The sequence below is a fragment of the Rana temporaria genome, chromosome 4 (genome assembly GCF_905171775.1).
Source record: "Rana temporaria chromosome 4, aRanTem1.1, whole genome shotgun sequence".
NCBI lineage: Eukaryota > Metazoa > Chordata > Amphibia > Anura > Ranidae > Rana > Rana temporaria.
Genome location: NC_053492.1, coordinates 183,496,835 through 183,568,923, shown reverse-complemented (window position 1 = coordinate 183,568,923; position 72,089 = coordinate 183,496,835). Strand labels below are relative to the sequence as shown.

General features: G+C 43.3%; 1 protein-coding gene across 1 annotated transcript; it reads left to right on the top strand.

Moving 5' to 3' along the window:
• The first annotated feature begins 21,853 nt into the window (after positions 1–21,853).
• Positions 21,854–60,508, top strand: AHSG (alpha 2-HS glycoprotein). The gene is made up of 7 exons (XM_040349463.1): positions 21,854–22,108; positions 28,590–28,700; positions 35,182–35,266; positions 39,418–39,581; positions 44,521–44,634; positions 50,379–50,468; positions 60,085–60,508. Exons 1-7 carry the CDS (start codon positions 21,902–21,904, stop codon positions 60,334–60,336), a joined length of 1,023 nt encoding a protein of 340 aa, XP_040205397.1. The 5' UTR covers positions 21,854–21,901; the 3' UTR covers positions 60,337–60,508.
• Positions 60,509–72,089: the final 11,581 nt, after the last annotated feature.

Here is a 72,089-nt window from a genome sequence, read left to right as displayed (position 1 = left end):
TAATTGGCTGCATCACTCCTAAGGCTGTGTGAGTAGGAGAGCAGTGCCAGAAAGTCTCCTGATGAGGTGAGGAGACCATTGACTTTTTCCTGTGTTATAAATGTCAAAAGACTACTGTTTGTGCTGTATGACCAGCATTGTCTGCCCAGCACTAGGCTGAGCCAGACTCCTTAGATAGGTTCCTGTGTGGAAGGTAGACGCCCAGAGTGGCTAGGATTTATTTTATGTTTGATTTTGTTTATGCTGTTTGGATGCTTGCAATTGTTTTCCAGCAAGATGGAAAAATAAACCAGAAACTTTGTTTTCAACCGTCTTCGACTGCCAGTCTGTAAAAATTCAGTGTGTGGTGAACCCAACCAACACCCCGCTACCAAGCTAACCCCTCACAATATATATATATATATATATATATATATATATATATATATATATATATATATATATATATATATATATATATATATATATATAAAATGTAATACACAAAAACAGGTAATGAAAACTTTTGGACGAAAAAAAAAATATGGGCTAACTTTACTGTTTAGTTATTTTTTATTTTATTTGTTAAAGTATATTTTTTCCAAAAAAAATGTGTTTGAAAGACCGCTGCGCAAATACCGTGTAACATTAAATATTACAGCAATCTCTATTTTATTTCCTAGGGTCTCTGCTAAAAAAATATATATAATGTTTGGGGGTTCCAAGTAATTTTCTAGCAGAAAATACAGGATTTTTACTTGTAAGCAACAAGTGTCAAAAAAGATTTAGCCTTTAAATGGTTAAACTGAGAACTCTCCTACACGGAGTTCAGTTCATTGATAAGTAGCAACATTGTATATCTTTTCTCAAAACTTGGCAGGCTGCCCAGGAGAGAGAAGTCTTCTACGGCAAACTTCAGGCAACTTGCATTGACTTCTATTACAGAAGCTTTTTGCAAGTCGCGGTGCTGAAGTTTAAATCGGCTTTTTTAAAGCACAAATCGGCCAATGCCGATTAATTAAAAAACGCCAAGTATCGGCCGATATATCGGTCGACCTCTAATTATTTTCCAGCACTGCCTAACCCTCTTGGGCATGGAGTTTACCAGAGCTTCACAGGTTGCGACTGGAGTCCTCTCCCACTACTCTGTGACGACATCACAGAGCTGGTGGATGTTAAAGACCTTGCGCTCCTCCATCTTCCGTTTGAGGTTGCCCCACAGATGCTCAATAGGGTTTAGGTATGGAGACATGCTTGGCCAGTCCATCACCTCTACCCTCAGCTTCTTTAGCAAGACAGTGGTCATCTTGGACAGCCCTCAAAATTTACACTCGCCTGCTCTCATTTTGCGAGTAAATTTTGAGGGCTGGCGAGTGTGGGCTGCCTGGGAGCAGGGGGGCGAGCAAGGAGAGGAGAGTCGCCGCTGCTGTCGCCGCCGCCTGGTTGTTCAAAGTGCGGGGAACATAACAGCTTTCAATTCCATAGCTGTGTTCCCCGCAGCGAGCCGTCATATACAGCCCCTCCCCCTTGTCCGGGCACTTTGATAGACAGATCACCTGTCCCAGGATTGGACAGGTGATCTGTCTATCAAAGTTTTCCGGACAAGGTTGAGGGGCTGTATATGACGCTCGCGGCGGGGAACACAGCTATGGAATTAAAAGCTGTTATGTTCCCTGCGCTTTGAACAACCAGGCGGCGGCAGCTCCGGCTCATCTTCTTTCTCTTACCCAGCACAGGTAGGCTGCAATATGGGGGACACTGGCTGCAATATGGGGGACACTGGCTGCAATATGGAGGACATTTTGCTGCATTGGGGACACGGATAAAGTTGTTGTTAATATTTATTTTTATAACTTAATTCTGCATAAAACATTTAAGTGTCATTTCATGAGATAATTTATGAGGACGTGTCTAGGGGCAGGATTAGGGGGCAGGACATGGTAGGGGTTGGGTGGGGCAACTGGTGGCGAGTACGCCTTGAGGCCTGGCTAGTAGCTCAGGACTTGAAATTTGGAGCCCTGATCTTGGAGGTATGTTTGGGGTCGTTATCATGTTGGAATACTACCCTGCGGCCCAGTCTCCGAAGGGAGGGGATCGGTATGTCACAGCACATGTTGGCTTTCATGGTTCACTCAATGATGCAGCCCCAGACCATAACACTTCCACCACCATGCTTGACTGTAGGCAAGACACGCTTGTCTTTGCACTCCTCACCTGGTTGCCCCCACACACGCTTGACACCGTCTGAACCAAAAAATGTTATCTTGGTCTCATCAGACCACAGGACATGGTTCCAGTAATCTATGTCCTTAGTCTGCTTGTCTTCAGCAAACTGTTTGCAGGCTTTCTTGTGCATCATCTTTAGAAGAGCCCGCACACACAGCCTTCAAGATTTCCACTTTCCTGCTCGCATTTGGTGAGTGGAAATTAGCGGAGTGTGGCGCAGGGGTGGACCGGGCTGACAGTTTCTGGGTGATCGCTTCTGGCAGAAGTGGTGCAGCTATCAGAGCGACCCAGAGGGGGGGCTTTCTGCCCCCGGGCCACCCTGATGTCCTGTACAAAAGGCTGCACGGCTTCTGCCAGAAGCGATCAGCCAGGAAATTGCCCATACGTGCAGCCTCATCAGTGCCCAGCAATGCATCAGGGAGGAATCAGGAGGATCTGCGGGCCGGATGACACAGAGCAGGGATCTCCCGCTGAGACGCAGCTTGTATATGAATAGCCTGCCACTGTCAAACAAAGTCCCACCTCCTGGACTGGCATTGGACCAGTGTGCGGTCTATTAGAGTAGCCGGTCTAGGAGGCGGGAATTCGTTTGACAGCGGTGGCTATTTATATACAAGCTGTGTCTCAGCGGGAGATCCCCGTTCTGTGTCATCCGGCCCGCCGATCCTCCTGATGCATTGTTGGACACTGATGAGGCTGCACGTATGGGCAATTATAGGCTGCAGTGATGGATACTGATATGCTGCACTTCCCTTTCCCTCACCTCCCTCTTCCTCACCCTTGACTTTGTGATGTTCAAGGGGTCACCCATTCAGGTGTTCTGGTTCTTTAACTCTTCCTCTCCCTCACAGCTCCCTGCCTTTCCCCGTTCCTTTTCTCCCCTCCCCCCTTTTCCTTTCCCCTCTCCCCCTCCCCTCTCCCCCTCCCCTCTCCCCCTCTTCCCCCCTTTTCCCTCCCCCTCCCCCCTTTTCCCTCCCCCTCCCCCCTTTCCCCCCCTCACTCTCCCTTTTTTCCCCTCCTTCCTCCCCCCCCTTTTTCCCCCTCTCTCCCTTCCCCATTTCGTACCCAACCCTATCCCCTTCTTCACCCCCTCCCCCTGTCCCCCTCATTTCCAGTTATCACTTTTTGAATACATTTTCACTGATATCCAATTATATTAATAGATGTCCTTCAGACCTCTTTCTGGCCTCCATTTCAGTCACCAACTCTGTGGTCGTTCTGGACTTGTTTGGGTTGTTGGGACATTGTGCCCCTAGGTAGGAGACATGACCCTTAATCCCTCTATCAAATGTTACACTATGTACTCCAGAGGGTGTGTACTTTACACACCTTTTGGATAAACTTATGTATATTTTTGATATTATTGTAATTTTTGTGTTTTTAATTCATAGATTGTCTCCTGACGAAGCGATATTAATCGCAAAACTAGTAGAGACTCGAGATTGTCCATTACGTGACCCCAACTCCTCACCTGAAACGTCCCCCTCTTCGAGGGATTGCACGCCTGGTGATCAGTTTGCTGTCACGTTTTATGTATTGTTTTATCAATATGTGTTCTGTTTTTAATTCTTTTTTTTTATATTATGTTAATAAATTTTGTTAAACTAATTTCAATCATAGCTCGATTTTGAGTGTATCCACTTTATCAAGTACCGCTATAGTCCTCCCCGCCCATCTTTACTGTTGGTGTTTCAGGGTTTACGGGGGTTCCCTGAACCCTTCATTTTTTCTCTGAATATTAGGATGATGGTACATCTTTAACTAACTTATATTTACTAATGCTAGAGGTTTAATTTATTTGATATACTGCACTGATGGCCAATGATATGCTGCACATATGGGCAATGATATGCTGCACATATGGGCAATTATATGCTGCACTGATGGTCACTGATAGGCTGCACTGATGGGCATTTATACGCAGCAGTGATGGGCAATGATACGCTGCACTGATGGGCAATAATACACTGTACTAATGGGCTAATCAGACAATGGCAGCTTGATCCTTCCATTAAGCTTTTGTATCAGGTTTCTCAAACCTTTGCATGCCTTCGCTTTATATGATGACGAAGCCCCTTCCCTTCATGACATTTTCGAAAAGGGGTGGAGCATGGGTGACCGTAAAATGATGCCCCCAGAAAAAAAGTTCTGCATACACCCATGCCCCCACCCCTTCAACCTCTGCAGCAATGCTGGCAGTACTCATACATCTATTTCCCAAAGACAACCTCTGTATATGATGCTGCATTCAACCATGGCGAGGCCTATTCTGAGTGGAACCTGTCCCGTTAAACCAATGTATTGTCTTGGCCACCGTGCTGCAACTCAGTTTTAGGGTCTTGGCAATCTTCTTATAGCCTAGGCCATCTACATGTAGAGCAACAATTCTTTTTTTCAGGGTCTCAGAGAGTGCTTTGCCATGAGGTGCCATGACGAACTTCCAGTGACCAGAATGAGACAGTGAGAATGATAACACTAAATTTAACACACCTGCTCCCCATTTACACCGAGGCCTTGTAAAACTAACGAGTCACATGACATTGGAAAGGGAAAATGGCTAATTGGGCCCAATTTTGATATTTTCACTTAGGGGTGTACTCACTTCTGTTTCCAACGGTTTCGATATTAATGCATGTGTGTTGAACTATTTTGAGGGGACAGCAAATTTACACTGTTAGGCTGGTTTCACACGGGCGTTCCATTTTTTAATTCAGTTCAGTCATGTTTTTTTTGTAAAAAAAGGATCAAAAATGGCTACGGATGTCAATTTTTACATCCGTTTTCATGTCCGCTGACAATTGTTTTTTTTTACAAAAATACGTGAACTGAACTGAACTTCAAACACTGTATATAGCTGGTTGCTAAGGAGGAGGCCGAGAACCTGCTGCCATGTTCTTAACAAATGATGAGTCACCAGCTGTCAGCAGGGTTCTCCGCTGACAGCTGAATGTAAAATAAAATTGCCAGCAAAAAAAATAATTAAGGAAAAACAGCGTGCCCCCCTGGTACATAACAAGCCCTTTGGGTCTAGTATGGATTCGGAGGGGACCCCCACATAAAAAAAAATCCATACCAGACCATTATCTAAGCAGACTGGTCAGGAATGGGATGGGACAAGCAAGCGCCCCCCACTCATAAACCATACCAGTCTGCATGCCCTCAACATGGGGGGGGGGGTGGGTGCTTTGTGGCTGGGAGGGGGCTCTGCGACCCCCACCCCAAAGCACCTTTCTCCATGTTGATGGGGACAAGGGCCTTTTCCCAACAACCCTGGTCGGTAGTTACATTATACCCCTACCCATTTATCAAAAAAGCAGTGAAAAGTAAAAAAACAAGAGATGTTTTTTTGATAAGTCCTTTATTAACCTTCTGAGCGGTGTTCCCGAGTCTGACTCGGGGGGTGAGATTTTTGACTACGATCGGTAACCCCGAGTCAGACTCGGGCTCGCCTCGCTGAATCCACAGGCATGGTTTACTTACCTTGTCCCTGGATCCAGCAATGCCACCGCGCTGTGTGAGCGAGTGGGACCTCGCTCGATTCACCCAGTGCCTCTGTGCTCCGCCGATCTCCGTTCCCTGCGACGTTACGACGCACGGGAGCGGAGAACGGCGCCAAATTAAAAAAGGTAAACAAACACAATACATACAGTATACTGTAATCTTAAAGCGGTTATCCCACTGCCAAATCGTTTTTTTTTTTTTTAGGTAGTTAAATGTATCTTCTGAAGGCTTAGATAAACTCACATTTCGCTGGTGACACGTCCGCTGCATTCGCTTGCAGTCTGCAATAATAACTTATATTCTGCTCTGTGCGCCGTTGCCATCTTTAGTGTGGGCATTACAGTCCCACCAGCAGCTACTTCCTCCTTTCGCTGGCGCTGTAATCCCAGCGTGCAGCGCGCGATCTCGCGCATGCGCACTCTTACCAGGGAGCAGCGGCGTCAGCGTCTCTGTTCCCCTAACAACGGCTGGGGTTTCCTGTCCCGCCCCCTCAGATGTGCACTGCTGCAAACGGGAAGTGACGGAATGCCCGTATTATTCCCGCAACGATGGAGACCGGAAGCCTCTTCCATTACAGAGGTAATGTACATTTATATTAATTAAAAACATCGGTTTCCAACATATTTTAGGACGAGATTATAAAAGGGGCAAGGTTGTAATTAGGGTGGAGAACCGCTTTATAGATTACAGTACTGTATGTAAAAAATACACCCCCCTTGTCCCTAGTGGTCTGCCCAGTGCCCTACATGTACTTTTATATAATAAAAACTGTTCTTTCTGCCTGCAAACTGTAGATTGTCCAAAAGTATCCCTTTATGTCAAAAATGGTTTTAGAGCAGCTAGAAAACAGCGATAATAAATTATAATCAGCAAAATTTCAGCAATAAAAAAAGTCCAGAGCGTTTCGGGGGACATTCATCAGGGCTTCTAATACAAGTGGTTATGGAATGATCCTGTTGGAGGGTGCCTTTGGCACATTGATCGGACCGTTAGATGTCCTAAACTCTGGCTGTGTGTTCAGAGGCAGCAACCTCTGAACACAAGCATTGGCCTCTTTCTATTGCTGAAATTTCAATAAAATACCTTTATACCTATCTTTACTGGATACCGGGTGCTCCTTTAATTTCACTTCTTTCTAAACACATGTGGAGTCCACCATAAGGCTGTACCCTGAGGTAGCAGTCCAGGCTCGAACAGGGCTCACCACCACCCTTTCCTCCAACTGGGAACGAACCTCTGGAAACCAATTCTTTCCATCTGCCCATACCTTACATAACCTACAACAGTGATTGATCGAGTCAGTCCAGCGCGATCTGCACCTCCTTTTCTAAGCTACAGTTGGTCTTAGTGGAAGGGATAGAGGCCCATCAATGGTCAGTGTGACAAAGTTGGATTAAAGGCAAGAAATCCTGCTTGCAGGCTGCAGTTTGGAGACCACTGCAAACAATTGTTAGGAATTGATAATGTTGCCAAAAGCATTTGGGTTTGTACATAACTCCCAACTTTCTAGGATGGAAAAGAGACATATTACCAAATTATATGTAGTCAAAGGACACACCCCTGCCACACCCTCATTACATGGAGAAATAATACATAAATATAATTGGTTAAATCTATGAGTGCCTTTGTAACAACTACTACTCATTTATATTGACTTCTGAAGTTTACACATGCACCAATTTAGAAATTGGATGAAAGGTTTAGCAATATAAACACCTTTTAATAGATTCATTGTGGTTTTTATATACAGATATATACAATAAACCAAAATGAGGGAAAAATTAAGAGGAACGAGGGACACAGGGATTTGTTCCAAAAGAGGGACAGTCTCTTCAAATCAGGAAAGTTGGAAGCTATGGATTATATCCACTAGGCATGCGTTTGAATCTTGGTGTCCCCACAATGTAGCCTAAACCAGATATTGAAAAAAGATCATCCCTATCTTCTGGGATTGTTTATTGCATTATAAAGTCATATCCTACATGTCTTTGTGTGATATCACTGGCTACATTATATCTGTCAATTTATGCTTTAGGAACTCCAAATTTAGGGTTATAAAAAAAGCAGGCATACATACTGACCTCACGCCTGCCTTTAACCTGAGAACTAAGCGATCACATGACTGCTGATCGCTCAGTTCTCTGTCTTCTCGGAGTAGAGAGTGATGACTGTCAGCCACTGCTCTCGACTCTGCCCCTCCAGTGCTCACTGGAGCACATGGATGGAGAGGGAGTGGGCACAGCTGGCTTTGGTTCTTAGCTGCACCCTGAGAGCCATTGACAGCTGTCAATTAGGGAGTTGAGTGGATCCTGACAATATGGTTGGGATCCTTCCAGAGCCTGGAGCAGCACTGTGATGTCAGCCGACAGCAGGCTTAAGCTTGCTGTCAGCTTATTCTGGATCTGATAAGTAAGTGCAAAAGTATATGCACTTTTGTGACCCAGAATGATCAAAAAAGCTTTGACCATAATTCTCTTTTGCCAATGCTTGAAATAAGGATTGACTACTGAGGCTTTTTGTCTTTCTTTAATCAGTCAATGGGTATTATATTAATGAAATGCCTAATTTGCAAACTCAAAGGCCCCTGTCATTTTAGTGCCGTTTCATGAGTTTTTCAGACCATGCAAAGTGACACTGTGCCAAATGATAAGCCAAAGACTTGGACTTTCCTCCCTTTGACTTTTAATATTTGGATGCCAAAGTAAATGATGAGACAGACATTTTTAGAATTCAGCCTTGATTTTGAGAAGCACAGATTTTCAAGCTGCCTTTTAATGCCACTTTCCTTGCTGCAATTCTCCATACAGGTATACCGTATACATCATTAAAGTGAATTAGCAGGCTCCTGTAAAATAAGAAGGTTTATGTGATACATTTGCCTATATGTCTCAGTGTACTGCTCCCTGCTAGCCATGGGTAGAGGTAGAAAGGAATTTCATGTGTGATTCATTCCTCTGACAGGTTATTGACGTGCTAATGTCCCCTCACTATTCTAAAGGTTAATTGATCTATTGTGTTGTGTAAAGAAGATCTGTGTTTACCCTTAAAAGATGTGTATTGTATCATCAGGCTAAATGATTAGAGAAGTAGTATGTTAATTATTCTGATTGCTTCAGTGTAGTAATTAACTCCCCTGATGTCTTTATCTAAAGAAACGTGTCTGCATGGTCGGCTCCGACTTGTCTCCTATAATCTGTATGGGAAACCCCACTGTGTGAGGGGGGCGTTCCTAACAGGCTGTAACCACATATAAGCTGAGTTTTTGTGTCAATAAAGTGTCTTGGTTCCAGCATCCAGTCTTGACTCATGTGTGGGGAATCATGTGATGTTCTTGTATGGAGAGGAGGGAATGCTTGACGGGGATATCATACCGATACCGTCACAGTTTATATTTACCTATCTGTGGGTCAGTGTGCTAAATCTTCACTTACTTGGCACTGATACTATTCAACTCTTCTGAGGCCCCATACACACGTCCGAGAAACTCGACGAGCAAAACACATCGTTTTGCTCGTCGAGTTCCTTGTGAAGCCGCCGAGGATCTCGGCGAGCCAAAGTTTCCCATTGACCAACGAGGAAATAGAGAACATGTTCTCTATTTGGCTCGACGAGTTCCTCAGCGGGTTTCTCGGCGAAAAGTGTACACACGACCGGGTTTCTCGGCAGAATACGGCTCCGATCGAGTTTATGGCTGAATTCTGCCGAGAAACTTGGTTGTGTGTACGGGGCCTGAGTGTGTCAGATGGGTATCTGTGATTCCCCCTGCCAACTCTACATCACCGCTATGTCCTGTAGTTACAGTAAGAAGTCCATGCGAGGAGGCATCAAAAAATAAAAAATTCACTGCTAAATACTCGGTTGCCTTTGCCATGCCTGGCAAAATGGCCGTGATGTGAGAAGAGAGACATGTTCAGCCTGAGTTTCCGCCATCAGTGTACACCATCCACCTGCATCCTGGTTTTCCCCAGGCCATCCTGCTAAGTAAGTACATTCCTGTTGTTTGGGGGGGCTATCCCGGTCCTTCCTAGGACTGGGAAGCGTAAATCGGCTAAGAAGGCAGCCACTCCTATCCCCCGGATTCCGCCGCCTAACACTCGTGGGGCAGCCATCTTGCCTGCCACATCATTGCCTCCAGCCTCTGTAGCGGTACAGGTTTTTTTTGGGGGTTAAAGTTTAATTGCACAAGCTAAAGTTAGAAGCTGATTGGTTTCTATGCAGAGCTGCACCAGATTTTGCACTCTCCAGTTTTAGTAAATCAATCCCACTGTCCCTTTGTCCTGCATGGGGAAGGAGACTGGGTCTCTTTAACCACTTCAGCCCTGGAATATTTTACCCCCTTCATGACCAGAGCACGTTTTGCAATTTGGCACAGTGTCGCTTTAACTGACAATTGCGCAGTAATGCAACGTTGTACCCAAGCAAAATTTGCGTCCTTTTTTTCCCCCCACAAATAGAGCTTTCTTTTGGTTGTATTTCACCTCTGCATTTTTTTTTTTTTTGCGCTATAAACAAAAGAACAGCAACAATTTTGAAAAAAACACAATGGGGGTTATTTACTAGAGACAAATCCACTTTGCACTACAAATGCAAACTACAAGTGCAGAGTGCACTTAAAGTTGCACTGAAAGTGCACTTGGGAGTGCAGTCACTGTAGATCCAAGAGGGACATGCAAGGAAATAAAAAAACAGCATTTTAGGACATGATTGGATTATAATATCAGCAAAACTTCCCCTCATTTCAGAACTACCCCTCAGATTTACAGCGACTGTACTTCCAAGTGCACTTTGCACTTGTAGTTTGCACTTATAGTGCAAAGTGGAGTTGCCTTTCATAAATAACCCCCAATATCTTTAACTTTTTGCTATAATAAATATCCAAATAATTTTTTCCCCTCAGTTTAAGACTATATGTATTCCTATATTTTTGATAAAAAATTGCAATAAGCGTATATTGATTGGTTTGCACAAAAGTTAGAGCGTCTACAAATGAGAGGATAGAATTATGGCATTTTTATTAATATTTTTTTTTTTTACTAGTAATGGTGTCAATCTGCAATTTTATTTATTTATTTATTTATTTTTTTCCCACTTCAGACTCCACCAAAGATAAAAAAGGATCTATTAGGCGAGGAGGGAACCAAGCTCTTGGCCCATATTTCACTTGCCGATATCATCTCCTCTATGGTATTGCATCATGAGTGGATTATAATCTTTTTATTAGTTATGATAATTTAATATATATCTTTTTTTTTTTTTTTCTCCGTTTAAAAATTCAAAAAATTATTTTCCCTCCGTTTCCATTTTCATTTTAGTTTACGAAGGAACTACATCACACTCTACATCTGAGTGGGGAAAAAACTACCCTTCCTTCCCTTACCCCCTCCCCCCCCCCAATCCTCCCCTGCCAGTATCTATTCAATACCTTCGGTGCCATTATTATACCCAGACCCCCCTTTTTTAAATATATATATTTTTTATTTTGACACATTTTTGGGACCATTGACAATTTTACAGCGATCAGTGCTATAAAAATGCTATAAAAATGCACTGATTACTGTAAAAATGTCACTGGCAGGGAAGGGAGCAATCAAGGGGTTAAATGTGATCCCTCTCTGTGTTCTAACTGAATGGGGGATGGGAGTGACTAGGGGAAATGACAGATCGCTGTTCATACTTTGTATGAACAGATGATCAGTGTGTTTCACTGGGACTAATCGTAACTTATCACAAATTTTTGAAAGATTTCAGTAGCTTTAGAGCAAAAAGCAGGTAAATATATAAAATTTGCTAAAATTTTTGCAAGGTATATAGCAGACCTTGTGCAAAACAAATTTTGTTTTCAAATACTGCCAGTGGAAACATGATATGCATTAAAAACACGATTACCCAGCACTCTATGTTGTAAACATGGTAATAATTAGCCTTATCTGAAATACAGCATGCAGATCAGTGATTGATCTTCTTAGGCTGACCTGAACTTTATCCTATACTTATTATTAAAGTCACTGATGGAAGATATCAACATGAACTCAAGGTGACAACTGAAAACAAGATCATTGAATTGCCATCACTTCATTAGTAAAGCGGAGTACTATCATAGATATGTGTTTATAATGGCCCTTTACAAGGAATAACATTCAGTTTTAGGATTTAGTGCTTGTCTTCTGTTAGAAGATCCTTGTTAGGCCATTTGTCATTAAGAATGGTAGAGTTTTAAATGGCAGCTCACATTTGTGTTACATTAGACTTTAATATCCTTATTCCTGAGCTACTGCATTTGGCGAATAGGTATTTATCAAAGTACACCTTCCTACACATACACTACTCTAAAAGAAATATATTATTCTATGGTTGACAGACGACATGGATCAATGAATGTCTACATCTTGAATGCATGAAGTCCGCTCTGTCTACAAAATTCTATCCAGAGACCAGAGGGGTTTATTGTTATTGTATGGCATATGCACAATGTAAGGATCTATTTTATTGATCTTGCTATTAAAGTGATGTACATCTTTATTTAAACAGTCAGATGACACATCTGTTTTGTATTGTATTTGCCTCTTATTCTGAGATAGAACATTGATGTCCTAAGGCACTCATTACATCATGTGGGGCAAAAAGGGCAGGGGTCCCCGCTAGACAGGCACGGAGAAGTGAAAACATGTGATATCTGCCATAGGGTACTTGATTTGCATTTCAGATGTTGAAGAAAACACCTCTGTCATTTTTGGGAAGCCTAATCATACTTTACATTAGGTGACTGTAAAGAAGTATTAGGTAAGCTACACATATGCCAACATTCTATTACTGAGGGCAGTGTAAAGTTAACAACATCGACTGCACTGTGGGTAGGACAGGGAATCTTATCTTTTCTACTTCTATATAGTAATGTATAGTACCAGTGTTGCCAACCGTCCGTATTTTTACAGGCAGTTCGTAAAAACGGGCACTTTTTCCCCCCATTCGTAAATGTCCGTGTTTTGCGGGAATGTGCCAGTAAAAATAGCCGAGATTGATTCGGCTTGGAATTGCACATGGAGATTGGAGGCAGGGGGTGATTGGAGGCAGGGGGTGTTCGTGGCAGGGGGTGATTGGAGGCAGGGGGTGTTGGTGGCAGGGGGTGATTGGAGGCAGGGGGGGTTGGTGGCAATGCAGAGGGGGATGGTGGCACCGCAGAGGGTGGGGGATGGAGACAGAGGTTGTTGGTGGCACCGCAGAGGAGGATGGAGGCAGGGGGTGATTGGAGGCAGGGGGCATGGGGGAGATTGGAGGCAGAGGGAGATTGGAGGCAGAGGGAGATTGGAGGCAGGTAGAGATTGTGGCACTGCAGAGGGGCGTGAAGGCGGGGGGTGTTGGTGGCAGAGGGGGTGGAGGCAGGGGGTGATGTGACTAAATAATTTGCCCTTATTATATCGAAAATAACACAAATATGTTTTTTTACCATAATATCTACCTTAAATCACATTGCTATTTGCCTAGCGTACTTGTTTGTAGCCTAAATACTGAAATTTGCACCTAAAAATGTAATTTAGTAACTTTTGTGAAATGCCAGTAAAAACTTGGTTGCGCCAGTACATTTCGGGTGTCGTGCCAGTAAATATCAATCTGGTAGGTTGGCAACACTGTATAGTACCTACATAATTGGAGTTGCTGAATAAGTGTTGCATAACCTTGGGAAAAATATAACGTCAGCACATATTTTTGAGTGGATTTACAATTGCACAAGAAAAAATGGAGACATGGTAGAGCTTTCTTAAAGCTAAAAGTACTTGCATGTCTGAACTCCTGTTTATAGCATGGACACAGCATAATGTTAGTGAGCCATTCATTCCAAACTGCATGCAACTGTTTTAGATTTGTCTGCCTTTATCAGCCTGTCTTACATTCGTTGTATCTCACATTCACGATAGCCTCTTCATCCCCGATGGCCCCAAACAGATGATCAATGATCTAGCAAAGTGGCATCCAGCACACTAAGGCCCCGTAACACACGGTCGGACCAAACCGATGAGACTGGCCCGTCGGACCGTTTTCATCGGTTCACAGCTGAAGTGGCCGTACGGCCTGATATGTGTACACACCATCAGTCCAAAATCCGATCGGGTCAGAACGCGGTGACGTCAAACACACGACGTGCTGAATAAAACGAAGTTCAATGCTTCCAAGCATGCATCGACTTGATTCTGAGCATGTGCGGGTTTTGAACCGATGCTTTTCTGTACTAACCATCGGTTTGGTCCGATGGGGCAGCGGTCCATAGGTTCGGTTTTGAAGCATGTTTAGAAATTTTGGACCGAAGGAAACCAGACCGATAGCCTATACACACGGTCGGTTTGGTCCGATGAAAATGAACTTCGGTTCATTCTCATCGGACCAAACCGACCGTGTGTACGGGGCCTAAGATGTCTTCTTAGGCCTGGTTCACACTAGTGCGATTTCATGACAAGGGAAATCACATTGTTTCCAATGGCGTCCGTTCACATCAATGCAACTCAGCACAGAGTGATTTTGGAAAAGTTTTCTGTACTACTTTAGTGCGATTCCAGTGCGATTTTGACCCATAGAATATACAAACCTTATGAAAGTAGAATTGCAGTTGCATCCAAGTAGAACTACATAATCACACTGAAAGTCAGTTCATATCACATTTTTATCTTCTCCTTTATATAATATATTTGACTTTACATGTAAAGGAAGAAGAAATTGCTGCCTGAAATAATAAATTATCTTCAGGTTTTGCATTCGAGAACAGCACTACTTTGCCAGTTATACATTTTAAGCAGGCGGTCAACCAAATTCCGGACAACAGATTTGGCTGCTCAATGATCACAGGCTACTCCAACCAACATTTTTTAGTTAAAAAGATTTTTGATAGACACTGGAATATTCTAAAAAACTATAGGATTTTAGGTCTATGAGGCGTACGCAATGTTAAGTATGGACGTCGGGACAGCGTCAAATTTTCCGTTGTTTACGTTGTTTGCGTAAAACGTTTGTGAATAGGGCTTTGTGTAAATTACGTTCATGTCGAAAGCATTGACTATTTGCGACGTGATTTCGAGCATGCGCACTGGGATACCCCCACGGACGGCGCATGCGCCGTTAAAAAAACGTCATTTACGTGGGGTCAAGTAGAATTAGCATAAAACACTCCCAATTCTTATCCATTTGAATTGCACGCCCTTACGCCGACACAGTTACACTACGCCGAAGTAGCTTACGGCGCAAATTCTTTCAGGATACGGAAACTACGCTCTAAGTTACGGCGGCGTAGTGTATCTTAGATACACTACGTCTGCCTAAAGATAGGCAGATCTTTGTGGATCTGGCCCATAAGGTTTATGACATTGACTCTTTTATCACGTGCTCCAGTGAATGTGTAGTATACCTCATTCAGTGCCCATGCTCTAAACAATATATTGGTCACACAAAGTGGGCTTTGCATGTCCGCTTAGAAGAGCATGTAGGGAATATAAGACGTGGGTTTCCTAAGCATAATCTATCCAAGCATTATACCAAATGCCACAATCGACAAATTGATGGGACTTTGTTTGTCCCTATTAAAAAACTCCGCCCACATTGGAGAGGCACGAATAGAGTTCACTCTATATCCAAACTTGAGACGAGATGGATATTTGATATGCGATCCTTTGTGCCTCATGGGTTAAATGTAGATTGGGACATCAACTGTTTTTTAAATAATGCCTAGTCAGATTGTAATTTTTAATTTCTATGCCTTTGGATCTCATTTTTAAATAATTTTAATTATTTCTAAATATTCACATATTTTATTTGAATTTTTATTGCAATTGTAATGTGTTTAATTAATTTATGTTTGATCATTCATGTATATTTAATTAGTATTGCGCTCAACAATTTTTCGTTGGATAAAATAACGATAGAAAAAAACAATCGTCTGCGTGGAAGTCCATCGATCAAAAGTCGACGCATGCTCGGAAGCATTGAACTTAATTTTTCTCAGGAAGTCGTAGTGTTTTACGTCACCGCGTTGGACACGGTCGGATTTTTGACTGATGGTGTGTAGGCAAGACTGATGAAAGTCAGCTTCATCGGATATCTGACGAAAAAATCCATCAGATTAGATTCCATCAGATATCTGATTGTGTGTACAGGGCTTTAGTGTTCAATCTAAGGCCCTCTCCTCTTTCACTGTCATTAAGAGACTCTTTAGTTCTTCATTTTCTGCCATTAGTGTGGTATGGTCTGCATATCTCAGGTTATTGATATTTCTCCCTGTGATCTTAATTCTGGCTTGTGATTTGTCGATCCTGGCATTTGGCATAATGTTGAAGCCTAGGTTGTGGAATTTTCAGCATAACCTTGCTAGCGTGTGAGATGAGTGCAATTGCACGATAATTTGAACGTTCTTTGGCGCTGCTTTTTTTTAGTATTGAAATGTAAACGGCAGTGGCGGCTGGTGCTCCATCGAGGGGCGGCAGACGGACCTGACCACTGACCCCACCCCCATCGCTCCAGCCTGCACCACGCACCATTCCTTTTCCCGGCTCAGTACTGCCAGCAGTCAGGTTTGTGCTTCCATCCCCCGTGTCCACTATCCTGTCACTCCGATGACATCTCCCCCCTGGAATAGCGCTCATATAACGGCTCTGATAGAGGAGGAGAAGGCGTCAGGGCTGAGAAAGGTGTGTTCCTGAAGAGTGGCGATACCCTCCCTCCTCCCTCCTCCTCCTAGGCCAATGGGATCACTTCTCCTTTCGGTAATTTGGGAAACGGGTCTCAGGGCCCGCTTCCTGATTGGCCAGGTGGAGAATCAGTGTGACAATAGCGAATATGCACTCGCTATTGTCACACAACTGGGTGGGCTCAACATGTTTAAAAAAGAAAAAAAACAGTTAAATCCATGAAGCCGGCACCCCACATGTAGATTAGGGGGCCAGACGCATGGATAGGGGGGGGGCGCCCCTAATGGATGGACATTGTGGAGTTTTCTGAATTTGCTGGCATATTGAATGCAGCACTTTACCAGCATCATCTTGTAGGATTTTAAATTACTCAGCTGGGATACAATTACTTCTGCTAGCTTTGTTATCATTCAGTAATGCTTTCTAAGGCCCACTTGACTTCACTCTCCAGGATATCCGGTTCAAGGTCAGTGATTGCATCATCGTGGTTATATAGGACATTCAGATCATTCTTGTATAGTTCTTTTATGTATTCTTGCCATCACTTCTTTATCTCTTCTGCTTCTGTCAGGTCCTTGCCATTTTTGTCTATTATCATGCCCAACTTTGCACAAAATTTTTCCTCTATCTCCAATTTTCTTGAAAAGCTCTCTAGTCCTTCCCATTCTGTTATTTTCCTCTAATTCTTTACATTGATTGTTTAACCACTTAAGGACCGCTGCACATAAATATACTGCGGCAGGGCGGCCCTTAAGCGCAAAATCACATACCTGTATCCAATTCCTCGGATCAGCTCTGGGGCTCGAGCCAATCAGCAGATCCGGCAGCCACGATAGCCGCCAGCTGGTCACGATCGTCCACAGGAGAGGCAGAATGGTGATCTGCCTATGTAAACAAGGCAGATCACCGTTCTGTCAGAGAGGAAGAGAGAGATCTTGTCTTCCTGCTAATCAGGAATACAGATGTCTCTCTTCCTCCAGTCAGTCCATCCCCCACACAGTTATAAAACATATCCTAGGAGCACACTCAACCCTTTGATTGCCCCTGATGTTAACCTCTTCCCTGCCAGCGTCATTTATACTGAGACAATGCATTTTTTTTTTAGCACTGATCACTGTATTGGAGTCCCCAAAAAGTGTCACTTAGTGTCTGGTTTGTCTGCCACAATGTCGCAGTCCCTCTAAAAATCGCCGATCACCGCCATTACTAGTAAAAGCAATAATAAAAAATAAAACGTCCATAAATCTATCCCATTAATATTATTATTATTATTATTATTATACAGGATTTATATAGCGCCAACAGTTTACGTAGCACTTTACAATATAAAAGGGAGACAATACAGTTACAATACAATACAGAAGGATTAAGAGGGTCCTGCTCAGAAGAGCTTACAATCTAATAGCTCCCATAGTTTGTAGACGCTATAACTTTTGCGCAAACCAATCAATATATGCTTTTTGGGATTTTTTTTACCAAAAATATGTAGCAGAATACAAATTGGCCTAAATTGATGAAGACATTTTTCAAAATTGTTGGCTTTTTTGTTTATAGTGCAAAAAATAAAAACGCAGAGGTGATCAAATACCACCAAAAGAAAGCTCTTTATTTGTGGGGAAAAAGGACATCAATTTTTTTGGGGTACAGCGTCGCACAATTTGCGCAATTTTCACCTAAAGCAACGCAGTGTAATATCGCAAAAAATGGCCTGGTCAGGAAGGGAGTAAAACCTTCCGGAGCTGAAGTAGGTTTTTTTGTCTCTTCTTGTTATCCTCTGGAAGTCTGCATTCAGTTGGGTATATTTTCCCTTTTCGCCATTGCCTTTTGCCTTACTTCTTTGTTCAGCTATTTGTATGGCCTCATCAGATCAGCAATTTGCTTTCTTGCATTTCTTCTTCTTTGGGATAGTTTTCACTGCTACGTCTTAAACGATGTTACACACTTCCTTCCATAGTTCCTCAGGCACTCTGTCTATCAGATCTAATCCTTTAAATGTGTTTGTCACCTCCATTGAGTATTCACAAGGGATCCGTTTTTGATCATATCTGATCTGGTGTTTCCCACTTTCTTCAATTTAAGCATGAATTTGCCATAAGCAGGTCAAGGTCTGAGCCACAGTCAGCTCCAGGTCTTGTTTTGAATAACTGTATAGAGCTTCTCCATCACTGCAGAAAATATAATTAATCGTATTTCTGTATTGACCATCCGGTGATGTCCAAGAGTCGCCTCTTTGGTTGTTGAAAAAGAGTGTTTTTTATTAACAGTGTGTTCTCTTGACAAAACTCTATTAGCCTTTGTCCTGCTTCCTTTTGTACTCCAAGGCCATATTTACCTGTTATTCCGGATATGCTTTGACATCCTACTTTAGCATTCCAATTTCCCATTTGGAGTTAGTTCTAAAAGGTGTTGTAGATCTTCATAAAATCGGTCAACGTCAGCTTCTTCATCAGAGGTTGATGCATAAACTTGCATTATTGTGATGTTGAGTGGTTTGCCTTGGATACGGACTGAGATCAATCATCCTGTCGTTTTTTGGGATTGTACCCCAGTACTGCTTTCTCTCACTCTTTTGTTGACTATGAGGGCTACACCATTTCTTCTAAAGGATTATTTTCCACAGTAGTAGATATAGTAGTCATCTGAGTTGAATTTGCCCATTCCAGTCCATTTTAGTTCACCAATTCCCAAGATATCAATGTTCAATCTTGCAATCTCCTGTTTGACCACATCCAGCTTGCCATGATTTATTGATCTTACATTCCAGGTTCCTATGTTGTACTCTTCTTTACAGCATCAGACTTTCCTTTCACTCCTACCAACCACAGCTGAGAGTTCTTGTGGCTTTGGCCCAGCCATTTTATTAGCTCTGGGGCTACTTGAAATTGCCCTCCGCTCTTCCCCAGTAACACATTGGTCACCTTACAGTCTGGGGGCCTTTTGTTTCGGTTCATGAGGTTTCTTGGCAAGGATACTGGAGTGGGTTGCCATTTCCTTATCCAGTGGATCACAGAATTCTCCACTGTGACCTGCCTGTCTTAGCTGGGCCTACACGGCATAGCTCATAGCTTTGCTGAATTGCGCAAAACCCTTCGCCATGGCAAGGCAGTGATGCTTAAAGACGGTTTACATCCACTTTAAACTCTTTAGTGCAAGGGCCTACCTAATTGCAAACAATTGAAAGTTGTTTTGTTTTGACCTTATATTATATGGGTTTTGATAAATCTAAAATTGAACATGTACGGCCAGCCTTAGCTTTAACTTTTGACTGAACCTCCACACATATTGCTTTCATATCAGATAATGTCTGCTACCACTCAACAAGTTGAAGACCTTTTTGTTGTCTTTTTTCCCAGAAGCTCTGGAAACATTCAACTCTTCAGTTTAAACCTGGTACATGTTGCGTATATGTAACAGCACTGGTGAACGGAGTGAACTACAACTGCAGTTAGCAAGGGATTCAATGTGATTCTCTATGTGACAACTCAGTATTAGGCCCCAGGCGTCAACAGGAGTTTGGGGGATCTATACATCATCTCTTTGTCACATAAAGAAAGGCGTTGAGCTACTAAGCATGGACGCATTACAAAATGCGACTAGAGCTTAGCGTTTAAAATTATAATTCAAGGTCAATATCCCAATACACCACTACATGCAAGTGATTATCAGTATGTGACAACTCAGTATTAGGCCCCAGGCGTCACTCCTCGCAACAGGAGTTTGGGGGATCTATACATCATCTCTTTGTCACATAAAGAAAGGCGTTGAGCTACTAAGCATGGACGCATTACAACATGCGACTAGAGCTTAGCACTTAAAATTATAGTTCAAGGTCAATATCCCAATACACCTCTACATGCAAGTGATTATCAGTAAGGGACCCCAGGCGTCGCTCCTAGCAACAGGAGTTTGGGGGTTCTCAGAATCATATCAACTTAAGCATGTAGCGATGTATTGGGCCACTAGAGGAGATGCTATGAAATAGCATCAACCTCTAGCATAGAAAAGTTAGAGCGAACATGTTCAAACAATTAGGACAAGGCCTATGAGGATTTTTACTTATGTCGAGCTCGTAGTAAATAGAAGTTGTAGTGACAACTCTTACTTGTATATGACAGGTACTTTAGTTGAGTAATAGTACTTGCGTATGAGAGGCAAAATAGCTCAGGTAATTATAGTAGCATACTTGAGGTAATTATTGTAGATATAATACTACTTGCATATGAGAGGCAGTATAGCTCAGGTAAATATAGTTGCAGACATTAGCCATATATTGTAGATGTAGCAATGGTTACATATGAGAGGCAATATAACTCAGGAATTTATAGTAGCATACGTGAACTAAATATTACTGTAATAATTTAGAGGTAGTTGTCCCTTTAAGGTACTCCTTTGCAAATAAGCTTTAGCACAATAGTATCTCCCAGAAGATATGTTAATCTCCACACGGTATTTGTAATACTACTATTGTAATAGATGAAACATTAGCATTAGATCTTCCTATAGAACTACAAGTGAAGGAATGACTACTTATCAGTTTGTAGGTATCTTTATGTAGGAGATGGAAAGTCCATGATGCAAGATGTTCAAGGCATGCAGGTAGTTCCCAGTAATGCTGTAGTTGTAGAGGAAGTCTTAACAGCAAAGTAGTAGTTGTTTCCTGGAGCGCTGTTCCGGCAAAGGGAGCAAAGGCAGCTAGGTGTGTGAGGTAGCTGAGCTACAGCTGACAGGCCACGGCTGACATGCTACGGCTGACAATAATAGAACAAGGCAATGAAGCCAAGTGAATGCCTTTATAGGGAGCAGAGGAGTAGTGCAGATGCAGTGCATTAGCACTGATTTAAGCAAAGCGCTGTGTGCAGCGACGTAATGCGTTCCATGTTGGAACGCATACGGCGCCGGGCGATGACGTCATCGCACGAGCGCCGTATGTGTTCTAACATGGAACGCATTACGGCGCCAAAGGCGCCTATTTGAAAAAAGGAACAGCCAGCGAAAGCGGCTGTTACAGTAGAAAAGCAATACATGTCTAAAGTGACAACTGCTATAGGCAACCAAGTTGCCACAGATTTAAGAACTTAAATAAATATGCATGGTAATTGTTTTAAAATAATATTTCTAAGTGAAGTTTTTATTGTAATTCTTTTTAGCAAGTGTTTAACATATTTATACAGTTACTGTACTTAGATTTTCTGAAATTTGATAGCTTGTTGTGCCCACATTTTAGAACTTCCAGGGTGAGTAATGGAACACATGATCTTGATATCACTGAACAAATCCAATATCTTTTATGCTTCTACTAATCCATGAGGCATTTCAGGTTAAAATGCAGAAAGATTAACTAGACAAATCAATTTTCAAAATATTTATTTTTCTGTTGCATGTGTACAGACCTGAAGTGCCAGAGCAAATATTTTTTCTGGCATCATTCTGCTAGATTTATACATATATATATATAAGAATGCTGCCATCCAACCACCACCGTCAAGTTCACAGACCACATCGAGAGACACAAGTGGTAGTGTGGCACCATGAATCTTCTGTTGGAGACTTTGTTGCTGGCTAATTTGGTCCTGTGTTCAGGATATGTAGTCCCTTCTAATACACCGGTTTTGAACTGTGATGATGAAGAGGCCCATCAGGCAGCTGCAGAAGCAGTACGGTACACCAATGCACATCACCATAATGGATACTTGTTCGCTTTAAACCGGGTTGAGAAAATTATACCACTTCCTTCGGTAAGTCTCACACTAAAATGGGTTGATTCATTTTCTACATTTCCAATTTTTTGGCTCGGTTCATACTTCTGCAGTTTGCTTTTGATCCGTTTCTATAGTGCTTTTTGCAGTAGGTTTTGCGTTTTTTGCACACGCAATTTTACCGCTATTGCATTTTTATGTTTTTTTTTGGCCACTGGGCAGATTAAAAAATATATAATATTGTGGCAAAAACACACTACAGGGTAGATTCATAAACGAGATACGACGGCGTATCTCCTGATACGCCGTCGTATCTCTGAGTGCGAGCGGTCGTATCTATGCGCCTGATTCAGAGAATCAGTTACGCATAGATTTCCCTAAGATCCGACTGGTGTAAGTGTCTTACACCGTCGTATCTTAGGCTGCATATTCACGCTGGCCGCTAGGTGGCGCTTCCGTATAGTTACGCAAGGAATATGCAAATGTGCTAGATACGCCAATTCAGAAACGTACGTACCGCCGGCGCATTTTTTTTTACGTTGTTTACGTTAGGCTTTTTTCGGCGTATAGTTACCCTTGCTATATAAGGCGTAGCTAATGTTAAATATGGCCGTCGTTCCCGCGCTGAGTTTTGACTTTTTTACGTCGTTTGCGTAAGTCGTTCGCGAATACGGCTGTACGTCATTTACGTTCACGTCAAATCCAATACGTCCTTGCGGCGTAATTTGGAGCAATGCACACTGGGATATTTTACGGATGGCGCATGCGCCGTTAAAAAAAAAAAACGTCAAAAACGCGGGGTCAACTCAAATTTAAACAAAACACGCCCCCAACATCCCCATTTGAATTAGGCGGGCTTACGCCGCCACACATACGTTACGCCGCCGTAACTAAGGGCGCAAGTTCTTTCTTTACAGAACTTGCGCCCAAAGTTACAGCGGCGTAACGGAGATACGTTACGCCCGCAGAAAGATGCACGCATCTTTCTGAATCTAGCCCTACATGTTTTTCCGCAGCTTCTCCATTAAAAAACAATGTGTTATTAAAAGATATTAACAAAACATTAACAGCGCTAAAATGAGCCTATGAATGGCTTATGAGTCCAATACTCATGTACTGCAATACATTGTTTTTTAGTACTATTTTATTATAATAGCTGCTTTTCTACTGCACAAAACAATTATCTATTCAACTATCTTTCCATTGAGCGCTAGGATCAGAATAATCCGTTGGCTTTTTTCTGATATAATTTTTTTCAAAGCTTCTCCATTAAAGTCTATTGAACCAAAAAAGAAAGAAAAAAAAAAAGTCCTTGACCCTTTCCAAAAACACAGCGGCTGAAAAAAGCATAGATGTAAACGTATCACATTGGAGACAATGTTAAATGAACTGTAGTGCGCATAGGTGTGAACCAGGCCTAAATTTGTAAAGTGTGTCCACATGGCACATGGACAGTAGATTAAATTTACTGGTTTTTAGTAAGCTCTATGGTTTTGGAAAAACAGTCTTTGCTGGTGTAAATCACTTTTGTTTTTAGTAGATTCGGAAAAAAAATAATAATGTGCTATTTAATAAGGCTTAGAGCAATGTGCAATGTTTATAACCTATAGCGACTAATTGAAAAAAAAAATTCTCACATTATTGTAAACTGAAGAGCATGGAAACCTGTCATGAAAACGATATGGACACTGCTACTGCAGACTTGTAGTAGTTGTACATTTCTGGTCTCTAATGCCTCGTACACACGGCCAGACTTTCCAAGAAAAAAAGTCAGACAGGCTTTTTTTCTCGGATAGTCCAACCGTGTGTAGCCTCCATCAGACTTTTTTGGTCGGTAATCCGACCGACCTTAGATAGAGATTCTGTTCTATTTTTGTCCGTCGGACTTCCGACCGACTCACGGCGGACTTTTGCACAGTCAAAAGTCCGAAGTTTTTCCAACTTCATCATTAAAACGACGTTGCCCACACACCATCGTTTTTAAAAAATTATCTAGCAAAGCGCGGTGACGTACAACACTTCCAACGGCACTATAAAGGGGAAGTTCCATTCGCCTTTGGGCTGCTTTAGATGATTCCGTGTTAGTAAAAGACTATTTGCGCTTTTCTGTCTGTTACATTGTGATGAATGTGCTTACTCCATTATGAATGGCAGTTTTACCAGAACGAGCGCTCCCGTCTCATAACTTGCTTCTGAGCATGCGCAGGTTTTTAACGTCGTTTTAGCCCACACACGATCATTTTTTACAACCCAAAAAACGACATTGTTTAAAACGACGTTAAAAAATGCAGCATGTTCGAATTTTTTTTTTTGTCGTTTTTCAGAACCTGAAAAATAATGTGAAGCCCACACACGATCATTTTAAATGACATTTTTTAAAAACGATGTTTTTTTCATGCCGAAAAATGATCGTGTGTACGCGGCATAAGAGGCATAAGGCTCCATTCATACAAATGTGTTTTTTCATGCTCTTTGCAGAACTGAAGGACCTTTTTTTAACATGGGTTCCTATGGAACACGTTCACATCAATGCATTTTTGTGCCTCTGCGTTTTTGGAAAGGGTCAAGGACTTTTTTGAATGCAAAACCCTTCTTTTTTGTTGCATTTTTGGTTCAATAGACTTCAATTGAGAAGCTGCAGAGAAACATGTAGTAGTAAAAAAAAAGCATAAAAAACGCAAATCTCAAAATCTGTATGTACCCCTTGTATATTGGACTATGTACTTCTATATATTCCCCTTGCCTTTTCCTTTTTGTTCCCCACATGAAATCTCGGTTCAAATAAGGCAAAAAGCACTGCAGAAACACTCAAAAGCAAACTGCATAGGTGTGAATGGAGCCTTATACCCATCATGCCCCAGAAAAACGTGAAAGACAGGATCCAGCTACATTTGTTGCATACTTGTTTCTAGTCAGTAAATCGAACAATCATTCAGTGAACATGAGTATCTAGATTAACTAATTATCACACAAAGAAAAACAATAGTTATTGGGATAAAAATCCAAAGCAGCTAATCACCTATGAACAATATGCTGGGTAGTAAGCTCCGTTCACTCTAGTGCCACTCCAAAGACATGCGATTTCGGAGTGCTACTTTGGTGCAACGTTCATGTGACTTTACACTCTCTGGCACTCAAGTCGCAAGAAAGTCACATTAAAGTAGTGCAGGAACCTTTTCAAAGTCACATAAATTAGAACAGGTACCAAATCAATTGAAATCAATGGGCTGCGACTTGTCATATGACTTTCTGTGTGAACCGAGACTAATAGCCAGATTCAGAGAGAGTTACGCCGGCGTATCAGTAGATACGCCGGCGTAACTCGGAATCTGCGCCGTTCTAAGTTTAAGTGTATTCTCAAACTGAGATACACTTAAACCTAGCTAAGATACGACAGCCTGCGCCGTCGTATCTTAGGGTGCAACTTTTCAGCTGGCCGCTAGGTGGCGCTTCCGTTGAGTTCGGCGTAGAATATGTAAATGCCTAGATACGCCGATTCATGAACATACGTGCGCCCGTCGCAGTAAAGATACGCCGTTTACGTAAGGCGATTTCCGACGTAAAGTTAGTCGAACAAATAGCTGGCCTAGTCAATGTTAAGTATGGCCGTCGTTCACGCGTCAAAATGTGAAAAATTTACGTTGTTTGCGTAAGTCGCCCGTGAATGGGGCTGGACATAATTTACGTTCACGTCGAAACCAATACGTCCTTGCGGCGTACTTTGGAGCAATGCACACTGGGAAATGTACACGGACGGCGCATTCCACCATTCGTAAAAACCGTTAATCACGTCGGGTCACCAAACATTAATAGAAAACACGCCCCCCCCCATCCTAATTTGAATTAGGTGCACTTACGCCGGCCCCATTTACGCTACGCCGCCGTAAGTTAGGAGGCAAGTGCTTTGTGAATACTGCCTGATCAAAGCCAAAATCAGCTGATTTTAAGGGCAATCATCTTAAGCTGGTGGTTTCCATTATTCTTATTTGCATGGTAATATGCTTCAAGTGCCATTAGAAAAACCTCATTAGGACCCTTTCAGATTTGTTCGACCTGAAAGTCGTGCGACTTTGCAGCTATTTTAGGCATGATTTTGCCGCGACTTAAAGCAATGCCTGTGTAATCTTTTTTTTTTTTTTTTTCCACTTCAGACTCAACCTCATATAGTGTGCATTATATGCTCATGTTCTGCGTACCAGCCCATTGCATCTCTATATTGGTTTTGCATCATAAGTGTCGCTTCTTTTGTGTGGAAATTTACTTTTTTCCTCCCTCTTTTTTTTTTTTTTTTTTAAATATAAGTATATATATATTATTTATTTAATATCATTCCTCGTGCTTAAGAGGCGCAAAGTATTTGTGATTTCAATTATCTCCCCCCTAATCTTTCCCCCCCATCCCCTCCCTATCTCACCTTAAACAATCTCTTATATCTCTAGTTCTCTCTAATTTTCTTCTGATATATCTTTTAAGTATCTGTCCTTAATTTTTCTGCGTAACTCCACGATTTCTTAAAAGTCCTCCATTTATCCCATTTCGTGATTTGTAAGATGTTATTGCCCTCTATAGCCTCTTTTAGTTCTTCCATTTTGTATGTTTCTTCAACCGCATCTATCCATTCCCAGATTAAGGGGCACTCCACCTCTTGCCACTTCCTTGGAATAAGTCTCTTAGCGGCATTGAGTAGATGCGGTACAAGCGTTTTCCTGTAACTCTTTATACCTTCCTCCCCCCCATGGAATAGGATGACCCATGGGTCCATCTTGATCTTTTTCCCTGTGATCTCTTCCACACAGGTCAAAATTTGTTCCCAATACCTCTTAATCTTAGGGCATCCCCACCAGAGGTGTGCCATATTTCCTAATGTTTTACATCCCCTCCAGCACTCTCCTGTCTGTTCCTCTTTATACTTTTTTATCTTATCCGGAGTCATGTACCATCCGGATATGCATTTAAAGCACATCTCCGCAGTATGGCTATCTACCGCTGAGGAGTGTGTCAGAGCCAACATTTTATCTATTGTGCCCCCATCCCGCTGTGTTCCCAATTCCCTTTCCCATTTTCTAATGAATGGGGGTATGTTCTGCTCATCCATCTTCAATAGAATCCTATATAACTTTGAGGTAGTTCCTTTAGATCTTTCCGTGGAACATATTTTTTCTAATTCTGTTAACTGGTCTCCCGTTCTCAGTGGTCCTGGGAGATCCTGAACAAAATGTTTGAGCTGCTGGTACCTCCATTCATTGATTTCCATTAAATTATTTTTAAGTTTTAACTCTTGTAGTGTTATTATGTGGCCACCCTTCGTTATATCCCTTAGTTGTACAGTGTCCTGTTTAATCCAATTACCCCCCACTTGTGTTTTACCTGGTGCAAAATAATCGTTATTTTTTAGTGCTATAAAAGGTGAATTATATTCCTTCTGAGTTTTTTTATACACCTTATCCCATATTTTAAGTGCATTTTTTGTTATTTCGTGTGCGTTTTTATCTAGTGTCCTAAATTGGGGAGGGTTCCAAATTATCTTGTCTAACCTCGCCTGTGCTAATTCATTTTCTAAACTTACCCACCTTTTTTCTTTGTTGGCTCTGGCCCACTCCACCACCCTTGTTATTACCACTGCGTCATAGTATCCTTTAACATCCGGTACCGCTAAACCCCCCTTTTTTTTTGGTTGTTTTAGGGTCTGGAGTGATATCCTATGTTTCTTATTTTTCCAAATGTAATTCATAATTAATTTTTTTAGTACAGAGAATAGTGTTCTCGGGAGGGCTATGGGAATCATCTGAAATTTATATAAGATTTTAGGTATAATAACCATTTTGCAATAATTGCGCCTGTGTAATCTTAAGGTCTATGGACCTCAAGTCGCATTAAAGTCAGACCAAAGTAGTGCAGGGACTACTTTGAATTGGCTGTGACTTGAAGTTGCACAGATATGAATGGTACTCATTGGAAATCATGGGGTACGACTTGTCATGCGATTTTACAGTGCAAAGTCACAGGACAAGTCACATAAGGCCCCTTTCACACGGGGCGGATCAGTAATGATCCGCCCTGTGAACCTCCGTATGCTCAGAGGCGATCGCTGGCCCGGCGAATGACAGGGCGGTCCCCGCACACTGTGCAGGGACCACCCTGTCTTTTCTCCGCTCTCCCCTATGGGGGATCGGATGAACACGGACCGCCTGTCCGTGTTCATCCGATCCGCAGACGGAAGGAAAAATAGGGTTTTCCTCCGTCTGCAGAATCGGAGGAGTGCGGAGGCGGGCGAGATCGGGTGTCAGCAGATGTTCATCCGCTGACACCCGCAATCTCATAGGGACCGATGTATGTCAATTTTTCATCCGCACACGGATCGATGAAAAAGCGGACATATGGTCCGCACGTGTGAAAGGGGCCTTAATGTGAAAGGGGCCTTAAACTGATTATAGCCACAAACATATTTATTTACTTTTTGCTTTTTATTTTATTGCAACAATTTTAAACTTACTGTTTTATTTTCTTTACCCTTTTTAAGCATGGGGGAGATGAAATTTATCTTTTCGAATTAGATTTGTTGGAGACCGTATGCCCACATGTGAGTTCAACACCAATAGAACAATGTCCTGTGAGAGCAAAGATTGAACAGGTAGGTCTTCATCAATCTGAAATACCATCAGAATACCAAAAGCAGAGCTCTGTGTTATTGTGTTTTTTTTATATTCATTAATTCCAAATTATTGGTCTGTTACTGTAAGCTATTGACCTAAAAGCTGAACTCTAGCGTTACGCCTTGCACAGTCATACAGTCTCCTCTCCTAATGCTTACTCTGATTACACTGCACACAGTGAGCATCTCTTAGGCCTCGTACACACGACCGGACATGTCCGCTGAAACTGGTCCGCGGACCAGTGTCAGCGGACAGATCCGATCGTGTGTACAGGCTAGCAGACAGATTTCCAGCGGACAAATGTTTCTTAGCATGCTAAGAAACATGTCCGCTGGAACGCTGTCCGGCGGACATGTCCGCTGGTTAGTACACCTAACCAGCGGACAGATATCTCCTGCATGCGTCGAATGGATTCGACGCATGCGTGGAAGTATTTCACTTCCTGTTTTGATGACGTGGCGGCGTCAACGTCACCGCCACGTCACCGCGCTGTCTGTCCGCGCGGATTTCAGTTTGATGGTGTGTACAGCCATCAGACCGAAATCTCCAAGCGGACATGTCCGGCGGACCGTTTTCATCGGACTGTCCGCTCGTCTGTACGAGGCCTTAGTGTGCATTAGATTAAGGTGACAAGATTTTAAAAATAAATTATGGAGACACCCTACTGACCATGTTCGCATTTCATGGGGATCAGACAGGGGAGGAGTAAGGGACAGGACTAATAGCACTGCACGGAATGGCAGATGTGGCCAAATTGTTCTTAAAAGTGGGAGGAGCTTGTACCCACTTACAGAGTGCAGGGTTCAGAAGTATGTAAGTATGTTCAGTGGATATAGAAAAGAATCACACCCTTAAAAATAATCACATTTTGTTCCTTTGCAGCCTGAAATGAAGACAGACACAGATTTTGTTTTATTCAGCTTTGTTTACCAGTGCAATGTATAACATCCAAATGAAATATATAACACCAACATGTACATTTAAAAAAAAAAGTCAAAAACAGAATCACTGAGTTGGAAAAAAGGATCACTCCCTTCTGTTAGTTTTTGTTGGACCACATTTTTCTTTAATTTCAGCCTTCAGTCTGTTGGGATATGTCTCTGCTAACTTTACAAATGTAGACTTTGCAATATTTGCCCACTCTTCTTTGTAGAACTTTTTAAGTTCAGTTACATTTGATAGTGACCGTTTGTGGACTGGACTGCAGTCTTCAAATCATTCCACAGATTTTGGGGTTTAAGTCTGGGCTCTGACTAGGCCATGCAAGGACATTCACCTTTTTCTCCTTCAACCACTGGGTGGTCATTTTTGCTGTGTGCTTTGGGTCATTGTCATGTTGGAAGGTAAACCTCAGTGGCTGCTGGTGCTCAAAATTTTTTGGGGGGGGCGCAAACAAACTGTGCTTATCAAACGCAGCCACTGTGCCATCAAACGCAGCCACTGTGCCCATCAAATGCTGCCACTGTGCCCATCAAATGCTGCCATTGTGCCATCAAACACCACCACTGTGCCATCAAATGCTGCCACTGTGCCCATCAAACTCTGCCAGGGTGCCCATCAAATGCTGCAAATGTGCCCATCGTATGCTGCCACTGTGCCAAATGCTACCTGTGGGCCCATCATATACGTCAACTGTGCCAAATGCTGCCAGTGTGCCCATCAAATGCTGCCAGTGTGCCCATTAAATGCTTCCAGGGTACCTATCAAATGCTGCCAGTGTGCCCATCATATGCTGCCAGTGTGCCAAATGCTGCCAGTGTGCCCATTAATTGCTGCCATGGTGCCCATCAAATGCTGCCAGTGTGCCCATCAAATGCTGCCAGTGTGACCCCCGACCGCTCGCTGTCTGCCCGGCACTTGCCCTGTCTTGGTGGGGCAGCGGGTGACGGTGATGAGCGGGGTCCTTCATGTCTCCTGCAGGGCCGGGCACTTCTCCACACCGTCCTCATCTCCGACTCCCGTCCTCTTGTCCCGTCAGGTGTCCAATAGCGGCGCCTGTTGTTTCAGCCAATCAGGTCTCAGGGTAACCAGACCCAGTGCACCTGATTGGCTGAGAGGCGGGTCAGTGTTAGGGAAGTGATGTATTCGGTTCCCTTACACAACACTGAGTAATGAGCGAACGCACAGCAGTGCGCCCGCTGTTTACCCTTTTGGAAGCCTGTTAGAGTCTACGGCTCTAATCAGGAAGCCTATTAGAGCCCACGGCTCTAATCAGGAAGCCTATTAGAAGGCAATGGCTCTAATCAGGCGCTTCCAAAACCACAGCTGTAATTCATATGCTCGGCGCCCGACAAGGGGTCGGGCACATGAATAGGGGACGGCAGCGGCGACCATAGATAGATTCGTGCAATGCATGAATCTATGTAAGAAAACAGGAGAGGGGGGCGAGCAGGAGAGGGAGGGCGACGCTCCTGCACCCTTTTATGGACGCACCGCCACTGGTAAACGTTCTTCTACAAATTTTTGGCAGAGGGCAGCAGATTTTCCTTAAGAATTTGATGGTATTTTGCCTCATCCATTTTTCCTTCTATCTTGACATGTGCTCCAGTCCCTGGTAGAGAGAAACCCCCCATAACAGGATATTACCACCTCCATGCTTTACTGTAGGAATGGTGTTATACAGTATGTATGGTGAGCTGTATTGGATTTCCGCCAGACATATTGTTTAGTGTTGAAGCCAAATAGTTAAATTTCTGTCTCATCTGACCATAACACCTTTTTCCATGTGGCCTCAGAATTTTCAAGGTGCGTTTAAAGCGGGAGTTCACCCGAAATTTTTTTTTTAACATTAGATTCATGCTCATTTTGTCAAGGGGAATCGGGCAGTTTTTTAAAAACGAAGCAGTAGTTACCGTTTTAGAGAGCGATCTTCTCCGCCGCTTCCGGGTATGGGCTGCGGGACTGGGCGTTCCTATTTGATTGACAGTCTTCCGACACGCTTCCGACGGTCGCATACATCGCGTCACGAGTAGCCGAAAGAAGCCGAACGTCGGTGCGGCTCTATACGGCGCCTGCGCACCGACGTTCGGCTACTTTTGGAAAATCGTGACGCGATGGATGCGACCGTCAGAAGCCTGTCGGAAGACAGGAAGCGGCGGAGAAGATCGCTCTCTAAAATGGTAAGTACTGCTTCCTTTTTAAAAAAAACTACCCGATTCCCCTTGACAAAATGAGCATCAATCTAATGTTAAAAATTAACACTTCCGGGTGAACCTCCACTTTAAGGTGGTCAGATGAGACTAAAATGTTATTATTTGGTCTCAATACCAAACGATATGCAAAATAGCTCACCATCCAAATAACACCATTCCTACAGTAAAGCGTGATCCTGTTATGGGGGGGTTTCTTTGCAACAGGGACTGGAGCACAGGTCAGGATGGAGGATAGAAAAAAAATGGATGGGGCAAAATACCATGTATACTAATACCAATTATATATACCGTATTTATCGCCCTATAGCGCGCACCGGCATATAGCACGCACCCCAAACCTAGAGGAGAATCCTAGAGAAAAAAAGAAATACTCACAATTTTGTCCGGTCCGGTGTCTGTCTGCGGCATTCGTGGTGTCCTCGTGGTGTCCTCCCCACTTCTTCCCGCTTCTCCCGCGCTGTTTTTGAATGCCGCCGCCGACATATACCAAGTGCAGTACACTCGGGTACACTCGAGTCTTCGCTCGGCCACGCTCGGCTCCTCTCGCGGAGCCGATCGTGGCCGAGCCCAGGCGAGTGTACCCGAGTACCAATTTGATGCAGTTTGCAGTGTATGGTCTGAGCACTGACAGACTGCCCCCCCCCCCCGACCCTTTCAACCTCTGAAGCAATGCTGGCAACACTCATACGTCTATTTCCCAAAGACAACCTCTGGATATGACGCTGAGCACGTGCACTCAACTTCTTTGGTCGAGCATGGCGAGGCCTGTTCTGAGTGGAACCTGTCCTGTTAAACTGCTGTATGGTCTCGGCCACCATGTTGCAGGGTTTTGGCAGTCTTTATGTAAAGCAACAATTATTTTTTTCAGATCCTCGGATAGTTCTTTGCCATGAGGTGCTATGTTGAACTTCCTGTGACCAGTATGAAAGAGTGAGAGCGATAACATCAAATTTAACACACATGCTCCCCATTCACGCTTGAGACGAGTCACATGACACAGGGGAGGAAAAATGGTTAATTGGGCTAAATTTGGACATTTTCACTTAGGGGTATACTTACTTTTGTTGCCAACAGTTTAGACATTAATGGCTGTGTGTTGAGTTATTTTGCGGGGACAGCAAATTTACACTGTTATACAAGCTGTATGCTCACTACTTTACATTGCAGCAAAGTGTAATTTCTTCAGTGTTGTCACATGATATAAAATATTTACAAAAATGTGAGGGGTGTACTCACTTTTGTGAGATACTGTGCATGTATTGGAAACACGACAAAGTCGGAGGCACAGTGAGTAACACTACCTGTGATTATAGTTGCCATTAAAAGTCCCCACTACAGTTCTCAGATCAGCAGATGACCTTGATCAAGAGCACCTAAGTTGGCTGACCAGAACTCCCCTCAACATTGCCACTAACCCCAACTCCCCACCAGCACTGCCACTCATCCCATTCCCCCCACCAAGGAGTAAGAGAAGGAATAATGTAAGGGAGAGGAAAAGAGGGGGAGCAACAAAGAAAAAGGGAGAGAAAGAATAAGAGAAAGAACAAGAAATACGGTTAGAGAGAGGGATGGGGGGAAAAAACAAGAAATTAGGATAGACAGAGATAAAAGGGAAAGTAAGGAGAACAAAGAGAAAGAGGGGTACATCCTAAAATGTACCAGAAGGGGTACTGTACTAGTGGAAGGGACTAAGGGAGCTCTAAATGTCCATGGGTTGGGGGTGCAAATTCCTTTTCTTGCCTTGGGTGCTGACAACCCACACTACGAAAATAATTTTACTGTTAGGGGTCCCCACAACTTGGAAAATGTTATCAAGGGGTCACGGCACTAGAGGGGTTGAGAACCACTGGTGTAGACTCTATAACTTTCACTTTATTTTAGTAAATAATATACACTGATTTTGGGTTATTTTCGCCAAAGAAATGTAATAGAATACATTTTGGCCTAAATTTAAAGGAAGATTATTTATTTGCACAAATGTATAGCAGAAAGTAATTTATATGGCATTTATATGGCAAAAAATCCAGTGGTGAATAAATTACAAAAAAAAAAAAAACAGCTCTCTCCGTCTCATAAAATTATATAAAAATGCAATTTGGGTACAGTGTTGCATGACTGAGTAATTGGCATTCAAAGTGTGACAGCGCTAAAATTTGAAAATTGGCCTGGGCAGGAAGGGGGGGGGGAGTGTCCGGTATTGAAGTGGTTAAACTAATTTGTTTATTGTATACAGTAAAGGACATTTCACAAAGGCAGCAAGTAAGAGTGGGAAATTGACATCAAAAACGACTTGCTTGTAAACAATAATTTTAAAGGGGTTGTAAAGGTTTGTTTTTTATTTTCTAAATAGGTTCCTTTAACGACCGCTGCATGTACTTATATGTCGGCAAAATGGCACGGACAGGCAGAACGACGTGCCCGCACGTCGTTGCCTTTCCGCGGGTCGGGGGTCCGATCGGGACCCCCCCGGTACATGTGGCGGTCGGTAAGCCTCAGGGAGCGATCCGGGATGAGGGCGCGGCTATTCGTTTCTAGCCGCCCCCTCACAATCGCTCCCCGGAGCTGAAGAACGGGGAGAGCCGTATGTAAACTGCATCGATTGTGTGATCCCTTTTATAGGGAGACACGATCGATGACGTCAGTCCTACAGCCACACCCCCCTACAGTTGTAAACACACACTAGGTGAACCCTAACTCCTCCAGCGCCCCCTGTGCTTAACTCCCAAACTGCAACTGTCATTTTTACAGTAAACAATGCAATTTAAATGCATTTTTTGCTGTGAAAATGACAATGGTCCCAAAAATGTGTCAAAATTGTCCGAAGTGTCCGCCATAATGTCGCAGTCACGAAAAAAATCGCTGATCGCTGCCATTAGTAGTAAGAAAAAAAAATAATAATAAAAATGCAATAAAACTATCCCCTATTTTGTAAACGCTATAAATTTTGCGCAAACCAATCGATAAACGCTTATTGCGATTTTTTTTACCAAAAATAGGTAGAAGAATACGTATCGGCCTAAACTGAGGAAAAAAAAATGTTTTATATATGTTTTTGGGGGATATTTATTATAGCAAAAAGTAAAAAATATTGCATTTTTTTCAAAATTGTCGCTCTATTTTTGTTTATAGCGCAAAAAATAAAAACCGCAGAGGTAATCAAATACCACCAAATGAACTAACTTAAAGGAACCTATTTAGAGAATAAAAAACAAACCTTTACAACCCCTTCTTAATTTCATTGAGATGTGTTTTGTATTGCTAAAGTAGCTTTCTGACAACTATTCTTTGATTACCTTTTTACCCTCAGGCAGTAGAAGCAGATTGTGATTACAAAATGAGGAAGCATAATAACACTTATGAGGTCCTTCAAGCAAAATGCAAGTCTGAATTAAGTAATTTTTTATTATTCAAATTACTATTTGTAATAATGTTAATAATAATATTTTTGTTGTTGTGATATTTTATGCTATAAAGAAAGTAAAGGCATTGCTCCGCTCATAGATTTTATGTTTTATTGTGAAAATAGGAAGATTACCCCTTGAAAGAAAACTATCATAAAGAAAGACACTCCACCAAACATGATATTTTAGTTGTTGGCGAAGGCTGTGGAGGTCAGTCAGCCTATTGCTTTGCTCTTGGATACTCACAACATCATCCTGCCATGATTTCTAATGGGAGTATTTCTGCTCACCTGTGTGTGTTTCAGGGTCTCCTGCCACCTTCTCCATAATACACAATTTGATAAATGTCAGCAGGCAGATGTTTCTGAGAAATATAAAAAGTGTCATGTACCTAAACTCACTAGCATCTACCAAAGGCTTTGAGCATTAGTCCAATATCCAAGCCCAGCTTGTAGTGAGATAATTCAGTTACGGATCTAAGGTCTTGTGTATAGGGGCAAATGCAATCAGCTTGCTTTTTGAGTTGCAAAGTTCTAGCTGCTTGGTTTTCATAATGATTCTCTAGCATTACTATGTTCTGAATAATCAACTCACAATACATATGCATACTTGATCTAGGTCAAAGGCTAATGCCGCGTACACACGACCGTTTTTAATGTCATGGAAAAAAAAAAGTTTTTCCTCTACGTGATTCTTGTCAAGCCTGCCTTGCATACACAGGATCATGAAAAAAAAATTCTTGCGCAAAGCGCGGTGATTTACAACACGTACGACGGCACTATAAAGGGGAATGGCGCCACCCTTTGGGATGGTTATGTAAATTTCAGTTTTGATAATTTTCTTCTGAGCTTTGCGCGTTTTTCCCCCGTTGTTAAAGTCTACACACGACCGCTTTTCATGACGAGAAAAACGACAATGTGAAAAAACGACGAGATAAAATAGAGCAGGTTCTAAATTTATAATGGCCATTTTTTCTTGTTGAGAAAAATGCTCTGGAGCCTAAACAAGATCGTTTTTAAATGACCAATGAATATGAAAAAAAGATGACGTCACTGGGTGGCCACGCCCCATGGCTATATAAGGAATGGCAGACAGCGGGAGCCGACACAACAAAGGCAGACAGCAATGGAGGAAGGCCATTTTTTTTATTTCTAGCGGGCAGTGGCGGACAAAGAAGATGACATCACCAAAGTGAAAAAGGAGAAGAAACTACCAGAGGAAGAAGAAACACCGGAGGGAGAAGAAACACCAGAGGGAGAAGAAACACCGGAGGGAGAAGAAACACCGGAGGGAGAAGAAACACCAGACGGAGAAGAAACACCAGAGGGAGAAGAAACACCGGAGGGATAAGAAACACCAGAGGGAGAAGAAACACCGGAGGGAGAAGAAACACCGGAGGGAGAAGAAACACCAGAGGGAGAAGAAACACCAGAGGGAGAAGAGGAAGAAGAAACACTGGATGAAGAAGACACGGTTTTTAATAAATTTAATAATTGTGTTTTGTAACACTACACTTCTTTTTTTTTGGTGAATGGGTAGGGGTACAATGTACCCCATACTCATTTACATAGGGGGGGGCATCTGGGGGTGCCCTTGTTAAAGGGGGCTTCCAGAATCCGATAAGCCCCCTGCTCGCAGACACCCACAAACACCGCCCCGGGTTGTTGGGAAGAGGTCCTTGTACCCATCAACATTGAGGGAATGCTGCCTGGTATGGTTCAGGAGGAGGGGCGCTTGCTCGTACCCTCTCTTTTCTGACCTGCCAGGCTGCATGCTTGGATAAGGGTCTGGTATGGACTTTGGGTGGGACCCCACGCCCTTTTTTAAAAACCATATCAGACTGGAAGGGCATCGTATGGACCTGGGGGGACCCCACAGCGTTTTTTTTTTTTTTTTAACCTCTTGACCACTGGGCACTTAAACCCCCTTCCTAACCAGACCAATTTTCAGCTTTCGGTGCTCTCACAATTTGAATGACAATAACTCAGTCATACAACATTGTGCCCATCTGAAATTTTTGTCCTTTTTTCCCACAAATAGAGCTTTCTTTTGGTGGTATTTGATCACCTCTGGGTTTTTTATTTTTTGCGCTATAAAAGAAAAAACACTGAAAATTCTGTAAAAATAAAAAAAAATCCAATTTCTGTCATATTAGCAGGTATTGCGGAGTATTGGGGGTATTGCAGAGTATTGGGGGTATTGCAGAGTATTGCAGAGTATTGGGGGTATTGCAGAGTATTGGTGTCATTGCAGAGTATTGGTGTTATTGCAGAGTATTGCACAGGGAGGGATGACTGCATTTGTCACAGATCCAGCCCACACTGCTGCTGCTTCCGCTCTCCCCCCTCTCCTCTCACACTGTACCGATCGGTCATTTGACGGAGCGATCACGTGGTAAATGGCTGCTATCAGCGGCAATTTACTGCGATCTGTGATGCGCCGGGTCTAGAAGATCACAGATGATTCCGGGAGCGCGCCCCAGGGGGCACGCGAGTGAAGGATTCTGGGAGGACGTCCCAGGGACGTCCTCCCAGAATAACTCCACCGTGCTGTAGACGTCTTTTGTCTATGGCGCGGTGGGGAAGTGGTTAAGATCTGTTTTTTTTTGCCGGAAACTTTTTTCTTTCATTCAGCTGTCAGTGGGGAACCCCGCTGACAGCTAATGACTCATCGGTTGTTCACGACCCGCTCCTTAGCAACCATCTATATACAATGTTTAAAGCAGAAAAATAAAAACCACAAAACACATAAAAAATCGCATCACAAACACAATACTTGCATTTCTGATGCAATTCCATTGAAGTCTATTCCACGCAAAACCCAAGATTAAAAGACCCTTTCCAAAAACGCATTGGCTGCAAAACGCATAGATGTGAACATGTACCATAGAAAACCATGTTAAATGGACTGTAGTGCGTTTCTGCAAAATGCAAAATGCACTAAATAAACGCATTGATGTGAACCTAGGGTTAGAGAGCACGTTTGTCAGACAATAATGTCTATAAGGAAATAGAGTTTTCATGATGCCAGCAATGACAGTCTACATATTTTCCTCATAAACAAAGTTTATTTTCATTCATATCATGCATTCTATACCTACTCCTCATTGTTTCTTGAAAAAATATATGTATTATTTTAACCACTTAAGACCCGGACCAATATGACCAATATGGCCCCTTTTTGCGATTCGGCACGGCATTGCTTTAACTGACAATTGCGCGGTCGTGCGACGTGGCTCCCAAACAAAATTGGCGACCTTTTTTTCCCACAAAATAGAGCTTTCTTTTGGTGGTATTTGATCACCTCTGCGGTTTAAATTTTTTGCGCTATAAACAAAAATAGAGCGACAATTTAAAAAAAAAATCAATACTTTTTACTTTTTGCTATAATAAATATCCCCCAAAAATATATATATAAAAACATTTTTCCTCAGTTTAGGCCGATACGTATTCTTCTAAATATTTTTGGCAAAAAAACCCTGCAATAAGCGTTTATTGATTGGTTTGCGCAAAATTTATAGCGTTTACAAAATAGGGGATAGTTTTATGGCATTTTTATTGATATTTCTTTTTACTACTAATGGCGGTGATCAGTGATTTTTGTCGTGACTGCGACATTATGGCACACAAATCGGACACTTTTGACACATTTTTGGGACCATTGTCATTTTCACAGCGAAAAGTGCTATAAAAATGGACTGATTACTGTGAAACTTACACTGGCAGTGAAGGGGTTAACCAGGAGGGGGCGCTGTAGGGGTTAAGTGTGTTCTAAGGGAGTGTTCTTACAGACGATCACTGACATCCGAATTAGGAAGAACGGGGAAGGTTTGTTTACACTCACCTCTCTCCGTTCTTCCTCTCTGTGACCCGATCGCGCGACACCGTCGGCGATCGGGTCCTGTGGGCGCGGTCACGGAGGACAGGACCGGGTCTCGAGCGCGCCTCTGGGCATCTTAAAGGGGACGTACCTGTACGTCCATGTGCCCAGCCGTGCCATTCTGCCGACGTAAATAGTCCTGTGACGGTCCTTAAGCGGTTAAAGACAAGTATTGGAATGAGTCAGTCTGTCCCTGAAAGACAGAATTCATCTGTAATGCGATATTTCAATCTGCAATATCGTACCTCGTTGCTTTCTTCCAGAATCAGCGGAGAAGTTACCTCGGGTGTGCCCAAATTGTCCTCACATCACACCTCTTAATGACACCCGGGTTGTGCATGCGGTTGATGTGGCACTTCATAAATTCAACAGTGGAAATACTACAAACTTTTATAGCCTCCAGGAGATCGGCCGTGGGAGGATTCAGGTATTCCCTATTATAGCATGTATAGGTAGAAAACATAAAGGCTAAATTCAACTTTTGTTTAATTATCCTTAAGGTTACAATCCCTACCCCTACAGCCCACCCCCCAAGCCTAATACTTACCTGTTCACTCTACTGTAATATTCTTACTATGTGGCCCACAGGGGTCACTCCTTCACTTTTGCAAATTGAGAAGCCATCTGTTGTGTCCCAGCATTAGATGGGCTCTCCTTAGGAATGAATGGAATTTTCTCTGCATGTGTGCATAAGAAGCCAGGAGATGACTGGGAGAGTTTGCAACAACAGTGCTAAAGTGGTGGCTGCAAGTGGCTGTCCTGAATTGATTCCTGTGCCCCTGTGGAGTTTTTGGATAATAGGCCTAGGCTGTATATAGGTAGGGTTGCCACCTGTCCGGAAATCACCTGGACAGTTTGGGTTTGGAATCATGCGTCCAGGTTTCAGACTACCAGAAAACCAGACACATTATTCAGACCGGACTATGGCTTCCAAATACATCTGGATGAGAGGTGCTGACTGCCAAGGGGTGAGTGAGATCACCATCCATCCCTGTCTGTGACTGAAGTGTCCCCCCTTCTCTCTCCTGCCTCTGAGTGAGTACACTAAGGCAAATCAGGGTTCTCAGGGCACCCCTTATTTCACAGTTCCCCTTTACACCAGAGACCACAGTGTTCCCCCTTACATTAGAATCCTCTGTATACATCAGAGTTCTCAGTGTTCCACCTTAAATCAGGTTTTCCAGAGCATCCCTTTAGTTAGAGTCCCCAGAGTTCTCCTTTACAGAGTCTGCAGAGTCTCCCCTTACAGTGAAAGGGAACTCTGCGAGTTCAGATGTAAAAGGGGAACTTTGCAAATTCAGACGTAAAAGGGGAACTCTGTGGACTCTGATGTAAAGGGGAATCTTGTTATTAACTTCATATGATTAGAAATTATATTTAATATATGTATAGTTTATACTATAAAAAAAAAATTGCTGTGTGCCGCTAAAGTGTTTGGGTTTGACTTGAAGAAAAGGTGGCAACCCTATATATAGGGCCTTCAACTTCAAACCTGATTGTGAGAATTTCCCACCCTCTTTTAATCATCAGCTATCAGAGCTTAACACAATGGAAGGGCTTCAAAGAGAAGTATGTTTTTTTTGTTTTTTTTTTATATATTTATGCTTACCTAGGTGGATGCAACATCAATCCGCCGATCACTTGGTTCTCACAGCTCCGTGAGTTGTCAGTCACAGCTCTCTGCTCATTTCCCTCCTCGCTAATTGGAGTGCTGAGCTATGGAGGGGGCAGAGCAGCCATCTCAGGCTCTTAGCAGCTCGCTGAGAGGCTGAGATGGCTGTCAGTCCAGGCACCTGGGAGATCAGACTTCCTGGACTGATATCTGTGATGTCAGCATTCTGAAAACGGGTCACAACAAAACAAAACAAAATTGCACTCCTGTGATCCATTGGAGATGTCCAACCAAACAAGCTTTGGCTGGACTTCTCCTTTAATCTTGACCTGAGCAGAAGTTGAAGCTCCATGTATAACCTGGATCTATGATCCAAGGGTCTGCATAGAGCACAGATATTGCTCTAAACAGGTTCTTGCAGACAATTATTCTCAATTTGGGCTGATTTAAGGTCCCATGTACAGCTTTAAAATATCACAAGAGTGTCTCAACATTCATGCCAGTGTACACACCAGGGATGTCAGACTCAACAACTAAGGTTCCTGCACACCTCATACACACACATTTGAGGAGAGTGCTGGAGTCCAATGACAGTCCTTCACAACACTTTATTTGGTAAAAGATAAGCGATCTTAGACATCAGCAGAATGCTAACCGTATTAAGCTTGGATCTAGGATCCAGGGGACTCCAAGGAGATGCAATGGTTAATTGGAAGAATAACAGGTTGACTTACTAAAACTGGAACATGCAAAATCTGGTGCAGCTCTGCAGAGAAACCAATCAGCTTCCATTTTTTTTGTCATAGCTTAAGGCCCCTTTTCACACTGGGGCGGGAGGCGCAGTGGCGGTATAGCGGCGCTAAAAATAGCGGCGCTATACTGTCGTATTTCCCGCGAGATTCGGCCGCTAGCGGTGTGGTATTAACCCTCGCTAGCGGCCAATAAAGGGTTAATACCGCCCTCAATGCGCCTCTGCAGAGGCACATTGCGGGCTGTATTGCTGCGGTTTCCCATTGTTTTAAATGGGAAGGAGCAGTGAAGGAGCGGTATACACACTGTTCCTCTCTCCGCTCCAAAGATGCTGCTGGCAGGAGATTTTTTTCTCTCCCGCCAGCGCATCGCCTCAGTGTGAAAGCCCTCGGGCTTTCACATTGAGTATGCAGTGCAGGAGTTTTTCAGGCGGTATAGCAGCGCTATTTTTAGCACTGTACCGCCTGAAAAACTCCTCAGTGTGAAAGGGTTAATACTGAACAAGCTGAAGTTAGATTTTACACCCTCCAGTTTTAGTAAATCAACCCCATAATGTCAATATTGTCACAAGGACAGAAAGTGAAAAAAATCTTTAAAATTCTGACATTTTACAGTTCAAAACTCTATCCAAAACGAAAAAAAAAAAGATTTAACTACAGGTACAATTTAACCAAATATTTACAAAACTCAGCAACTGTGAGAGCCGGTTCACATAGGGGCGGCACGACTTTCTGAGCGACTCGGCAAGGCGATCTGCCCACGACTTCAGAGGCGACTTGCAAAATGACTTCTGTATTGAAGTCAATGCAAGTCGTCCCAAAATAGTACAGGAACCTTTTTCTAAGTCAGAGCAACTTGAGTCGCTCCTATTAGAACGATTCCATTGTACAGAACGGAGCGCGACTTGTCAGGCGGCTAAGTCGCCTGACGAGTCGCGCCTGTGTGAACCGTCTCTCACTGATTATGTTTTGCAGATAACCCACTCCCTAAGAATTCTCTAACTCTCTAATATATTATAACATTAAACAGACTATTTTCTTGTACTGAATTTAGCAATGCAAAAAGTTAATTCAAATGCATGTATTAAAATGTTATACTAAATAACAGTTAAAATGTAACTGTGGCAAAAAATAAAAAGACATACTGTATATGATGCAGTCTATCATTATCATTAAAGGGGTAGAGAAAGGAAGCGCCACCTAAGTGCAGTATTAAAGAGGTTCTTTTAATGACACATTGTAAAAAACACACTTACAAGAAGGTAAGGAAAGAAGGCTCATCTGTAACATCCTGTAGTCCTCATCCCGGATCCATGGGCTGCTTTAGAAGTGAAGAAAGCAGATTGTGTGGAGTCTTCAGGCCTGTCCTGTGGCCTTCAGGATGTAGTCTGTTCCAGCCTCACAGGTCACGTGACAGGTCACGTGATTACTTCCCAGGAACACTTCCGGGAGGAGGGTCAAACAGGGAGAACAAAGGCTGATTGGGCTACGCGCTCGGAGCCACTGCTCCTTCTATTGGCCTCTCAGGTTTATCAGAATCTGGAAGACCCCCAGATCTTGACCCCCCCTGTGTGAAATGGTAATGGGGTACACTGTACCCCTACCATTTCACGAAGGAAGTGTAAAGTATTGCAAAAAAACACACTGACACCATAGAATAAAGTCCTTTATTTAAAAAAAAAAAAGAAAAACTCCAGCGGTGAGAAATCCACTCGTTCCCGGCTTCCTGCGTTGTCCTGATCCTGCGACGGCTGCGGGTGATCTCCAGCGATGAGAAGATCCTGCGTCGGGTGATCTCCGCTCCAGCGCTGAGAAGATCCATCCATCCAGCGCAGCAGCATCCCCGACCTCCTCTGACCGCTGGACACAGCCCAGCGAATGACGCGCTGCAGCTGTGACATTACTTATATAGAGGAGGCAGGGCCACCCGTCACGTGACCCCGCCCCCTCTGACGTACCCTGTGCTACGTCACTGGGTAAGCCCAGGGTCTTTCCTGGAAGAGGAAAGACCCTCTTACCTCCTCATTTGTCCCTCATTTTGGTCTGATCTATAGTGTATATAAAGTGCATTTTTTATCTTTCAAAAAGTGTTTGCCCAGCGCTAAACCTTTCATCCAATATTTACATTGCTGCATTTGTAAATTTTAGAAGCCAATATAAAGGACTAGTAGTGGTAAAAAAAAGCCCTTATGGATTTAATTAACCTTTTTTTGGGGTTAACTCTCCTTTAAGGGGTGTGGCTAGTAGGTGTCCCTCATTCCCATTTCAAAATGTTGGGAGGTGTGGGCACCACCATTGTTTGCATGTAAGAGAAACAAAATGTTACCCCAGCTCCACTGCCAATGGCCACGAATTCGACGAACTGTGATCCAATGCTCTAGCCAGGATGTTCAGGCCCCATAAATACTTGAATGAAAAAAAGGGCTGGCAACTCGAATGCTCCTGAATAAAAGTCCTTTATTGGTTACATAGGTATACGGGTAAAGGCGATATATATACTGACGCGTTTCAGCTCAGAAGCCTTCATCAAAGCATGATTTGATCAGAGCATCTGAGTTGCCAGCCCTCTTTTGATTCAAGAGTTTTTTTTCATGTAACCTCTCATAAAATGGTTACATGAGAATAGGGCTTCTAACCAGCCCTGCATGGAGATGCACCCAGAGCTGGCAGTTCTCGCCAAACACAAACTGGACACAGCTAATCCTCCAGTTGTACGTGTCAATAGCACAACGTGCTGCTGCGTCTACAGACAGTGTTTAGCCACATCTAAACACTGTAGTCTAGCTGCCCTTCTGAATAAGGCCTTAATGCTAGTGACAGACTGCATAATACAGTATAGATCATTTGGATTTTGCACATAGTTACATTTTAAATAAATCTATTTAAAAAATGCCAAGAAAGGCACAGAAGCATTCAATTTACTGGGGACATGACATTTTATCATGCAAATGTCTACAGATATCTATAAATTGTTTTTAACAAAGAATAAACTTTTGTATTTACAGCAAGGTGTAGGCAATACAGCCATTGTTGAGTTTATTGCAGCAGCAACTAACTGTAGTAAAGAAGATGCAGCATCTGGTTTGAATAAATGTGTGAAAGAAGATGGTCCAAAGGCTGTAAGTATAATGAAACATAAGTAGAGATGGCATTTTATCTAAAAGTAGAGGAATTTTGGCACTTGAAGCACAGAATCTGTACTAATACATGAAAAGTTAAAGACAGAGGGCCAGATTCTCGTAGAATCCGCTGCGGGATAGCGTAAGCCATTTACACTACGCCGCCGCAACTTACTGGAGCAAGTGCCGTATTCTCAAAGCACTTGCTCCGTAATTTGCGGCAGCGTAGTGTAAATGGCCCGGGGTAAGGCCGCGTAATTCAAAGGGGGCGGCTTGTATTTAAGTTAAGCGCGCCCCCGCGCCGATCGAACTGCGAATGCGCCGGCCGTAAAAATAGCCCAGTGCGCATGCTCCAACTCACGTCGGAAAACGTCAATGAAGCCGATGTGAGCGTCATTTCCGCAAATCCCTATTTGCGCTGTCCCGAGGCCATACTTAACATCGCATACGACGGACCTTCGTAAACTTACCCCTCATATAGCAGGGGTAAGTTTACACTTACGGAAACGACGTAAACGAAGAAAAGGCGGTGCAAAAACTTTCGGGAATCAGCGTATCTGGCTCATTTGCATAGTCAAATGAGAAATCGACCTAAACGCCACCTAGCGGCCGGCGTAACATTACATTTAAGATCCGACGGTGTAAGATTATTACGCCAGTTGGATCTTAGCGTAAATCCGACGTATCATGTTTTCTGGATAGAAAACAATGATACGCCGGCGGGAAATTCAAATTACGCTGGTGTATCTGTAGATACACCAGCGTAATTCTTTTGAGAATCTGGCCCAGAATCATTTTTGTCAAACTGGAATGGTTTTCAACATGCTATTAATATGATTGAGTTACCAGAATAGATAATCAGCCAAATTACCATACAGGAAGTAACTATAACTTGGACTTACAGTCCTTTGAAAAAGTATTCATACCCCTTGAAATTTTCCACATTTTGTCATGTTACAACCAAAAACATAAATGTGTTTTATTGGGATTTTATGTGATAGACCAACACAAAGTGGCACATAATTGCGAAGTAGAAGGAAAATTATAAATGGTTTTCAAAATGTTTTACGATTAAATATCCGCACGCATTTGTATTCAGCCCCCCCCCCCCCCCCCGATTCAATACTTTGTAGAACCACCTTTTGCTGCAATTACAGCTGCAAGTCTTTTTGGGCATGTCTCTACCAGCTTTGCACATCTAGAGAGTGAAATGTTTGCCCATTTTTCTTTGCAAAATAACTCAAGCTCTGTCAGATTGGATGGAGAGCGTCTGTGAACAGCAATTTTCAAGTCTTGCCACAGATTCTCAATTGGGTCTGGACTATGACTGGGCCATTCTACAGCTCTGGTTGTATGTTTAGGGTCGTTGTCCTGCTGGAAGGTCTTAAGTCTTTTGCAGACTCTTGCAGGTTTTCTTCTAAGATTGCCCTGTATTTGGCTCCATCCATCTTCCCATCAACTCTGAGCAGCTTCCATGTCCCTGCTGAAGAAAAGCATCCCCACAACATGATACTGCCTCCATCATGTTTCACAGTGGGAATGGTGTGTTCAGGGTGATGTGTTAGTTTTTCGTAATGCATAGCATTTTGCATTTAGGCCGAAAAGTTCAATTTTAGTCTTATCTGACTAGTACACTGCAAACAGGACTTCTTACAGCTTTCTTTTAACAATGGCTTTGTTCTTGCCACTCTTCCATAAAGGCCAGATTTGTGGAGTGCATGACTAATAATTGTCCTGTGGACAGATTCTCCAACCTGAGCTGTAGATCTCTGCAGGTCCTCCAGAGTTACCATGGGCCTCTTGGCTGCTTCTCTTATAAATGGTCTCCTTGCCTGGCCTGTCAGTTAAAGTGGGCGGCCTTGTCTTAGTAGGTTTGCAGTTGTGACATACTCTTTCCATTTTGGATGATGGATTGAACAATGTGTATAATAGGTAATGCTGCGCTGTTGTTAACCACTTCAGCCCGGATGTATTTGCCCCCTTAATGACCAGGCCATTTTTTGCGATATGACAATGCATTCTTTAACTGACAATTGCGCGGTGGTGTGACCTTATATCCAAACAAAATTTATGTCCTTTTTTTTCCTACAAATATAGCTTTCTTTTGGTGGGATTTGATCACCTTTACGTTTTTTTTTTGCGCTATAAACAAAAGTAAGTGACAATTTTGAAAAAAAATAAATTACTTTCTGCTATATTACATATCCAAAAAAATATAAAAACATTTATTTTTTCATCAGTTTAGGTCAATATGTATTCTTCTACATATTTTTGGTAACTCAAAAGTTATTGCTTCTACAAACTATTGGATAGATTTAGGGACTTTTTTTATTTTATTGTTTTTACTGGTAATGGCCGTGATCTGTGATTTTTAGCGGGACTGCGACATTGCAGAGGACAAATCAGACTCCAAATGACACTTTTTGGGGACCAGTGACATTATTCCATTGATCAGTGCTATAAAAATGCACTGATCAATGTATAAATGACACTGGCAGGGAAGGGGTTAACACTAGGGGGCGCTCAAGGAGTTAAATGTCTTCCCTCAGCGTGTTCTAACTGTAGAGGGGATGGGCTACCTGGGACGTGACAGAGATAGCTGTTCCCGATCACTGGGAACAGCAGATCTCTGAGATGTCCCCTGTCAGAACGGGGATCTGCCTTGTTTACAATGGCAGATCCACATTCTTCCGCTGTATACAACGATTGCGGGTGGCCATCGGACATCGAGTCTGCTGGACCCTCAGATGTGCTCTCACAATCTCACATGCACGGGCCGACTTGCAGGTATGTCGGTTCCGCAGTAGAGCCAACCTGCCGCAGTATAAGTACAGCGGCTGGTCGGCAAGTGGTTAAACTATTATACTGAAAATGAAAAGGCAATAATAAAGGTGTGCACAAGGTGGCAGTGTAAACCGAACGTGCAAATAAACTCTTCAAATGACAGATTCCCAGTAATCAAACAGGTACCATATTTTTTACAACAAACCAAATATGTATAACAAACATGGGTGATTAGTCAATCGATGCTCATCAAGCTGATCGACATACAACAGTGAAGTGGATTGTCTCAGAGAAGTGGAGGTGTAAACAAATCTCTGAGACAATCTTCTTGAGATTAAGGTAAGAAACAGTGGAGTGCTACAGTCTTAATTGTGCAAACTGATAAACATAAACAGGTATCTCTTAATTTCATGCAATAACTCCTTTGTGTAACGTGGTCTCTCACCTTACTGCTGTAACGTAACAGCATGGGAAAGTCAGTGATTGCAATATCTTCTGGGGGTCTTTGAATAAACAGCTGGTGGTTTTAAAAAAAAAACATGTTTCCTTACAGGGTCCGCTTGTTGTCCCAAGAATCAATGCTGGATGTCGACGATGACTCTTCTATAAAATTATCTCACTCTCACCCAGATGAGGAGGGGGATGTAGAGGGAAGAAGGGGAATGCCCATATAATGTAGTCTGTATAAAATATTTTTTCCGATAAAAACAAACACGAAAACACTCACATTTAGCAAGATGCAACACAATACATCATCCACGAGCGCAGAGCTTGTTCTTGCATCACGTCAGTGTGCTTGTCAGCGAATCCTGACGCGTATCATCACAGTCACGTGACTTCATCAGGGGTTCTTCAGTTTTTGCAGCAGTTGTCCTATATTTTTTTTTCACTTACAGTGATAGCGCAGGAGTACTATTATTACACAGGATTTATAAAGGGGGCTGAATACAAATGCACGTCACACTTTTCAGATATGTATATGTTAAAAAAATTGAAAACCATTTATTTTCCTTCCACTTCACAATTATGTGCCACTTTGTGTTGGTCTATTACATAAAATCCCAATAAAATACATTTAAGTTTTTGGTTGTAACATGACAAAATGTGGAAGATTTTAAGGGGTATTAATACTTTTTCAAGGCACAGTAACTGAGCAGGTGCAAATTGAATGAAGCAATATCATTCATTTACATCAGTTTGACTGCATGCTCGGATAAGGGTCTGGTATGGATTTTGGGGGGACCCCCGAGCCAATTTTTTTTTAATTTTGGAGTGGAGTCCCCTTAAAATCCATACCAGACCCCAAGTGTCTGGTATGGACTGGGGGCGGACCCTACGCCATTTTTTCCCCTGATTTTTTTATCTATATTGCCGGGAGCCGGCAATACATTACAGCCACGAGCAAGTTTAAATTACATTTTTTCCTTTAAAAATTTCATTTTGCTGCGGCACTGTTCTACACATCGCACAGATAAACCACTTTACAGTCAGACTAAAGGGACCCCCCAGGCACGATATTTAAAGGAATCTTTCATTTTTATTGTTTCACCATAAAGCGGAGCTTCGCTGTAAAAAAATCATTAAAAGCCAGCAGCTACAAATACTGCACCTGCTGACTTTTAATATTAGGACACTTACCTGGCCTGCAGTCCAGCAACGTCTGCGATCGCTCGTCTATCTGCTGCCCCCACCGCCATCCTCATTGAGGGAACCAAGAAGTGAAGCACTCCGGCTTCACTGCCAGATTCCCTACGGCGCATTCCTGAGTCGCGCAGCGTCGTCCTCACTGTCCCCATTGTGTTCTGGGAGTCGAGTGTTTCCCAGAACACAACGAGTGGGGGCAGGAAGTGACGCACTACTCGCAGACTCCCTGCAGAGAGGACTCTAGAAAGTGGATGCAAATACCTGTCTTTGACAGGTATCTGCACCCCCCTCCCCCTGAAAGGTGTCAAATGTGACACCGGAGGGGGGGAGGGTTCCGATGAGTGGAAGTTCCACTTTAGGGTGGAGCTCTGCTTTAAGCATTATTAAAATCACTGCTCCTGAAAAAACGGTTGTTTTAAAAGCTTTTTTTGGTATTAATACGTGTCCCCTGGGGCAGTACCCACCTTTAAAATTCGAACTTTTTGCCTGTTCACGTGTTCTGGTGCAAACCGAACCAGGGGGGAAGGGGGATTTCGGCCCATCCCTACTTTCTATATTTCTTCCAAAGCCATGTTGTAATCCAACATTAGACATTGCCTTGGTGCAAATGCTTCCTAAAGTGAAAGAGTAGTCACTTCTGTTCTTTCTACTTGTGCAGGGTAACTGGTCTTGTATCCGCACCCTCCTAGTTTTCTTCAAGCATCCTGTAAGGCCCTGTACACACGTCCGAGGAACTCGACGGGCAAAACTCATAGTTTTGCTCGTCGAGTTCTGTGTGAAGCCGACGAGGATCTCGGCGAGCCAACTTTCCTCATTGAACAATGAGGAAATAGAGAACATGTTCTCTATTTGGCTCGACGAGGAACTCGTCGGCTTCCTCGGCCGAAAGTGTACACACGGCCGGGTTTCTCGGCAGAATTCAGCTCCGATCGAGTTTCTGGCTGAATTCTGCTGAGAAACTCGGTCGTGTGTACGGGGCCTCAAGGGTGAACCTTTGGCTCCTTTTCAAAGCATTGCTCTCTGCCCAGGCTATGTGCAACACAGAAATGATATCACTGCTATGTTACTGTTACAAGGTAATAACTGGGTTGGCCAAGACATTTGTTGCACACAATTATATCATTAAGCTCTATAATTAAATTGAAAGTTTTTGTGCCTTGAGTTCAGCTTTAAAAAAAACAAAAAACAATGTACCCTAGGCAGCTGTCGCACTTTGTACATCAGAACAAAAGATTACCATAAACCAGTTAATAATATTTGTGTGTATTAAACTGGCATTAAGTTTGCTGTGTTTGCATTGTGCTTTATTTTGACAGCGATATGCCGCTTGTTCCGCTTCAGTGGTGAAAGTCCCTGGAGTTGCTGATGAAGATGTTGTTGAGACATGTACAATCCATGAAGCCCAGGTAATAGAAATAGCTACTAAAAACGAAAATAATGGATTACATACAGTACCTGTAAATATGTTTTAGGAACTAACACACTTCAAAGCCAAACTCCAGACAGAAGTTTTATTTTGATTGAATAGTGCAGGAAAGGGTTAGAGAGCCTCTACTACACAGGTGTCAAACACAAGGTCCGTGGGCTAAATCCGGCCCTCCAGGCCATTTCATGTGGCCCTCGCACCTCTCCTGCAGCTGCAGGAAAGCTCCAGCCCTCCTCTGGTCATCTTTCAGACCCTTACTTTCTGCTTTCAAGCAATGCATCCAGCTTCTTCCCAGCAGCAGCATAAGGAAAGGGGGGTGCACTGTGATGTAAGGGAGAGTGGGGGACTCAACTTCTGATGGTGGGGTGGCTCTTGACATCTAATTTAAAGGGGAGGGGATGCGCTGGACATCTAATCTTACAGATACAACCGGCCCTTTTGAGAACAATCATAATGCTGATGCGGCCCACGATTAAATTGAGTTTGACACCCCTGCTCTTCCAGGTCTTTATTGCCCTTCAAATCCCTATTGGAGAAGACAGGATGTGATAATAAATCTCTCCAAAATAGAAAGGGACACAAAGAAAAACAAATTTTTAGAGATGAACGTTTCAATGTTCCTTCCCTACTGAAAAATCTGAAAAATAAATGTCAGGGGTTTGGCTCCAGGTTCCAGACTTTGTCTATTTATTTATCCTAAGTGTACCTGTGTAAAGCCACATTGTATTTTATATACCTTTGCTAGCCATACACATACAGTATGTAGTCACCACCTTCCATTATTGTAAACTCCACAGCCAGATCCCCTTTCAGTTGCCCATGGGACCATCACGCACAGTGTTGCCAACCGTCAGTATTTTTATTGGCAGCCAGTAAAAAACAGTACATTTTCTCCTGCCAGTAAATGCCAGTTAAGCCTCGTACACACGCTCGGTTTTCTCGGCAAGAACCAACAAGAAAACTGCTGGCAGAGCTTTCTTGACGAGTAAACCGAGCGTGTGTACGAGGCTTTCAGTTTTCTCTTCTGCAAATCTGCCCAGAATCTCGACGAGAAAAATAGAGATCCTGCTCTCTATTTTCTCGTTGAGATTCTTGTCTGCCTGTTTTCCGACGAGAAACCCTAGTGTCTGTATATTAGTAAATTATTTTGACGAATGCGCGGTAGCTTCCACGGCATAGGTAGGTGTGACGGTATTGGTATGATGTCCCCGTCAAAGATTCCCTTCTTCCATAAGAACATCACCCAATATTCCACTAGGAGGAATATTCCTGAGATCGCCCATTAAGCCACACATGAGTCCAGGCTTACTGCTAGAACAAGACAGACTTTAATGTTATAACACAGAGCTTATATGTAATTTCCAAAACTGTTACAATGACAAATCTCCGCCCCCTCACACTGGGGCTTCCATACAGATGATTAGGCAGACACGACGGAGCCGATCAGTGACGCTGATTACTAGTTGTACTGAATACATTAACTAGACAGCTCGACCCCGCATATAGAGAGATAATTACCACAATGGAGCAATCAGAATAATTAACACAAGCCACTTAAACACAGATCTCCTTCACACAACACAATAGATCAATTAACCTTTAGAAATAGTGAGGGGACATTAGCATGTCAATAACCTGTTAGCCGAGGACTGAATCACACATGGCAAGCAGGGAGAATTAAACTGAGACATATAGGCAAATGCATCACAATGGCCCCCCTTTTTCTCCCTGCTCCGGCAAACCTTTCCTGGTCCAGTAGGGTTGACGGGTTCAGAGCTTTTAGTCCGAGGTTAACTCCGTTTGGCGTGACTGACCTCCCTTGGCAACTGCTTCAGACTCAGGTATGCCACCGGGTCGTCAGATCACACGCCGGTCAGTCCCCAAGTCTTTGTGCGATCTGCAGAGTCACCAGAAGTCAGTGTGAAGACGGCAAATGGGTCTGTGCGCCGCCATCTAGGTGTCCCGCTATGGGAGGGGCAGGTTATGGCTCTGAAGTGACAATCACAGGAGATTCATAAAAAAAAGAAAAAGTTATATGTGTTGAAATGCTGTAGCACCGGTGCTCAGAGTTCGGGGGGGGGGAATCAGGGCCCCATAGGGTCAGCCACCCTCTGCTCCCTCCGCAGCCGCCAGTTCTCCTCTTTGAGCTTCTCCAGCTCCATCTCCAGTTCATGGAGCCTGGGGGGGTCAGCCTGCTGTGACCTCAGGTGGTTGTTCTCCTCCTCCATGCGGCTTATGCACTCCTCCAGCTCTATGTACTCACGGATCAGCTCCTGCTTGCTCATGTCCTGCAGGCTCTCCACGTGGTCCTTCATCATCAGGAACTGGGTGGTGGTGTAAGGGGCCACCGGTGGGCCCTTGGCGAACATCTCGGCCCGCATCTGGGACCCCCGCTGCGACTCCCTCTCCTCCAGTCGCTTCTTCTCCTCCCAGGTCAGCTTGTTATACGGCTTCCAGGACCTCTTCTTCTTGGGGGGTAGCCGGCGGTGCCTCTTTCTGCCCAGCTCCCTCCAGGGCCCCTCCGGCTCATGGCTGTCGCCCATGACCAGCTGACAATGGTGTTCCCTGTTGTCCGTAATACCAGATTGTACCGTGAGGACTTCGTAAATGGTGTCCAATGGTTCATCCGGACCCAGCTCCTGGAGATACCAAGCCGAGTCTACACAATGGGCTGCTGCTGGTGGGCGGTACCCAGGTTGAGACCAATTTGACCTGGTGTTGTCGTTCATGGGGCAATTCTGCTTGAAGTGACCCAGCTGTTTGCACCGGAAGCAGCGTTGTTCGTTGTCCTCCTGGCGTGGATAGCGAGGGCTAGATGTCACCGGTCTGTTAGGAGGTTGGTATCTAGCGGCTGGTGGGTGTGAGGGCACCGTTGGTCGTGGAGGTTGTACCCGTGGTGTGACCTGGTTTGTCTTGCGAGTATCCGCATATTCATCCGCCAACTTTGCGGCCTCTGGTAGAGTCATGGGCCTGCGATCTCTCACCCAGTCTTTGACGTCCGTCTGGATGTGATTGTAAAATTGCTCCAGGAGCATTAGTTGCAAAATATCCTCTGCGGTGGTGGCCTGGCTGCTGTTAACCCAGTTAGAGGCCGACAGGGACAACTGGCATGCCCATTCCGCGTAAGAGTCTTTCGTGGTTTTGCGTGAGTCCCTGAACTTCTGTTGGTGGGACTCTGGGGTTACTGCATAACGAGCCAGGAGCGCTTCTTTAACCCTGGCGTAGCTATGGATATCCTGATCTGGCACGGTCCGGAAAGCATCAGAAGCTTTGCCTGACAGTTTGCCTGACAATATTGCAACCCACTCTCCTCTAGCTATTCGGTGCAGGTTACATTGTCTCTCAAAATCTGCCAGGTAGTTATCAATTTCACAGTCCTTTTCATCAAAAGCTTTAAAAGCGCTAAACGGAATCTTCCTTGCGTCTGCTGTGCTGTACTCACTGTTTGGAGAATGTGCGGCTGCTTGTTGGACTGCTGCCAGTTTTAACTGTAGCTCTGCGTCTCTTATTTCTTTAGCCTTCTGAAGTTCTGCGTCTCTTATTTGTTTATCCTTCTGTAGCTCTGCGTTTACTAACAGGTCCATCACTTTCAGCACCACATCCGGCGTTGGGTTCGGACCGAACCAAGCTAGCTTCTCTCTCATTAGCTTGTTGGTTGGTGACTCCTCCTGAATCACTGGTCTCTCCATCTCTTGTACTGCTGGCGTTGCTGCAATCCCGTTCTCCTGGTCTAGCTCCATTAATTCTGCTATGATGACCCGCTTGGTTTTGTTGCTAGCAATCCTTCCACGAACTTCCAGCAGTTCTTCCAGTGTCTGCTTGGAATCCGGGTGTAAAGGGGAATAGAAGGGAAAATTGTGACGGTATTGGTATGATATCCCCGTCAAAGATTCCCTTCTTCCATAAGAACATCACCCAAAATTCCACTAGGAGGAATATTCCTGAGATCGCCCATTAAGCCACACATGAGTCCAGGCTTACTGCTAGAGCAAGACAGACTTTAATGTTATAACACAGAGCTTATATGTAATTTCCAAAACTGTTACAATGACAAATCTCCGCCCCCTCACACTGGGGCTTCCATACAGATGATTAGGCAGACACGACGGAGCCGATCAGTGACGCTGATTACTAGTTGTACTGAATACATTAACTAGACAGCTCGACCCCGCATATAGAGAGATAATTACCACAATGGAGCAATCAGAATAATTAACACAAGCCACTTAAACACAGATCTCCTTCACACAACACAATAGATCAATTAACCTTTAGAAATAGTGAGGGGACATTAGCACGTCAATAACCTGTTAGCCGAGGACTGAATCACACATGGCAAGCAGGGAGAATTAAACTGAGACATATAGGCAAATGCATCACAGTAGGGTGAAGCAAGATGGCGGCGACGGTATCGAATGTGACGAGTGCATGCTCGTCATACGCGATGACGTTCTCCGCCGTTCTTGCCTTCCAAAAGAATCGCAGTTCTTTTGAAAGGAGTGTGTGTACACTCGGGCGGCAAGAGATTCTTGCCAAGAATCTTGTCAGGAAAAACAACGTTTTTTTCCTGACGAGATTCTTGCCCGTGTGTACGAGGTTTAAAAGTAAAAGTTTGCCAGTAAAAAATATGGCTGTGATGCTCGGCTTGGTGCAGAGCCGGCTGAGACCATCCGAGTGCATGCTACAGTGTGATCGGGCGGCCTGAGCATGTCGTGTGATGTCATGTTGCAATGGAGCCAAGCAGAGTGCCCAGAGCCTTGTGTGCGGGTCAGTGGTATGGGAGCAAGGCTGGCTGGGACCGGGACTGTCAGTGCTGTTTAGACTGGAGTGGACTGGAGGAACTGCTTGATGAGAGACGGTCACTGTGACACTGCTGCTGACAGTGTCACTGTGAGCGTCAATTTTATGTGTGTGCGTGTGCATTGCCCATTCTAATTTCTTGCCCCTAAGTCCTGTCCCTGAGCTACTTACTTACTATTTCGAAAAATAAAATAAGAAATATGTTATTTGCCTTATTATCTACCTTAAATCATATTGATAATTGCATATTGTATTTGTTTGTAGCCTAAATACTCTAATTTTCACTTAAAACTGTAATTTTGTAACTTTTGGAAATGCCAGTAAAGACTTGGCAGTGCCAGTAAATTTTGGGTGTTGTGTCAGTAAATTTCAATCTGGTAGGTTGGCAACACTGCTCTCCCAGCTGCATAGTATGCACAGCACAGAGTGGAAGCCAGGTCCCCAGTGTTGAAATGCTCTCTGCATTCCAGCATTCTTTGTACAATATGTTGGGACACAGAAGAATAATTGAATAGTTTAGATAAACTACAGGGGACGAAGTATGATTTCACTTTACCTTATGTTGGGCAGAGTAATCCTCTGCCCGTAAGGCATCATATACATGTAATCAGGGCAGGAGGTAGCAGAACAGGAACCGCTGAACATAAATTAGGGGGTTTATTTTTGCCCCCACTAAAGATCAGTGAAGGGAGGGGGGGTATTGTTGCTGCCAATGACATAAAGGGTGGGTTATTATTACTTCCACAGTCACTAATACCAATGAAGAAGATGCTATTATTACTACCACCAGTACCACATAGGGGGTTATTATTGCCGACACTGACACCAATGAAGGGGAGGTTGGTTTTGCTACCAATGACACCAATTCTGATTCTGACCAGTGCTGAGTGACACCAGCTTTTTTTTGTTATTGCTTCTGAATCTCCATATAGCCCCATGCAACTATACTGCTCAAAAAAATTAAAGGAACACTTTTGAATCAGAACTCCTGGGATATTGATCTGGTCAGTTAAGTAGCAAAGGGGGAGGGGTGTATACAGAGGGGGTTGTTAATCAGTTTCAGATGCTTTGCTGTTAATTGTAATTAACAACAGGTGCATTAGATGGGCAACAATGAGACGACCTCCAAAACAGGAATGGTTTTTCAGGTGGAGGTGTCTGACATTTTTTTCCTACTCAATAGTTTTGCATTTGGCTGGGGTCAGTGTCACTACTGGTACCACAAGGCGATACTTGGACTATATTAAGGTTGCACAGGCAGTCCAACTCCTCCAGGAAGGCACATCAATACGTGTCATTGCCAGAAGGTTTGCCGTGTCTCCCAGCACAGTCTCAAGAGCATGGAGGGGATTCCAGGAGACAGGCAGTTACTCTAGGAGAGCTGGACAGAGCCGTAGAAGGTCCTTAACCCATCAGCAGAACCGGTATCTGCTCCTTTGTGCAAGGAAGATTAGGATGAGCACTGCCAGAGCCCTACAAAATGACCTCCAGCAGGCCACTGGTGTGAATGTCTCTGACCAAACAATCAGAAACAGACTTCATGGGGGTGGCTTGAGGGCCCGATGTCCTCTAGTGTGCTCTGTGCTCACTGTTGGACACTGTGGAGCTCGATTGGCATTTTCCATTGAACACCAGACTTGCCAGGTCCACCATTGGTGCCCCATGCTTTTCACAGATGAGAGCTGGTTCACCCTGAGCATATGTGACAGACGTTAAAGCATCTGGAGAAGCCGCAGAGAACTTTATGCTGCCTGTAACATCGTTCAGCATGACCGGTTTGTTGATGGGTCAGTGATGGTCTGGGAGGCATATCCATGGAGGGACGCACAGACCTTTACAGGCTACACAATGGCACCCTGACTGCCATTAGGTATCGGGATGAAATCCTTGGACCCATTGTCAGACCCTACGCTGGTGCAGTGGGTCCTGTGTTCCTCCTGGTGCATGACAATGCCCAGCCTTATGTGGCGAGAGCATGCAGCCAGTTCCTGGAGGATGATGAAATTGATACCATTGAATGGCCCCCACGCTCACCTGACCTGAATCCAAAAGAACACCTCTGGGACATTATGTTTCGGTCCATCCGGTGCCGCCAGGTTGCACCTCAGTCTGTTCAGGAGCTCAGTGATGCTCTGGTCCAGATCTGGGAGGAAATACCCCAGGACACTATCTGTTGTCTCATTAGGAGCATGCCCTGATGTTGTCAGGCATGCATACAAGCTATTGGGGGCCATACAAACTACTGAGGACCATTTTGAGTTGTTGCAATGAAATTTCAGCAAAAAATGGACTAGCTTTTTCACTTTGATTGTCGGGGGGTCTTTGAATTCAGCCCTCTGTAGGTGGATAATTTTCATTTCCATCAAATGATGTGCCATTCCTAACACATTACCCAGTCCATATCAGTATAGATATCCAGCATGAGATTTTTGCCCATTGAGATCTGAAATGTTTTCAAAGTGTTCCTTTCATTTTTTTGAGCAGTGTATATTGGAAAGCCTGGAAAGTCTAATGCCGCGTACACACCATCACTTTATGTAATGAAAAAAAAACGACGTTTTTAAAAACGTCAATTAAAATGACCGTGTGTGGGGAAAACGTTGTTTTATGTCTTGTGAAAAACGACACAAAAAATTGAAGCATGCTTCAATTTTTTGTGTCGTTTTTCAAAACGTCGTTTTTTGTGTCATTTAAATTACCGCGTGTAGGCTAAAACGACGTTTAAAACAACGTTTTTAAACCCGCGCATGCTCAGAAGCAAATTAGGACGCGAGTTTGAATGGAACAGAGTGCCGTCGTACGTGCTGAACGTAACCGCGCTTTGCTAGAGCTTTTGGAAAAAACGATGGTGTGTATGCTACATCGTTTTTGAAAATGAAGTTTGAAAAACGTCGTTTTTTTTCATCACATAAAACGTCGTTTTTTTCTATCACAAAAAACGACCGTCTGTACGCGGCATTACACTACTGGAAGAGGACTAACATATTTGATTCAGTAACAGGTTTAACCTTACTCACCCATACTTTCCTATTTCCAAATGCAGTGGCGGCTGGTGCTCCATATTTTTTGGGGGGCACAAACAAACGAAAAAAAATAAAATAAATTGCAGCCTCACTGTGCCCATCAAACGCAGCTACTGTGCCCATCAATTGCAGCGACTGTGCCCATCAAACGCAGCCACTGTGCCCATCAAATGCAGCCACTGTGCCCATCAAATGCAGCCACTGTGCCATCAATTGCAGCCACTGTGCCATCAAATGCAGCCACTGTGCCATCAATTGTCGCCACTGTGCCATGCCATCAATTGTCGCCACTGTGCCATCAATTGTCACCACTGTGCCATGCCAACAAATGCAGCCACTGTGCCATGCCATTAAACGCAGCCACTGTGCCATCATTTATCGCCACTGTGCCCATTGTCACCACTGTGCCATCAATTGTCACCACTGTGCCATCAATTGTCGCCACTGTGCCATCAATTGTCGCCACTGTGCCATCAATTGTCACCACTGTGCCCATCAATTGTCACCACTGTGCCATGCCAAATGCAGCCACTGTGCCATCAAACGCAACCACTGTGTCACACCATCAAACGCAGCCACTGTGCCATCAATTGTTACCACTGTGCCCATCAATTATCACCATTGTGCCATGCCAAAACGCAGCCACTGTGCCATCAAACGCAGCCACTGTGCCATGCCATAAAACTCAGCCACTGTGCCATCAATTGTCGCCACTGTGCCCATCAATTGTCACCACTGTGCCCATCAATTGTCGCCACTGTGCCCATCAATTGTCGCCACTGTGCCCATCAAACACAGCCACTGTGCCCATCAAATGCAGCCACTGTGCCATCAAATGCAGCCACTGTGCCATCAATTGTCACCACTGTGCCATGCCATTAATTGTCGCCACTGTGTCCATCAATTGTAGCCACTGTGCCCATCAATTTTCGCCACTGTGCCTGTAAAATGCTGCCACTGTGCCCATCAATTTTTGCCACTGTGCCCTGTAAAATGCTGCCACTGTGCCCATCAATTTTCGCCACTGTGCCCTGTAAAATGCTGCCACGGTGCCCAGTAAAATGCCCCCTCCCCGCCGCTGGCTCTGATAGGCACTTCCAAAGCCAACCAGCTGCCGTTATTCAGATGGCCGGCGCTCACCAGGGGGCAGGCCATCTGAATCTATGTATTGTATTTCAGTGGTGGTGCAGGAGAGAGAGGGGGCGGTGCTCCTGCGCCCTCTATGGACGCACCGCCAAGGATAAAAAAACATCATAGCACTGTTTATTTTATAGAATACATTTTTTTTTTTATGAAAACCAGCAAGGCTTGGATTGTAGCGTTTCATAGGTACAAGAATGCTGGTTAAAAAAGAACAAATCACTATTGCCGTTTAAAGTGTTAAGCTTCATAAAGATAAGTGTAAGCGTGTGAGTGTGACCTATAAGCATGAACATTTAAGTCAGTGGCCAAGCCTGCAGCTTATTTCACTAGATTAAACTAGCCTGTAGTATGCATTGCCTTGTGCTATAGAATGACATAATAAAGTGTTTTTGTAATAAATGACTGCAGCTACAGTAAATAAATATATATTTTTAGTGGTTTAAGTTTGTACAACAGACCTTCCAATATCTATGGATCAGACTCTATTTTGAACTCTGTCCTCTTGATATTTAATTTCTCAAAAGTGTGATTTTTGTCAGTTGTTAGGTTGGTTGATGAGTAATGTTTCTTACAATATTAAACCTGCAGATCTAGTTAAATAACCCAAAATATTTTGAATTTGTTTTTCAGCCCCAAAAAGACGCTCAAGCCCCACTGCCTGGTCCAGTGGCACCTGTCCCACATCATTTTATACCCTCACGTTTCCACCATAACCTTCACTTTAATAACCTGAGTCCACACTCATCCGAATCCAACTCTGCAGAACAACATCTTCTGGCTGCTCATGCACAACGGGCTGTCAAGAGGTCATTGACTGGAAAACCTGTACATGCCAACGTGAGAAGGCTTCCTTTGTGCCCTGGGAGAAAAATACACTTTTAAACTTCCAATCTACTTACTTTTGCTTCCGCTCATCTATTCCTTGTTGATCACTGAGATGTCATGTTTTCTAGGCTGTCACTCAGTAGCAACTGGTAATCAAACGCAGTTGAAATTAACTTGATCTACAACACAGAGTCTGTGAAGAGAACTAGAAAACATGTCTTGTTAGGCCGGATTCACACTTGTGCGTTGCGTTTTTGAGCTCCTTTTTCCTTGCCAAGTTCTCAATCAGCTGTTCAGCGGTTCATTGGAGTTTTAGCTGCAAATTTGATGACCTTGGAGAGGGGAGGGAGGTCTCGCCACTGTTATCATGAGGAGGAACTCCACGCCAAATTTCAAATAAAAAACCGGCATGGGTTACCCTCCATGAGCATCCACATGGGGACAGCGGTGCTTTGAGCTGGGGGGCGGTGCTCGTCCCCACCCCCTTTCCTGACCGGCCAGGCTGCGTGCTCGGATAAGGGTCTGGTATGGATTTGGGGGAGACCCCCACGTCGTTTTTTCGGCGTAGAGAGTTCCCAGTTAAAATCCATGCTCGTAGTGGGGAGCCCATGCCAATTTTTTATTTGAAATTTGGCGTGGAGTTCCCCCTCATGATCCCTGTTCAGAACACAACACGTGCGAATCAGATGCGTGCCCATAGAAGATAATGGGCCTGAATTCGCACCTGAGCCGTACCGCAATGCCTAGAAAACGCACATGTTTTTCCGGCAATGCGCAGTGCGAATGCGTCGCACATATGTGAACCAGCCGTATTAAAATCAATGTATTTTATAATGTTATGCAAATTGGATGCGGTTTAAGCCGCAACTAATTCGCATAGATGTGAACCCGGCCTTAGTGATTGATAAGGGCTAGTTTGGGATTGCGTTGTGAGAAATCTCTTGCAATCCATCGAATTCCTTATTTTACACATGGAGCAGATTTTCTTGTTGTGACAAATATTTTAAAATTCATTTCTCCTCATCATAAGGATTTTCTGATTCAATATTTTCAGCTCATCAAATGCAATTATAAAAACATGGCTACACAATTTATAGGTTTTATTTGGTATTTTATAGATTCTTCACTTGGCTAGGATGAGTTAATCTTTTCTGTTTGCTAAACCATGAGGGGCTAAGACAGCCTAGTACACACGAACAGAAATTCCTACCAAAAATACCGCTTTCGAAGCGATCGTACGATAATATGACCATTCGTACACAGCTTTCATCCGTAATTATCCGAAGGGACAAACACAAAAAATATTCTCGTACGATACAAGATTGTATGATTTTTAATTAGTCGGTACAGTTTTCGTCCAACAATACAATACAAATACATTACTTTCACTTATCACTTTTAAATTTGTATTCTGTTGTACGAGAAATTTCGTACTTTAGTAACCTATTCGTTTTCGATATGGAGACTAGCATCCAAAAAAAAATAGACAGTCATTCGTCCCATAATCTCATCGTGTGTACTAGGCTTTACAATAGTGAATAGCAGGGGAAAGCTAAATGCATTAAGGGGTGCTTAGTACACGGAGCGACATGGAGGTTACATAAACCGGAGGGGCCGAAGTATGATTTCACTCAATCTTATACCATTAAGCAACCCTTAATAAGACACACAACATTCAGTACTCAACTATCCCAACATTACATTGTTCACATAAGAAGAAGGAATGCCTTAAAAAGTTAGGCGCTGCTTAAGTCTGTGTTATCCAAGTTGTTGAAACGTATTGTGTGGCTTTCAGGCCTCAGCAGAAAGTAGTCAGGGTTCTCCTGGGCATAGGTGCTTGCTTGGATAGGCTCAGCGCATGATCTACAACAGTGTGAAGAGAAATGTTTCAGAACTGTTACTCTGCATCATGTAATGTAGGGAAAGCCTGGGAACAACTCTTCTCAATCCATTCTAGGTTGCATGCTAATGATGAATTTAGACAAAGTACTCTTTGATGACTGATGACTGCAGCACCTAAGCTACCAGAACTATAGAAAGCTGCACCATATAGTATCGTAAAAATCTCTTACCATGTCCTGTGTTACATCTGTAGTCAAACAGGATGTCCACAACCTCTTACCTGGTCCTGCATTACCACCATAGTCTCTGCTTTTACCTGTACCGTGTCATTGTTCTCTTACCTTGTCCTGCTTTACATCTACCATCTCCACTTACACCAACAGCACGGTGACAGTCTTCTCCAACATTACATATACTGACTATTATGTGCAATCCTTTGGCGATGTCGGGGGCTGCACTTGAGGCCCCCTTAATCAAATTAATGTCCTACTTCTTCAGAAAATGGTGCTCAACAGAATCACTCTGTTACAAACTAGTGTATGAAACTTATTGAACACTAATGTTGTCTCTGGTCTTATTGAATGTGTTTTACAAATGGTAAAGACAATGATATTTGAATGTATTTGCCATAGGTTGGTAAATGCTATAGAGAAACCAAATTTTGTATTGTAGATACTATAATGTTCAATTTACTTTTAGTTTACAGCTACACCAAAAGGTGAAACAACTTGGGTGAAATCTGTGGCCTGCCTAAGTGCATCCAAAAGTAATAAATACAACTGACTTATTCGAATAATAAATACAACTGACTTATTCAAATGAATGCACATTCAAGAGAACTATCATTGTCATGAACTCATTAGTGTCAAACAGCCATGTATATGATGTATGCGTGTGCACGTACACACACAGAAACACGTACACACACAGAAACACGTACACACACAGAAACACATGCACACACACACATACACACACACACACAGACACACGTACACACACACAAACACATGCACACACACAGACACACATACACACACAGAAACACGTGCACACACACACAGAAACACGTGCACGCACACACGTACACACACAGAAGCACACATACACACAGACACACGTACACAAACAGAAACACGTACACACAGACACACGTACACACACAGAAGCACATGCACACACACAGAAACACACACAGAAACACATGCACACAGACACATGTACATACACAGAAACACGTGCACACACACACGCACACTCACAGAAACATGTGCACACGCACACATGCACACAGAAACACATGCACACATACACACACACAGAAACAGGTGCCACCCGCACACACACAGAATACGTGCACACATACACACAGAAACACATGCACACATACACACACACACATAGAAACACGTGCATACACACAGAAACACGTTCACACGCACACATACACACAGAAACACGTGCACACGCACGCACACACACTATTTCTACGCTTCTGAAACAAGAGGTGCTGTTTTATTCCATACTGTACTTGATATTGTAATTCATATACATTTTCATTTATACACCTAAGCTAGAGGTATTTTGCACATTTTACTCTCTGTAAACTGTTGTAACGCTAATTGCTTTGTGGACCTCTTAAGCAAACAACTCACCGGTGCTAATTTCTATCCTAATAAAGTTCTATCCTAATAATGTTTAATACTACAGCATTCCTGTTTTTTTTTTTACTAGCATTTTGGTTATTAAAAGATAAATGCCTTTAAACATCAGTGTTGCAGAAGGTAGCAAATCTGTTCTTGGTGAAAATAATTTTCAGTTTCATACAAAATAATACATAATTTGTTACATTTGGATAAAAGACCGCTAATAGTTACATAGTTAATCTGGTTGAATAAAGACACAAATTCATCCAGTTCAACCAACATAGAAAAAAAACACACACACACACACACACACTGCCTGCCACATTGCCTGTCACCAGATGTGGAATGTCACTTGCCACGCTGCCTGCTATTGCTGCATTGGTGGCCGCAATGGTCAAGCCTCTGTGCAGTGGTGGGCTCCAAATGCGCCTTCGCCTCGCCCCATTCAGAATAGCAGCAGCGGTTCTGGCTGTAGAATGGAGAGAAATATGGAGGTTGTCATTGCTCATTTGTAAAATGCCAGGCACCTGGCTGCCATGCTGGTCTGAACCCCTCATGTAGATCTGAAGCTCTGCCGTCACTGGCTACACGCTGCTCCCAGGCACGGAGGATCAGACCCCAGGGACAGCCAGGCACTCAGCATTTTCAGGGTGATCACTGACAGACATCCAGCAAGCACTGTGAGTGGAGAGCCCCTTGTGATATGTCAGGCAGACAGCTGAGGGGTAAACAACAAGTCCCAGCATACCCCACCTGTACTTCCACACACAGCTCACCTTTAACTGATGATGTCACATCTCTGTGGGATCGCTCCTCTGGATGTAGCAGGATGTCTCCCTCCTCATGCTGCAGCCGGTCTTACCTGGCAGAGTGAGGGTTCGGGACTCCTTCGGTTATCACTCTCTGGCTCCGCCCTCAGCCATTCCTGATTAGCTGTCCGGGGGGATCTCCGCCGCTGAACAAGGAGAGCTCTATGCTCAGTTTTCTCACAGCGAGAAGCCACAGGAGAACGGTGATGCAGGGCAGGCAGTGAAAGATGATGTCATCTTTCTGCTACCCGCCGCACCTCCGACGCTGAGGCTGACAGAACACCGGCTGCGCGGGAGTGGTGATGCGGGGGGCAGAGAGAGATGATATCATCTCTGTTTACCCGCCCGCTCACTTCTTCCATCCACCCAGTTCTCTCATGCTGCCCGCCCAGATGTCTCATGCCGGCCAGCTGCACCCGCGGCCTGGCTGCAGAAAGGCCACGGCCTGGCTCGGGCATTGATGGGTTCATGAAGCAAAAGTGAGCAGAGGACAAATTGGGCCTGTGTTGTCCTCTGCTCACTTCAGTCTAATGCAGCAATTAGAGCTGACAGACAGAAGCAGGCAGAACATTCACAAACACACTGAGAGGTTATCAAGATGTTATTTATTACATTTGCACTCCCATATTTATGATGTGACATAGAGTGGATGGCAAGGCGTGGATTGGGCATTGCATGACCTGGAACAGAAAGTTACCTTGTCCTTTTGGTGAATAGGGACAGGCTAGATGTAGCAAACCATGGACATGGTGGAACAGATCAGCCGTGGCGCTACAGACTGTAGTCACAGCATGTGAGTCCATCATTACAGGGTAAGGCAAACAAACAAAACAGGGAATATAAATACACTAATACCGAGTTAATGTTGGAAGAACAACAGCAAATTGCTTATGTACTGTGACTATATATGCATTATACCTGTTTATGCAGCAGGTGGCACTGTAGTGTTATAGTGTAACGTGCATGTAACTCTATTATATGATGCAATGAGAGGAAGTGTTTTCTCAGTGTTCCTGTTTCCATGCTGTTAAGATATGTTCTTCTATCCTCCATGCAAGTAAAGTTGTTTCCTACATTCAAGAAGCTTCCAGTGCATCATATTAATACTCAACCAACAGTTAAAACAACAATAACCTTTGAAAGTGTGCAATGATGTTAATTAAAGCGGGGGTTCACCCTAAAAAAAAATTCTAACATTACATTCAGCTCACTACTGACATTGACAGTATGCAGGTCTTTTTTTTTTTTGCTGTACATACCTCGTATAGCTATTTTCTTAGCCGGCTTCCGGGTAGTGAATCCCGCGGGAGTGGGCGTTCCTATGCAGCAGTTAGTGATTGACGTGATGACAAAAACTCCCCCACCCATCGCATAAAGAAGCCGAACGTCGGTGCGCAGGCGCCGTATAGCGCCGACTCAACGTTCGGCTTCTTTCGGTAACTCGTGACGCTCCTTATGAGACGAGTGGGGGAGTTTTTGTCATCACGTCAATCACTAACTGCTGCATAGGAACGCCCACTCCCACGGGATTCATTACCCAGAAGCCGGCTAAGAAAATAGCTATACGAGGTATGTACAGCATACTGTCAATGTCGGTAGTGAGCTAAATGTAATGTTAGAATTTGTTTTTAAGGGGAACCCCCGCTTTAAACACATAATAGAGCTGTAGTTATAGGGCTTAGGAAAACAACAAGAAATAATTGGTAGTAACTATAAACATGTACAAATTGATCTCAAGGTTTAGGCCTCATGTACACTGCTGCTGGTAAACTGGCGTTTTTTTTCATCAGCCCCCGAACTCTCCTCAATGTTAGCTGATGCGTACACTCAGCCATTTATAATAGTTTAGAAGCAGTTGAGGTTAGAAGCATTTTTGTGAAAGCAGAAAATCACGTGAAGGATGGTAATTCAGTGGCATTTGAAACGCCAAATGCTTGTAACTACGTGTAAACGCGTCTAGACGCGGTAACTCGTGTTTAAGAGGATTTACGTTTATAGCCGTTTTCAGTGGGGAACAATTTGTGACAATTTACAATGTGTAAAAAAATGACTTTCCAGAACCCTTATTGTTGGCTGCAAGGATGGGGGGGGGGGGGAGGCAGACCATATACTTGTTTTACTGCATTGTGGGCATTTGGGAGGGTCTACAGAGGTTATCTGTAAAAAAAAAAAAACGCTTCTAAACGCAACTGCTAATAAACGTGGCATGTAAAAGTGGCAAAACAGAAGTTTTTAACCGTCGGTATCTAGCTGCCAAGTTCCAGAGTTCAGAAGAGGTTTTCAAACGTCCTGTGTACATGACGCCTTAACCACTTGACCACCGCCCCATGTCAAAAAGACGTCCTGTTTTTAAAGTTGAATATCTCGGTAACGGCACCAGCTGCTGCCACAACCGAGATATTCATCTTTTCAGGGGGCGGTGGTGTACACGATAACGGTGGTCTCCGCGGCGGATTCGCCGCGAGATCGCCGTTATCGGTGGCGGGAGAGGGCCCCCCCTCCCGCCGCTCTCCCGCTCCCTCCGCCGCTTACCGGAGCCGTCGGTAGCGGCGGAGGGGATCGGATGTGTCCGGCAGCTGAGCGGGGACGGGACTGAAGGAGAAATCTCCTTCACCCGTCCTCATAGCTCTGCTGGGCGGAAGTGACGTCAAAACGTCAGTCCCGCCCAGCCTCTTAAAGAAACATTTTTTTTTTGTCATTTGAAAAAATGACATTTTTTTTTTTTTTTTTTTTGCATTTAAGTCTAAATATGAGATCTGAGGTCTTTTTGACCCCAGATCTCATATTTAAGAGGACCTGTCATGCTTTTATTACAAGGGATGTTTACATTCCTTGTAATAGGAATAAAAGTGATCAATTTTTTTTTTTTTATTTCAGTGTAAAAAATTATAAAACTAAATAAAAATAAATAAGAAAACAAAAATTTTTTTTTTTAAAGCGCCCCATCCCGACGAGCTCGCGCGCAGAAGCAAACGCATACGCGAGTAGAGCCCGCATATGAAAACGGTATTCAAACCACACAAGTGAGGTATTGCCGCGATCGTTAGAGTGAGAGCAATAATTCTAGCCCTAGACCTACTCTGCAACTCAAAAAATGCAACCTGTAGAATTTTTTAAACGTCGCCTATCGAGATTTTTAAGGGTAAAAGTTTGACGCCATGCCACGAGCGGGCGAAATTTTTAAGCGTGACATGTTGGGTATCATTTTACTTGGCGTAACATTATCTTTCACAATATATAAAACAATTGGGCAAAATGTATTGTTGTCTTATTTTTTAATTCAAAAAAGTGATTTTTATCCAAAAAAAGTGCGCTTGTAAGACCGCTGCGCAAATACGGTGTGACAAAAAGTATTGCAATGACTGCCATTTTATTCCCTAGGATGTCTGCTAAAAAAAAATATATAATGTTTGGGGGTTCTGATTAATTTTCTAGCAAAAAAATTGTGATTTTCACATGAAGGAGAGAAGTGCCAGAATAGGCCCGGTGGTCAAGTGGTTAAAAGGAGGACTGCAAACAAAGAAATAAAGTAACAAAGCTGTTCCATGCATATAATATATAATATACCTGCGGTATTAGTGCTTGTTCGGGTCTGGACAGCAGAATTTCTTGGGGCACTCTGTAATAAAAACTGATATGGTGCACCGTGGCAAATGGTGGGTGTGGCCACACTGAGCTCGCAGTGGGAGGGTCTTAAAGGGACATTGTTAAATAGAATCTGAGCCTATTCACTGTATACACATATGCCACAATCCTTGCAACTGGCAACTGTTGAGACAATGAACCTTTGGTCATTTAATTACAATATAGAGTGCAGACAGATTCAGGAGTATATAAGATATGATGTAAAGGAAATATCATTATATTTCCTTTACATCATATATATTGGTGTTGTTCTGTGTATCTTTATATCTTTAACCCCCTCAGTGGTATTCCCGAGTCTGGCTCGGGGTGGAATTTCAGAACCAAAAGCGGTAACCCCGAGCCAGACTCGGGATTGCCTCGCAGTGTCCACAGGCAGGGAATTACTTACCTTGTCCCTGGATCCTGCGATGCCTCCCCGCCGTGTGATCGAGCTGTGTCCTCGCTCGATTCACACAGTGCCCGTGTGCCGCCGAGTTCCGTTCCCTGTGACGTTACGACACACAGGGGCGGAGATCAGCGCCAAATTCAAAAAAGTAAATACACACAATACATACAGTATACTATAATCTTACAGATTACAGTACTGTATGTAAAAAATACACATCCCCTTTGTCCCTAGTGGTCTGCCCAGTGCCCTACATGTACTTTTATATAATAAAAACTGTTCTTTCTGCCTGCAAACTGTAGATTGTCCATAGCAACCAAAAGGGTCCCTTTATGTCAAAAATGGTTTTAGAGCAGCTAAAAAACATCGATAATAAATAAGAATCACTTGCAGAATTGAGCGATAGCGATTTGTGGGGAAATTCGTCATCAAACAATAAAAGTAATGACAGCGACAATTCTACAACTGAGCAAATTTCAGTGTTTTGATCTGATTACATTATTGAATAATTTTTATTATAATTAAATTATTATTTCTTATAATTATTTATAGTTATTTATTATATTATAATTTATGATTTTGTTTTTCAAACTTTATCATACCCGGGATGTCTACTAGACTCTTGTTTGGACAGATTTAAGTGAGTTATTCCTGAGAATTACAGGTCTACAATGTAAAACGCCACATTTCCATGCAAAATAATGGTACTGCTTTCAGCATCAAAAATCTGAAATAATCATACCACCAGGGAGGTTAAAGTGTGAGGCATTACCACTGTGAAAATGTAGGAGAAAGTGACACAGGGTTTGCACATATGTAGAGTGCGAGGCTCCAGAATGTCAGTTCTGAGTGGAGAAAGGTGGTTTCTTATCTTTCTTTTTGTAATTCCTGAATCAGGGGCTGGATCTTGGAGACTTAAAAGTGCTTTTGGAGGGAAAGACACTACTGTGTCCGTGTCTTGTCAGTAAACGGCAGAGTGGGTAGGTATTCAGAGGCCCGGACTGGCTATAGGGCACAACGGGCATTTGCCCAGTGGGCTCAGACCCCCGGCCACATGTCCTAACAAGAGTAGCCTGTTGACGACCGGGCCCCACAATTTGAGATAAGCGGCAACCATGGTCTGGACAGGGCTAACACAGACTGTGGTTGCTTCTCACCTCCAGGTATGTGGCCATGTCTGTGTCTCCTCTCCCCGCTCTCCTGCCCTACCAACAATGTCCTATCAGCAAAGCAGGTGGCAGGAGGAGCTGGAGATCTGCACAGAGAGCGGGAGCCTTTTCATATTAACAAGCAGGTAATTACCTTATAATTCTATTCTATTCCTTACTATTCTATTCTAATTTATTTAATTCAATAAAGTAGCCCAAGTAGGAATCATCTTATTTCACTTTTATACCTTACTATATTTATTGCAATATGTTTCCATTTCAAATTCAAATTCACTTTCAAATTCGTATATGGATCATTTGTTTTGTTATAATTTATAATTATTTTACTGGGCTGCTGCATCCACTGAAAAAGGACCTTTTTAAAAAAGGGAAACTGCACTGCGGTTTCCACTGCGTGGGGGTGCCATTAGGATTAATGGTACTCTCACACATTTTTTGAGTGGCATTGCGTTTTTGTCTGGTTGCAAGTGCAGGAACAGGTGCGGTCCCGCAGCTGCAACCACCCGCAAAAGTGTGAACCTAGCCATAGATATGGGCATAGATCCTTTCCACCTTCCAAGCCAAGTACATTAATATTTTCAGTTTGAAAATACAAAGAATCAAAATGCATGTAACAATATTTTTGTTCTATTTTTTTTTTAAACCAGCTCCACAGAGTCACTTCACAAAAGGTAAGTGGCGCTAGATTTACCGTACTCTGCAACAACTAACTAAGCTTCATATTCATGTTTTCTTAGAACATTCAGTTAATAGATAACTGTTAGGCAAATCTTAAAAAAAAAGCAGAAAGGTCAAATAACAGCGTGCACATCTGCTAGTTGTATTTGATGTTTGCTAGATTATCAAAGTGTTTTCGGAGGTTAAAGTTTTATAGGATCACAGTCAGCATGGCTGCCTAGCTAAAGCACACAAGAGATATTATCAGCGGTGTAGCAATACACTTAATGGGGCAGCCAAAAACCCTACTCAGGAAAGAACTGGACCTGAGGCTAATATATAATTACCATAGCCAAGCACTGCATCCCTTGAGATCAAATACTTACCCATTCTCAAATATCTATATAGGAATTCCTTGATTTTTTTTTTATCAATTATTATTATGAATTCAGGTGGTCCCTGGGTTACAAACTAGATATGGTCTGTAGGTTTGTTCTTAAGTTGAATCTGTTTGTAAGTTCAAACAGGTAAATTTTTTAACCACTTAAGCCCCGGACCATATTGCTGGTCAAAGACCAGAGCACTTTTTGCGATTCGGCACTGTGTCGCTTTAACTGACAATTGCGCGGTCGTGCGACGTGGCTCCCAAACAAAATTGGCGTCCTTTTTTCCCCACAAATAGAGCTTTCTTTTGGTGGTATTTGATCACCTCTGCGGTTTTCAGTTTTTGCGCTATAAACAAAAATAGAGCGTACATTTTTAAAAAAAATGAATATTTTTTACTTTTTACCATAATAAATATCCCCCAAAAATATATTAAAAAACATTCTTGTTTTCTCAGTTTAGGCCGATACGTATTCTTCTACATATTTTTCATAAAAAAAAATCTCAATAAGCGTTTATTGATTGGTTTGCGCAAAAGTTATAGCGTTTACAAAATAGGGGGTAGTTTTATGTCATTTTTATTAATATTTTTTTTTTTACTAGTAATGGCTGCGATCAGCGATTTTTTTTCGGTACTGCGACATTATGGCGGACACTTCGGACAAATTTTTGAGACCATTGGCATTTTTATAGCGATCAGTGCTATAAAAATGCATTGATTATTATAAAAATGCCACTGACAGGGAAGGGGTTAACACTAGGGGTTAAGTATGTTCCCTTGGTGTGTTCTAACTGTAGGGGGGTGAACTCACTAGGGGAAATGACTGATCGCTGTTCATACATTGTATGAACAGACGATCAGGCATTTCTCCCCTGACAGGACCGGGGGCTGTGTGTTTACGCACACAGCTCCCGGTTCTCACTCTGTAACGAGCGATCGCGGGTGCCCTGCGGTGATCGCGACCGCCAGGCACGCGCGCCCCTATTGGCTGCTGGGAGAGATGACGTAGATCTACGTGCTCTCGCCCAGCAGAGCTGACCTGCCGCCGTCGGCTGGTCGGCAAGCAGTTAGGTGTAGCTCCAGCCCAAAAAACTATTTTTAAGCTTTTTGGATAGCATAGGGAAGGGTTAACTCCCATCAGGGCCGGCCTTAGGTGTTCAGGCGCCCTGTGCGAGCTAATCCCGTGGCGCCCCCCCCCTCCCCATCTTCGCCCCCTCGTCACCTAAACATACACAACGAGGACAAAAATATTTGTAACAAATAATTTGTTTT

Excerpts from the sequence above, each read along its gene's own strand:
- AHSG (XM_040349463.1), top strand. The coding sequence starts at position 21,902 with ATGAATCTTCTGTTGGAGACTTTGTTGCTGGCTAATTTGGTCCTGTGT. Across the intron at positions 39,582-44,520 it reads TCGGCCGTGGGAGGATTCAG|CAAGGTGTAGGCAATACAGC; the intron begins GTATTCCCTATT and ends TTGTATTTACAG. Across the intron at positions 44,635-50,378 it reads AAGAAGATGGTCCAAAGGCT|CGATATGCCGCTTGTTCCGC; the intron begins GTAAGTATAATG and ends TTATTTTGACAG.